Here is a 72,089-nt window from a genome sequence, read left to right on the forward strand (position 1 = left end):
CTTGTACAGCCCTCTCGCAGTGTCCGGAGCAAGTATGGTGGGTCTGACACACCGGTGTCAATGTGTTCTTTTTTCCATTTCCAGGAGTATATATATATATATATATATATATATATATATATATATATATATATATAAGTACAATCTAACTTCTGCACCATTCAAGTGCAGTAATGTGTTAATTGTAAATAAGTATTATAGTAGTTGTATTACATGTTTATTACCCTATAAATAAATAGAAAACCTTTTTATTTTAAATTCAGTGCATTAGTAGTTGTTAAATGACTTTCATATAGTGTTCATTAAAAAACGACGATCATTCCACTTGGGACCTGTGGAATGGTACATTAGCTTATTTGTTTTAGTTGTAAATATTTGTCATGTATTGTTGTTTTTCTGACATGTTCCACATCCTGGAGGACCTTCTCACTACGGATCAATTTCAAATGAAAGTAAATCTAATCTAAACAGTAGGGGCGAAAGATTACATCCCTGTCTTACACAGTTTTTAATCCGAGGACTTCGTTCTTGGTTGTCTACTGATATTATTCCTTCTTGGTTCTCGTACGAACTGTACATTATCCGTTTCTCCTTATAATTTACTATTTTTCTCAGAATTTCGAAAGTCTTGCACAACTTTACATTGTAGAAAACTTTTCCCAGGTCGACAAATCCTATGAACGTCCCTTTATTTTTCTTCAGTCTTGCTTCCATTATCACTGCAGTGTCTGAATCAGCTCTGTGGTGTCTTTACCTTTCCTAAAGCCAAACTAATCGTCTTCTAACACATCCTAAATTTTCTTTTCCTTTCTGCTGTTTATTATTCTTGTCAGCAACGTCGAGGCATGAGCTGCTAAGCTGATTGTCCGATAATTCTCGCACTTGTCAGGTCTTGCAGTCTTCGGATTTGTGTAGATGATATTTTCCTGAAAGTCAAATGCTATGTCCCCAGACTCATAGATTCTGTACATCAACGTGAGTAGTCGTTTTGTTGCCACTTCCCCTTGGGATTTTATAAATTCTGATGGATTGTAATCTATTCGTTCTACCTTCTTTGGTCTTAAGTCCTCCAAAGCTCTTCTAAATTCTGATTCTAATACTGGATCTCCTATCTCTTCTAACTCGGCTCCTGTTTCTTCTTCTGACACATTAGACAAATCTTTCCCCTGAAAGGGGCCTTCAATGTACTCTCTCAACCCAAAACATCCGCTTTCGCCTCTGCGTTTAACAACGGTGGGGTTCCCATTGCACTCTCAATGTTACCATCAATGCTTTTAATTTCACATTAAGTTTGTTTTGACTTTCCTACATGCTGAGTCAGTCATTCCAACAATCATTTCTTTTTCGATTTTTTCACATTTTTTATGCAGCCATTTTATCTTATGTTTCCTGCACTTCCTATTCATTTCTTACTCAGTATCTCTGAATTCCTGAATTTTCTTGAACATTTTTGTACTTCCTTATTTCATCGATCAGCTGAAGTATTTTCTCTGCTTTGCATGGTTTCTTCGCAGTTACCTTCTTTGTACCTATGTTTTTCTTTCCATTTTCTATGACTGCTCTGTTTAGAGACGCCCATTCCTCTTTAACTGTACTGCGTACTGGGGCATTGTTTATTGCTGTATCTATAACCTTAGAAAACTTAAAGCGAATCTGATCATTTCTTAGTACTTCTGTATCCCACTTTTTTGCCTATTGATTCTTTACGACTAATCTCTTGAACTTCAGCCTACTCTTCAGCATTACTGCAATGTAATCTGAGTCTGTATCTGCTCCTGGTTACGCCTTACAGTCGAGTATCTGATTTCGGAGTCTCTGGTTGATCATGATGTAATCTAACTGAAATCTTACCGTAGTACCTGGCCGTTTCCAAATATACCTCCTCCTCATTTGATTGTTGATCACAGTATTCGCTATTACTTGCTGGAATTAATTGCAGAACTTCATTCGCCTTTCTCCATTCTCATTACTTACCCCAAGCCCATATCCTCCTGTAACAATTTCTTCTACTCCTTCCTCCGGAACTGCATTCTAGTCCCCCATGACTATTTGATTTTCATTTCCCTTTACATGCTGTATTAAACTTTCAATATTCTCACATACTTGTTCTACCTTTTCATCTTCACCTTCCGACCTCGTCATGTATACCTGAACTATGTTGTACCATGGAAGTGAAATTATTTCAACAGGGAAAATTGTGTGTACTGTTTTTTATAAAAAGAGAAACTTACTTATTGGACGCCTCTCGTAATACCAAGCTGTAACATAAATAGAGCTAAATTTTCAGTACTTGTGATTACATCTATAGCCGAATTAAAACTAGAAAAATTTGTATATACTGGATATTTCACACACAACAAGTAAAAGAATTTTTTTGTGACATAAGTTATAGGGAAATTATTTTCAGAAAGCAAAATTTATATCTACAATGTCTTTCTGCTGAGAAGATAAAACAGAAAACACTGATTAGGTAAACGGCTGATCTGCGGAAAAGATACTGTTATTACTTAGAGTAAAACTGCAGTGTTCTGATGTGAACCTAGTGTTTCGATGCAATTCATTGGATTCTAAATATATAGCCTTTAATTGTAATACTGAAGTAATCAATGGAATCAACGAAAGCTTCGTATCCTCAGGTTATCTCCAATAGAAGCCATTTTCAAGTAATTAAAGCAGTAGTAATGTGAGAATCAGAATGCCGGAAAATCCAAAGGGTGACAATGTCGGAGATAAGCGTTCATTACTAGTAACAAAAGGACATGGGTTGATTTAATTAAAAGATTTCGACAACGGCGTCCCATTCACACTCTCCCCGCAGCTGGTGAAGCACAGCGAGACTGCTGCTGAAAGCACTTGTCCGTTATCACAGGACTGAATCGCAGCTTCAGGGCCTCGGTGTCTGCAGGGCTTCGAGCGGTTTGTCACTGCCTCACGCAGAGTCCCTCCACATCTTACTGTCGAGTCAGACTGAACACTACAAATGGTGCACATAAACTAAAGTGCACATTTTCATCTCCTCTAAAGACAGAATTCTTAGTATTATAGTGTCGTATCAAAATAATTCCTTTGCGTCCACTAAAGACGTTTACTTGAGAGCATACATTTCTGTTTCCATGCGACATAATCATTTTTATTTCATCTGCATTCAGCATTAAATGCAATTTTATGCGTGGTATTTCGCCTCCATATTTCCACTACTTCGGTAGTTTCACCTACATTTCGGTATAAAGCTAGGCATTTGTTTAAGGGATGACCACATTGTGGAGCAAGTACGTTTCATTAACATTTTACAGTATTATTCTCAACAGACTGTATTAGACAGATTTTATAAAACATGTGATAATAAGTGTTCAAATATGGAAAACAACCATTTTCAAAAGAGAAAGCTGACATCAGAATGTGAAATATCGAGTAATCATGTGTCATCTCCGCCTGCAATGTAGTACATAACGAATAATGTGAAAGATCGTACAGTGGAAGCTTGACAGCTTTCTGACTGAAGCATTCTCCGCAATAAAAGTTGCTGGCAATGCACCTGGTCATCAGTTTTTACCATTCTGTTAGAACATGAGACGAAAAGAACGCCAAGTGATGATTATATTAGCAAGTCGGACCAAACTTCGACTTACAAAAGGAGCACTCCGTGCTAACACAGCAACTCTTATCCCTCTGTACAAAGCAGTTTTCTCCAACTGAGAAACTTTCGAGATCCGTTGGATCCTACTAGAGAAGGCAACATTAATTCTGCTAGCTATTACAGTTACATACCCATGTATGCCCACAGCATAAAATTAGATTGTTATACAAAGACTACTTCGTACTTGAGACTGCTCTCCAAGGGCAACACGACTTACGTGTTCAGAGCTGAACTATAAAATCCACTCATCAAATAATTCAAAATCGCTGTAAGTGACAATGGACTTATTGATCCGGATCTAAACTGGGTGCTACAAGTAAAACTAAACTTTGGGGAACAGCAACATCAAATATTCCTAGAGAGATACCTAAGTAGTGTGACATTTTACGAAAGTCACAAATATTAGTGAGCAACCTACTTCTCATCTCGAAAAGGAATAGAGTTCATTTAGCAAGGAACAGCATAAATCAGTACCTAAGACAAGGGCACTTTTTTCATGTCCTTCAAATTTGATAAGAGAGCCTGCACAAGATGATCCAGTAAACATAATCGGTAAACCTGACTCACGAGGAGATACAGCAACAGCACTCCACTCTGCAGCCTTAGAAGTTTCTAAAAGCTCACAATTTCTGGCAGACAATATCCAGTGCCTATTACGACCGAGTAAATCAGTACAACGAACATATGTAATTGACGTTGTCGCCTCTCCTTACTGATCAATTACCTGTCTCCGTCACAAGAAAGGGTTTTACTCTCTTTGGTTAGTATTTAGTCAGAAAAAAATTTCCTAATTTTCGCGACAGTAATCACTGAACATGTATTTTACATTCGGTAGTCAATGATATTGCTCGCTGTCAATACAATTGTTTGTTAAAGTGATAACGCGAAACAAATTTGCAAATCTTGAGATCAATACCATCTACAGGAAATTCGGACTATTCCTTATCTATGTTGTTTACAGTCCAGCCCAATCAACACTAAATTTTGTGTTCTGTTCGAATATTTGATGTATCTAAGGCTCTTACTAACATACACACAAGTATTTGGTCATTATCGTTATCATCTGTAGAAAATTATAAAGTCTGCGATATGCTGTACGTTGAACGTTGCTAGTAATGTATCAATGAAACATGAGGGTCTCATGTAAATAAAAAATAATAAATGTTAGAAGCTTTAAATTACCTTGCGTTATTTTATGAATCTGATTGTCATTTAATGAAATTTTCTAAGAAATGCATGGAATTTCAAAAATTTTTTGAAAATTCTCTTTCTGTCATTTTTTCCAGAATGCCTATCTGTTTCAACCAAACGTTGACCCTTCAATCCCACAAACCAACCAACCAACAAAACGTTGACTAAATCCAAATCTAGACCGTGAATAATCATCTTCGTGTCTACATTCTAGCCCTGATCAAACTACTGTAAATCCTCATAACTGTTCGACAAGATTGCGGTCAAGAATCTCAATATGATATTTTTCCCATTTCGGTACTTCGAATTCCAATACTTTTCCCATTTTTCACGCCTCTCTTCCTATATGATTCTCAGTTCCTATTTCGACAGAGGTAGGAGAGCACGCAACATTTTTATTGTAAGAATTACCTGGCAGTTTCCAACTGTGTGCTGGACCGACACTCGAACTCGGGACCTTTGTATTTCGCGGGAAAGTGCTCTACCAACTGAACTATCCAAGCACAGCTCAATACCCGTCCTCACAGATCTAATTCCGCCAGTATCTCGCCTCCTACCTCTCAAACAACGAACACTCCGCTGCAGAGTGAAAATTTCACTCTGGATCTTTATCGTAAATTGATTTTACAGTGAAAACGTTACCACGAGCGTTAACGTCTTCCCAATATCCCCTAAGTTACTAAAGTTACTACTGGGACTCATTGTCGTACGCAAATTAGAATTCCCAAAGCGACTTTCTTGCTTTTGGTTCCAGCTGCAAATATTTTCATCATTTTCGATACATCTAAGAATGCATACAAACAAATATATTTATCAGAGTACAATTAATTGCTTGAAGAAGAGAGCCTGAACGGAAATACCCTCTAACTTTGGTGCAGGTTGAAATGTGAGTGTCAAGCTTTAAAGGTAGGATGTGTCTGATTTATTTCAAAAGTTCTTAAATCTACAATTCCTGGTTGTTGTTGTTGTTGTTGTGGTCTTCAGTCCTGAGACTGGTTTGATGCAGCTCTCCATGACAGTAGAGCTGCATGTCCTCGGGAAAAATTACGGCTGTAGTTTCCCCTTGCTTTCAGCCGTTCGCAGTACCAGCACAGCAAGGCCGTTTTGGTTAATGTTACAAGGCCAGATCAGTCAATCATCCAGACTAAACCATTCAATTCAGATTTAGTGAATTAAGAAATGGAATTGGCTCTGTCAATTAAAAATTTCGTTTCCTGCTCCTGTACCTGCAAGCATCTTTTGCTAGTTGCGTATTATCTTTGCCTCGCCTTGAAAAGTCTATCTTGTCAACTGACTGGCATTAACCAATTGCTTACAAAGAGTAAATTATTTCGCAAATTGAAAATAAGTCTTGAATATTTGTACGCCACATGTACTATTTCACCATAGGTTCGAATGTTCTAATTCTATTACATCAATTGCTAAATGAAACCCAAATGTTGTTCGTAAATTGGATTTGTTGATGTAACATTGAATAACATTATGTTTATTTGCAAGGCTTATGTATTTGTATTTTCAGAAATGATTTCGTATAAATGAAGTGGCATAGATGTTTACAACATGACATACTTGTGTCGAGCGATATTATCAGTAGTTCCCTCCGAAGGTCGTAAATTCTGCATCAAAGTAGGTAATTAGACGGTGGTGTCATACAATATTGGCTTTTACCGTAAGCTGATACTTTCGCCAAGCTCTCTCACTTTTACTTATGCCGACATTATCATTATCAAACTCTATTTCTGTCAATTGTGCACTGCTCCTCGTCAACACAACTGATTGAATCATAGTGAGGCTCATGTGCACAGGGATCTTAGTGTCCTCAGTGTCATGTAAATTATCCGAGTCAAGTTCATTTTTTGACAAATTATTATCTATTTTCTTCAAAATTAAACGTAAATTGATAAAGTAGATTCCGAGAGGAAAACACAGTAAGAAGGGTAAATTATGTTGAAATTCGTTCGTAACGTGTTGTAATGCGACAATAATTAAACTATAAACAGCTAACAGCTTGACTCGTTGATAGTTGTTATGTAAACAGGCACGGGACTCCAACACCCATCGCCGGATTGGAACATGGGTTCTCTGCTGGGCGTGAGGAAGAGGATGGTGGGGATGTGTCCAGGATGGCTCCTGACGACAGTGTAATGTTTAATGATCAGCAGCAGCAATACATTTGTTGTTGGCCGTCTGGGCAAGGTTCCCTTCCGCTCGTAATATTCTCGGCGGCGACGAAGGTGGTCCTCGGACGCTCACATGGACGCCCACTGCGGCAAATATACAGGGTGTTTCAAAAATGACCGGTATATTTGAAACGGCAATAAAAACTAAACGAGCAGCGATGGAAATACACCGTTTGTTGCAATATGCTTGGGACAACAGTACATTTTCAGGCGGACAAACTTTCGAAATTACAGTAGTTACAATTTTCAACAACAGATGGCGCTGCAAGTGATGTGAAAGATATAGATGACAACGCAGTCTGTGGGTGCGCCATTCTGTACGTCGTCTTTCTGCTGTAAGTGTGTGCTGTTCACAACGTGCAAGTGTGCTGTAGACAACATGGTTTATTCCTTAGAACAGAGGATTTTTCTGGTGTTGGAATTCCACCGCCTAGAACACAGTGTTGTTGCAACAAGACGAAGTTTTCAACGGAGGTTTAATGTAACTAAAGGACCGAAAAGCGATACGATAAAGGATCGGTTTGAAAAATTTCAACGGACTGGGAACGTGACGGATGAACGTGCCGGAAAGGTAGGCCGACCGCGTACGGCAACCACAGAGGGCAACGTTCAGCTAGTGCAGCAGGTGATCCAACAGCGGCCTCGGGTTTCCGTTCGCCGTGTTGCAGCTGCGGTCCAAATGACGCCAACGTCCACGTATCGTATCATGTGCCAGAGTTTACACCTCTTCCCATACAAAATTCAAACGCGGCAACCCCTCAGCGCCACTACCATTGCTGCACGAGAGACATTCGCTAACGATATAGTGCACAGGATTGATGACGGCGATATGCATGTGGGCAGCATTTGGTTTACTGACGAAGCTTATTTTTACCTGGACGGCTTCGTCAATAAACAGAACTGGCGCATATGGGGAACCGAAAAGCCCCATGTTGCAGTCCCATCGTCCCTGCATCCTCAAAAAGTACTGGTCTGGGCCGCCATTTCTTCCAAAGGAATCTTTGGCCCATTTTTCAGATCCGAAACGATTACTGCATCACGCTATCTGGACGTTCTTCGTGAATTTGTGGCGGTACAAACTGCCTTAGACGACACTGCGAACACCTCGTGGTTTATGCAAGATGGTGCCCGGCCACATCGCACGGCCGACGTCTTTAATTTCCTGAATGAATATTTCGATGATCGTGTGATTGCTTTGGGCTATCCGAAACATACAGGAGGCGGCGTGGATTGGCCTCCCTATTCGCCAGACATGAACCCCTGTGACTTCTTTCTGTGGGGACACTTGAAAGACCAGGTGTACCCTCAGAATCCAGAAACACTTGAACAGCTGAAGCAGTACATCTCATCTGCATGTGAAGCCATTCCGCCAGACACGTTGTCAAAGGTTTCGGGTAATTTCATTCAGAGACTACGCCATATTATTGCTACGCATGGCGGATATGTGGAAAATATCGTACTATAGAGTTTCCCAGACCGCAGCGCCATCTGTTGTTGAAAATTGTAACTACTGTAATTTCGAAAGTTTGTCTGCCTGAAAATGTACTGTTGTCCCAAGCATATTGCAACAAACGGTGTATTTCTATCGCTGCTCGTTTAGTTTTTATTGCCGTTTCAAATATACCGGTCATTTTTGAAACACCCTGTACCATGTCTCAGGATACTGGCGGTACTTCGTTGCCACAACACACCGCAGGTGTTGACTCCCATGACAGGGGACTGTCTGCAGACGGCATCTGACGATAATTACGGCAGTGGCGTCGCCTCCTAGGCGACGACTTGCATTACGACAGTCACCATTATTATGACTGCGATGACAGTGAAGACTTTGGACTGGCGGTGGCGCAGTGTCACACTGGATCGGTGTCACTGAAGCAACTCATGTTGGTCGATGTCAGTTGGTGCTTAAATTTTCCGCCGGTGATGTCTTTGGTTCTTCTTCCCTAGTAGATCAGGGCAGTATTCTGATGTTGCTCGTGTGGCATAACTGACCTGATTACTGCCCTCGATGTTAACGCCGTGCAGAGTGTCGAGCTGCTTCTCGTCACATCCTGCTCGTCGGTGACACAGCGTTCTCCTTTGTGTTGCTTAACTCGAAACTCCGCCAGCCCACTTGCATCGAGATGCCATGTTCTTGAGCTGCAAAAGATAATGCAACATACATACGACTTTTGGCTCCCAGTATTCCTTCACATTTTAACAAACTTGCTCGCTCTAATCATTCGACCCCCTACAGTTACACAGAAAGGGGCAATACCACATCGCTTCATAAAAACTGTACAGAGTACTTTATACATAATTTCAAGGAGTCGAGCAAGATCTCAGTCAGTATATGAGAACTGTTTACTTAACAATACCTATATTGGCCTTTTGTGGAGAACTGTATTGGGACACTGACAATGTCAATTAAAGGGGCGACTGGAGGACCGAGAATGTCGCGTAAGACAAGCCTTCTGTCGTTGTCATAGAAAATGTGTCCTTTTCTGCTTGCAGTCAGCTACAGCTGACACATTCAAGTGCATAGGGTACTATAGCAAAACATACGATTACGTACTTGCAAAGCGCAAGTGTTGCACACACTGGAGACAAACGATAGATCGTGAAGGAAAGACCTAGCAGTAAACATGGTGAGATAAATAGATATAGATAAATCGTTGCTGACCAGAATTTCCTTCAGTGATGTAGTAACCTTTCATCTCCCAGGGAGACTAATGAAAGGCCAGTGTTCGTTGAAGCGGCGAGTGGAGGACTGAGAATGTCAAGTAAGACAGGCCTTCTCTCGTCGTGCCGGCCACTGTGGCCTAGCGGTTCCAGGGCCTTCAGTGCCGACTGCTACAGTCGCAAGTTCGAAACCTGCCCCGGGCATGGATGTCCTTAGGTTTAAGTAATTCTAAGGTCTCGGGGCTGATGACCCCAGATGTTAAGACCCATAGTGCCATCTGAACCATTTTTTAACTTCTGTTGTCGTCACACCGAGAGTAGCTACACTGCTAGCAGTCAGTTACAGCTAACACATTCGAGTGCACGGAGTGCTACAGCAAAATGTACGATTATATAGTTATATAGTGCAACTGTTGCATTATAAATCATGGTGGGAGAACCTATCAGTTAATATGCTGGGACAAATCTGTATAGATAAAGTCTTCCTGACCAGAGTTGGGTTCAGTGATGTAGTAAACGTTCATCTCCCAGGCAGACACAACATACACTGTGTGAGAATTTGGGGATCGTTAAAGAACCCTTGTCATCAGGGAACGTCAGCAAGATAGCCCAAGGTAAAAGGGAGGTATTGGAGCATGTGTAGTGCCATCAGTAGTCCATATTCCTTCATTGAGATATCAGTAGCTGCAAATGTTTACCTTGAGCTCTTGACAAAATATATGGCACCGCACCTACATGACCTACAACCAACCATAATTTATTAGCAAAATGGTGCACCAACCCATTAAAAATTGCATTTCGGGGAGATTCTACAGGAATTATCTACAGAATTAGGGATGAGAAAGATTTGCACAAATGTATAGGACAGTGTTGATCTCAAACAGTGGTTCTGCCGCAACTGCCAGGAGTGATGAGAGTATGTCACAGTGAACATGGCAAGAAATCGATCCTCGTATCTTCGTGTTCTTTGTGCAACTAATGGCGCTCGTACAGAGGTGTATCAATATGGACAAAAATCTTTTTTGTTTTAAATTAACATACCTGTAGCTTCATTTGGCTAAGTGATAAAATTAGAGTTTGAAAAGAAGTTTTAGAGACACCAAGCACATTTTTCTGTAATCTATGACCACGTTTCTTCAACAGAAGTAACAGTAGAAAGGGTAAATTTGCGAGCCAAGAAGACACGGCCGACTGTCGTGGATGGGTCGCGGATGTGAGTATAAATGCCTAAGACTGTAAAAGATGAACTTGTAGGAAAACAACCTAACGTCAGCCAGGACGATGGGAAGCAGGAGAAGTTGCTTTTTTGTGGCAAGGGACGCAGGAACTACGTGACCAGCTACGACAGAATGTTCTGGAAGGACGACATTACACGGGAGACGCGAGTGATCGCTGGACATTGCAACAGACGAGCCAATATCAGCAGGGCTGCTGGTGCTGCAAGGGAGATTCCTTCGACAGTTGCCTCAGACGCTGGACCTGAGTTACTCTGCTCTCGGGACGGGACATAGTTTCTCGTGGAACTTAGCTGCACATTGTTCATCCAGGACTGCATAACTTATATTCAATGTGTTGGTGCCTCTTAGAGTTTGACAGTGGTCTTATCCTACCTGGTGTTTCGTCTCAGTTATTTCATCAGAAGTGTATGTCCCTTATCCCCCCATCTCTGCAAAGAATTTCCAGCTTGTTTTCCAACACCAGGACTTCGAGTTGGACGAGTCACCTCATTATCGGAATTAGCGTCTAGCTCCCATACTGATCCGCTCGCAGGAAACTACAGACGTGACACGACTCCAGGAGTTGAAATCTAACTTCTCATCAGAGATACACTACTGGGCATTAAAATTGACACACCACTAAGATGACGTGCTACATACGCGAAATGTAACCGACAGGAAGAAGATGCTGTGATATGCAAATGATTAGCTTTGCAGAGCATTCACACAAGGTTGGAGCCGGTGGCGACACCTACAACGTGCTGCCATGAGGAAAGTTTCCAACCCGTTCCTCATACACAAACAGCAGTTGACCGGCGTTGCCTGGTGAAACGCTGTTGTGATGCCTCGTGTAAAGATGAGAAATGTGTACCATCACGTTTCCGACTTTGATAAAGGTCGGATTGTAGCCTTTCGCGTTTGCGGTTTATCCTATCGCGACATTGCTGCTCGCGTTGGTCGAGATCCAATGACTGTTAGCAGAATATGGAATCGGTGGGTTCATGAGGGTAATACGGAATGCCGTGCTGGATCCCAACGGCCTCGTATCAGTAGCAGTCGAGAAGAGAGGAATCTTATCCGCAAGGCTGTAACGGATCGTGCAGCCACGTCTCGTTCCCTGAGTCAACAGATGGGAACGATTGTCTGCACGAACAGTTCGACGACGTTGGCAGCAGCATGGACTATCAGCTCGGAGACCATGGCTGAGGTTACCCTAGACGCTGCATCACAGAGAGGAGCGCCTGCGATGGTGTACTCAACGACGAAACTGGATGCTCAAATGGCAAATCGTCATTTTTTCGGATGAATCCAGGTTCTGTTTACAGCATCATGGTGTTCGCATCCGTGTTTGGCGACATCGCGGTGAACGCACATTGGAAGCGCGTATTCGTCATCGCCATAGTGGCGTATCACCTGGCATGATGGTATGGGGTGCCATTGGTTACACGTCTCTGTCACCTCTTGTTCGCATTGACGGCACTATGAACAGTGGAAGTTACATTTCAGATGTGCTACCACCCGTGGCTCTACCCTTCATTCGATTCCTGCGAAACCATACATTTCAGCAGGATAATGCACGACTGCATGTTGAACGTCCTGTACGGGCCTTACTGGATACAGAAAATGTTCGACTGCTGCCCTGGCCAGCACATTCTCTAGATCTGTCACCAGTTGAAAACGTCTGGTCAATGGTGGCCGAACAAGTGGCTCGTCACAATACGCCAGTCACTACTCTTGATGAACTGTGGTATCGTGTTGAAGCTGCATGGGCAGCTGTTCCTGTACACGCCATGTAAGCTCTGTTTGACTCAATGCCCAGGCGTATCAAGGCCTTTATTACGGCCAGAGGTGGACGTCCTGGGTACTAGTTTCGCAGGATCTATGCACCCAAATACATGAATATGTGAGTTCTAGTATAATATATTTGTCCAAGAATACCCGTTTATCATCTGCATTTCTTGTTGGTGTAGCAATTTTAATGGCCACTAGTGTAGAAAATGCGGAATACCAGCACAACAAATTCTTTACGTGTGTTGGATAATGCAAATGGAACATGCAGGGCCTGTCTTTACGAAGGGAGACACCATTAGTTAAATTTTAAAGGGTGGGTACACAGCACCTACAGGAAGAGGAATCCGGCTTGGGGAAGGTGGCTGGTGGGGAAGCCGAGGCGGCAGCAACGGTGGAGGTGTGAGAGAGGTGCAGAGGTGGAGGGTCCTCGACGGAGAGAAATAAACAAGTGCCTGCCGCGGAGTCCCCTCCTGGCAGCCTCCAGTGCCCGCAGCGCCCCGCGACACTCGGCAGTAATTAGCCGGAGCCACTGTGCACCCCAGCCCGCTGCCGGCGCAGGCGCCCCGCCTCGCGGTTTTGCGCTCATTACAGCCGATCGCCGAGCAGGGGTGCTGTCGATCAGGAGCCTCCAACGAGAAGCGAGTCCGTCGTCTCTGGTATCATATCCAGTAGTAACGAAGTAGAACAGAACCTACCTCAGCTGTTCTGCTTGCGAACTTCCTTTATTGCGTGGGCAGTGCAGTAAATACTCCAGTAAAAATAACAACAGTGATATCAGTAACAACAGCTACTACAGAGCTGGCTTCTAACGCTGCATAGTGCCACTGAAAACCCAACATAAGGAAGTATAGCGTACAGGGTGATGTCGAAATGATAATGCAAACTTTCTGGGATAATGGAGAACGGCAAATGTTTCAATTTCAGATAAGAGACCCTGGTCCGGAAAAGATCTTGTCTAAAACTATAAGCAAAAATAGTCCTAACAGCTCTGCCAGTCTACATCTACTACTCCAAGCTCTTTGCTTTGCATGTTTTCTAAGCAGTCCGTATAGATGAAAACGAGAAAAAAGGTCCTGCAAACATACATGCCTTAAAGGCTAGGAGCATTTGTTCATCTTTGCTACTGTTAAACAAATCCTTTGAACTGAACGAGTGACATAGCCCTCAAGTCAAGCATGTTAGAGCCAATGTTTACTAGACTCTATTATCTTGTTTTTGTCCATACTCCCTTCTCCCAAAATACGGAAAGCCATGAGCTTGCACTAAAAGAGGTTTTTTACACGGCGTGGAACTCTAATTGGCCGACACGAGGCGCAGCCAGTTCTCGCTTACCTGTAGCTGTCTTCTACTCTAAGCTCACTACTTCCTTATCCAAAACTTTTTGTCTTTTGTTGTTACCATTGCGAAGTAATATTGCAGCGTTAGACACTGCTGATTTTAGAATCATGAAGCCAAGAAAAGCATTTTTATGCACATGGCACCACACAAAATTATTGAGGGATTCGTCCTGATTCTGGGAGTCCCATGCAAACATTTCTTTAATAGCTCTGGGCTTACCAAACCTTTGAATTTGGCTTCGATAGGCACCATTGCTGCCAAAGGTTACCAGAAAATTCGGCTTTCTTGTACTTACACTGGTCACTTCAGACTCATTAGTGGAGTTATTCTTCGTTCACTGCTTGGACACGTTTCATGTACAACTTCAAATGCAAAATCAGGTCTTACGCATGTGTTATCTACAGATTTGCCGTTTCTTGAACATACTTTTACGTTTATTTATTTTATACACGTATAAAAGAGCAACGTATCCAAGTACACTACATAAATAACTTGCTAGCACACTACTACCAAACCACGATATAACTACACTTGGCCTCCCTTGGCCGTTACCGGAATCATGCGCCTCATCACTATTTCCGATTATCGTATGCACTGTGCAACCATGAATGGCCTCCCGCTCTAGCTGTCTGGCCGTTAAACCAGCAGAGCACATTTTGATCGGCTTCAGGTCAACCAAAGAGCCCTATCAGGTGCAATAATAATTTGGTCGATTAATATTTTCACATAAACTAGTGTTACGAACTGATTTGTTTACTTGTAATGCAGACTTGTGAGACGCAAAAGTGGCATCAGAACAAGGCTATTAACACCCTTCTAGGCTGTATCGTTCCCAAGGTAAAGCTGTTTGAATGTGCCAGTATATACGAGCTGCCAAAAATAGTCGAATGTCACATTAAAAAGTACTATTTGAAAGCTTTAAAATTGTCTGTTTCTAGTGCATGATATACTGAAATTATCAGAAGAGCCTAATGTTCGTTACGGATTAGAAAACAGAAAATGTCAAATTTTATCTATTTCACTATAGAATTTCTCCTCTACCCGTATGCATCATCCGTGACCATTTATAACATCACCATGGAATCACCCCACACAACGAAATATCTGTAATAATGCATTGACAGTACAGAAGGAAGAACACATGATCAAATTTGTAGGTAATGTGGGAACTGCAGTGTGCGAAATTTCGTGCACAGACCACCCTTTTCTGGTAGAAAAATTACGCTAATAAGACTGTGCATCAACGACTGGAGAGCGTTCTGGCCTGGCAACTGTTGCACTGCCTCTGTATTCAGGTCAGTCAGGACAGCTTGGGTAGCATGCTGTCGTAAATTACCTTGTTGAGCGATAACGGTAGGGAGACAGCTGAAATGAGACGCCTACTGCCAAAATTCCGGGCTATGAAAAGAAGAGGTGATCGACTTGTGCACCCAACACATCTCAGAGAAAAACTGTTAACATAACGTGTCACTTACTTTGCATTTCTTATGTGGTATAATACGAACCAATTAAGCTGAAGATGGCAAATAGTGAACAACACACTACATTCATGAAAGTTGCTACAGGACCGATTCTGTCAAAAATATCACGCACCACAGTTAATTTCCAATATTAATTATGTCAGCCAAACAGAATTAAACCGGAAGTAGAAAATAGAACGCAAGTGTGATTAATTTTAGTGATTGACACATCCAATTGCTATATTTACAAATTAAATTCTTCTTCTGCAGGTCTGTCTAAGTGTAGTAGCGAGTCTTATTGACTATTGCTCGAGTTGTGATCACCTCAGCCATGAAGACAGCCAGTGTCCGGTCATTAAGTGGGAGCGTCTGCCATTTCACAGGACAAACACTGCAAGGGGAAAGAGGAGCGCCGGTTGGAGGTTCTGAACAAAATACTGCATGCGGACTAAGCTATGCCAAAGAGGCACCCTCTGTGTTGTGTTCTAATTGATGGAAGGCCATTGTATCTGGGGTTAACTTGGGCAGCCAGCCGGTTCTCAAGGGACACAGCGTGAGCAGACTACAAGGGATAGTAGTATCACGGCATCCAGCTCTGCAGTAATCCAGTATTTTGCGAAATTCTGGAATTGAAGCAATACAAAAATAAAAATCTCTGGAGTGTGATGAAGGGTTAGTAAGTGGATGATACCAACAAAGCCTGGAGTGAGAAAAAGTAAATACTTCTATGCATCTGCACTTGTGGCCTTAAAGTTTCGTCCTTGATTAATAATCATAACGACCTCAATCCCATTTTCGGAACTCACCACCGCTTAAATTTTGATTTATAATCAACATTGGAGGGTCAAGACTTCCAACATAAGAAGTCACCCCAGTCTGCCAACAGCCTTGTCAAAGAGGGCGGAAGAATGATCATAGGTTCAGGGCACTCCTTTGTCGCTGCCCTAAAGGTGCAGGAATCAGTAATGATCGACAGCATGAGAATGCAGAAGGCAATGGAGAACCACTGCATTAAAAATACATACCGTGAATCCACAGGGCATGTGGCCTGTAATTGAAAGAGTGTCATGATGATCTCTCCATTGGAAAATTATTCCAGAACAGTCCCCAATTCGGATCTCCGGGAGGGGCTGCCAAGCGGGAGGTGACAATGAAAAAAGATTGAATTAACAATGAGGGATAACGTTCTATGCGTTGGAAAGTGGAATGTCAGAAGCTTGAACGTGGTAGAGAAGTTAGAAAATCTGAAATAGCAAATGCAGAGGCTCTTTCTAGATAAGGGACCGATGACCGTAGCAGTCTGGTCCCTTTCATCCCCCAAACCAACCAACCAAATCTTTCTAGATGTAGTAGGGGTCAGTGAAGTGAAATGGGAAGAAAACAATGATTTCTGTTAAGATGAGAATAGGGTAATTTCAACAGCAACAGAAAATGTTATAATGGGAGAAGGATTCTTTATGAATAGGAAGGTAGGGCAGAACCAGTACAGTGATAGGGCTGTTCTTATCATAGTCGGCAGCAAAACAACACCGAAAGTAATGGTTCAGTTATACACACTGACATTGCAAGGTGAAGATGAAGACATAGAGAATGTAAATGAGGATATTTAGGTGGTGAAAATAGAACAGAAGAGAATCGAAGCAATTCAGGTGTCGTGCTACAGACGAATGTGGAAAATTAGGTGCACTAATAAGGTGAGGAATGATGACATTCTCCTCAGAATCAGAGAGGAAACAAAACATGAGAAGGAGGAGACATAGAATGATAGCACAACAGTGAAGACATCACAGAATGATCTCTGTGGTAGTAGAGGGAACTGTACAGTGCAAAAACTGTAGAGGAAGATAGAGACTTGAATACATCCAGCAAATAATTGAGGACATAGGTTGCAAGTGCTACTCTGAGATGGGGATGTTGGCCCCAGAGTGTAATCTGTGGAATTTGTTTTCGTAATTGTTTATCTTTTATCTTCCTATTTTTGATGTTTTATACATTTTGTTTACATACATGCAACTTCATTTTCTACATTGTTCAAAAGTATTTAATTTTATTACTGTATTTAACTCATAATCCAAATTTATCATTTCTACATATAATATACATTTCTTTAAAATCGTCAAATTTGAGATCACCACCAACAAACTCATGATAATTATGATTTAAATTTGTATCATCTTCTCTAAAAATTTTTTTTTAAAATTTAAATTACCTCTAATTTGACATGGAGGGTTGAGATTTAGAAATGAAAATCATAGTAAGGTTAACTTTGACAATATTATAAGCACTTAAGGTACATTTTAACATATATTCATACAGAGCGTCAGGACAATGTGTCCTTACGTAATCAGAGCGGGAACAGAAAAGGACAAAAACCAGCGGACGCTAGACAAAAGAATTAGACGTAAAAATGACCAACGAAATTAAACAGAGGTTGTACGTCAGCAGATACATCGATAACTACACACAGACTAAACTATAAGACTGGATGTAATATGGAATCTCTGACTCCGTAAATGTCGGAAATAATTTTAAAAGCAAAACAAATACTATTAATTACAAAGTAATACTACAGATTCCGTAATATTATTCAGTTCGTAAGCTGATAAGCCACAAATACCATTTTACTGTTTACTAACAACGTTTCACTATTACATATACATTTATATATTATATATATCTAAAATATGTACTCTATGTCTGTCCAGATAATCATCTGAGTATTGTGCAAATGTTTAAAGTATATCAGTCAAGAACTTCCCGAGATTTTTCGTAATGACGTCCCTCTTTATGCACTACACATTAATTTATATATGAAATAAATTTAAAAAGAGTATAAAACAAGTGTATTCTAATGCAACATTATGTCAAAATTTCATAGTAATCGGTGAAGAACTTGCGGAGATTTACGATTTTGTACACACGAACACTTCCTTTTTTATTGGTTTACCCTACGCATACTGCATATATATTTACAAATTACAAGTGGTGGTCTCGTAGGTACATATAACACACCCATACTCGAATGCAACATTGTGTCAAAATTTCTAAGCATTCAGTGAAGGACTTACGATAGTTTAAAATTTACATCTCTATTTAAGTAGATGTAAATGTTCGTTTATACAAAACCATAAATGTCCAAATTTTCTTTCCCCGATGATTTGAAATTTGAATACGACGTTGCACCAAAATATGCTCATCTCCTATATACCTGGAGCACCACATAATAACACATCAGTATTCGAACGCAATGTTGAGTCAAAATTACAACGGAATCGATGAAGATCTTTCGGAGATTTAATATTTTGAACAAACGAATAAGAGGTTTTTACTAACAACGTTGCAATATATACACTGTACATATGGCTATAGATCATATGGATCTCCAGTAGGTGTATAAAAAGCACACTCGTATTCGAATGCAACGCTGTGTCAAAATTTCAAATCAATCGATGAAGAATGTTCGGAGACATACGATCCTGGTCAAACGAACATTCGCATTTTTATTTTTAAAGATTTGTACTTTAGCGAAATGGGACTCTCAAATGCACAAGTTCTTCAGTAGTTGAAATTCAGTATCACCCACATACACCCGTGGAGATCATTTTAAATTATCCGTGCTTTTTTGGCCTTTGATGCTTTCATCGGGTGGCAGTGAGCAACACAAGTGAAACAGTTTTGTCTCTTTAGCTAAAAATATTCTATATCTGTATCAGAGCAAGTTGCTTACAGCTACCTGTTCACAGGAATGCTACTACCGTCCTATGAGAGCCTTTTACCGTTAACGTAGCTGCTGCGGTTCGCTGTCATTTTCTGCCCTGTTCCTCTATACAGGCAGTCTGTTTTAAACAACAGAACGCTGGAATCTAGGAGCGAAACTGCACGGAATAATGAAGAACCTGATACGATCGTGCAAAGTGAGTCTGTGCTTCACATTAGAGGAACGTGTGAACATTTCCAGTTAGAAATGGCAAAGCTGTTCCTGCTACAGCTGTGCTGTGCGCCCTCGTAACGTCGAAACAATCCCGTGTCCCCTTTCCACACTCCTCTGTCAATCACTTGGCTATTCTGATACGGGTTCAGACTGCGTGTTCCGCCCGCGCGTGGCCTTTCGCCCGGGAAATTCCCAGCCACTGGTACTACGCACTCGATGCTACTAGAATAGCCACCCCAGACTCCCACCACCAAGCATCACAGTCCTCATCAATAGAATGATTTAACTGCAAACGTACAATAAAATGAAGAAAAAATTGAAACAAGGAATGGAAAAACTATATTATTTCTTCAGAAAAACATGTTATTTCATCCTCACACTCAGCAAGTCAGTTTCGATGTTATACATGCCAGTGAGTGGAGACGTTCATCTTTGGTATGTTCCAGATATTGCTAACAATATCGTATGGCTCGTTCTTGTAGTAGTGGTAGTAGTAGTAGTAATAGTAATACCTGTATTAGTAGTACTAGCTTTATTCATCCACGCACGACTTTTACTTTCACAAAGATGAGGACGTGGTACAGAATTGCAATTTAATAACAAGAAAAATAATTTAATTCATACATACAAGAATTTATTCAGTTACAAGTTGTAACGGTACACCCTCCTCTATCACTACCCGTTTTTTGCTAGAAATAACCGATACCATGTACACTATCGATTCTTGTATATGTGAACATTATCTCAGATGTTTAACTAAATGAATTTCGTATAATTTTGTATACAATGTATTATGTTTCAGGCTAAAATGTATGAGAAGGATGTAATTTGGAAGTACTATGTACTTACAGTTAAGATTACTCTTCTCATAAAACTAATTGAAATTACGAAATTTCTGGTCTACCTAAACTCCTGTTATTAATTGCACAATCTGATGATAGTTGTAAAACTTTTTTGTGGACTCATTTACCTCTGATGGAGGCTGACGAATATCTAATCTGGACAGCAACAATGTGAATTTATGTTCTGAGTTGGAAATTGTAAAGCCAGTGTGATATAGAAGAATGGGATGAAATAAAAGAAAATCATAGCAACAAATAATACTTCATCAGTTATTTAGTCATCTGGAACCCGGTAAGTAAAAATTTCAGCTTGAAGAATGTACCCCTAAGCATAAGAATTGCAGTCAACAACAAAGACAAGAGAAAATGAAAATAACTAAAAAGTTTTGTACATCTTACACCTCGCGAAGCTTTTGAAACTAACGAAGACACTAAGAATAATGCAGTAGTCATGTGTGGGAGGGGAAGATTAGAAAGCCTAGTTTGTCAGCAACGGGACGCATAGTGGGGCGTGGACATATAATAGGAGCCATTTGGGCATCTTCCTGGATCAGCGTACCTGGATGGAGACAAGAACGTCGAGCCTCCCGAGTACAAAAAGTCTGTTTTAACCAGTGCGACTTTATTCGGTGTACCCCTAATGTGTCAAAAAGTTTGCAAAGAAGTTATTTAATATGGAAAAGCCTAGTTGTACAGCGTTCATTAATCATTCAATAACAGTCACTTAATATATTCTGTGCACTATACAAACATTATATCACAATCTATCACATCAGATACTGTTAGCTGACATCAGGATCATAACGACGATGTTTGGTCTGTATTTTGTGTACCGAAGTGAGAACTTCAGCAGAGAAAGAGAGTAAGGTATATGTTTATCCTCAGCATTTGTACACTGCCTAGCTTTGAGAGTGAGATTAGCCAAAAAAGAAACAAAGTAGGAAGGAAAAAACCTTGACTGAAAGTAGTTTATTAAAGGACAGACGTTTTCATCGTGGTCTTCTTCTTCTTCTTGTTTTTCTTCTTCTTCTTATTATTATTATTATTACTGCTACAAGTATTATTGTTGCTATTGTTATCATTATCATTAATTCGTGTTATATTATCTTTACTGCAACCCAAGGCAGTTTTATCCAAGAAATCCTTCGAAGTACCCAATATATCACGTATTTTTCGACAAGTACTTTTTAACTGCTTTATTAAGTAACAAACTTCTGGTAATCTCTTCAGTCAGCTTTGGCAGATTATTTAACAATTTTATTCCTTGGTACAAATAGCTGTTTCCAGTTTTTCATTTCTGCATTCTTATCAAATATAAGTTCAGGCTATATCTTTCTCCATGGTGATCCACAGAGCTGTTTGTGCTGTAATTATCACCTTTATGATTTATGGCGATAGCTGACTGGCAAATCACACGGCCAACACTATCTGATGATATGTATCTGGACACTTCCTAGTGGCCTTTGAGTTCACGTCGGCACTCTGGGCATGCCATTACATTTTTGAAATGTTATTAAGCACAAATGATTGCTTCTCAGATGCTAATATGTCTCAAGGTGCATTGTTCGCTGATAGCGACGATCATTGTCTCCAGACTATTTCTCTACTGTACAAAGTGCACATTGCTTCAGTACTTTGCTATACACAATACGGCGACCACATCCTAACCACAAAAACAACCCCATACCACAGTAGCACCTCGACCGTACTTCACTGCTAGCACAAAGTGTGATGGCAGGTAATCCAGGCACTTCCTAAACCAAAAATTTTCATCGGGTTTCCACAGATTATAGCGTGATTCTTCAGTTAAAGTCTCTCATTTTCAGTCATCCACAGATCAGTAGCGTCGAACCTTATACTGTGACGCTTAGCATTTACTTTGGAAACGTTTGATCCACGAGAAGCTACTCGAAAATTGCACACCGTTGTTTTTAGCTACCTACGCACAGTTGTTGCATTAGCTAGACTTCTGGTGGCGCTCTGGAACTGACACATGATTCCTTCCACTGATATCATTCGATATTTTACATCCACCCTCCTTAATCTTGACGGTACTTGTCCGACAGCACATGAGATTTTCCCCTGACTTGGAACAGTTGTGGTTTTTGTTTGGCGTTTCCACATCTCAGTCATATCACCCACAGTCAAACAAGGCAGCATCAAAAATATTTAGATTAAAATCAGCAGTCAAGATTCCAATAACATTTGTTTATTTATCGGTTTCGTCTGAAGTTGAAGTCATCTTCAGAATTTTTGTTCCCTTATGGCCCGTTCTGGCGGCTCCTCGGTTTCCTTGTGATACCACTATAGTACATGTGCACAGTGATTATCGACAATCCTTCTCCCCAAGTAACACTCGCGGGGTTACCTTAATGAGAAAGGTCTCCCGTCTCCAGCGCTCCAGCTCAGATGTCTCTCTCGTAGGCAATGATAGCTGCAGTGGTAACGTCTTATCACTTACCTGATCATACTAAACGGTAGCTGCGTGAGGAAAACGCTTCCACTTCTCTAAGCGTTATACTTCTCCTTGCGGTTAACCCCTAAAAGTAGTGACCACAAGCTGGAGGACGAGAGGATGGCCTTACACGTCAGTTTCAGTGTTCTGGGGACGCCCATTTCCATCATCTCAATTCCCTGAGAAGGACTGGCTCTCCACAGAAACTCCACTTCTTTGCAAATGAATTACAGGACTCGCTGCTGCTATTTTTCATGTTAGGAAACTAGATAATCCGCATTTCAGTAGCTATCAATTTTCTAAATAAACTAAATGCCATTTTTACCTTTTTATATTTTCCTTAATGTTCTCCCCTGTGTTGTTCACCATATACCCATAAAGTGGTAAAAATAAGCTGGTGAAGCAACAGCAGCAATACTTGTTATTGACCTCCGTTTGGCATAATGTTTTCCTTCTGGTAGTTTAAGTCACCATAATGTCTTTATAATTTGAAGCCTTTTAATAAAAAATGTTAACAGATGAATTGTAATCACAACCCCAAGGTGGTTTAGATAAATGTACTCTCCCAAGTTTTCAAACCCAAGTTTTGCTTACTGTAGAGCTAACCTCTTTTTCAAAACTTCGGAATTTTTCAGTGAACTGCTGGGGAAATTTTTTTATAAATTCAGCAAATTTAACTCTCTCACTGTGAGTTCACCAAAGTTAGGAGATTAGTAGCTAGTTATTCATTATATGAAAAGTAGGAATATTGTTTGTGTTCCCAACAATGGCATGAATGCACCGTTCAATGCACCGTACAATTGCTAAATTTTCTATTACTCTCTGAAGACTGTACTTTGATCATTAGATTATTTTATACAGTGCTCAAAAACATTAGCAGAGAGTAATGAATTTACTGTAAGCTGTTCCCTTGCAGTGTTAGAAACATATTGCTGCTCAAACTATTTGTGAAATCAACGTGGACTCAAATATGCCAGTGAAGGTTGTTTCTGAAATCTATAAGGAGGTCCTGAGCTTGAAAGTTCCAGTCTTCCATTTCATGTTGGTCTACTTGATTGAAACTACCACAGATGGTGAAGAATTTTAAGTATTATTCTGTAACACCTTAAGACAAACGGCAATGAAATCATTTATTCTGATGATTAAAATTACGCCAACAGCGATGTAATGAATCCGATTTATTGATTTAAAAAATTATGTGACTTCTTGTTGAAACATTCTTTCGCTCTTCTGAAGTAGTTATTTTATAGTGTAACATTCTGTAACTTTCGTGGATCGTAGAGGCGTAGATTTAGAGTTGTGGAAGTGAATTTACAGCCTACTTATATCAAATTTTACATTATAAATCAACGAAAAAGTTACAGAGATAATGTAAACTATTATAAAGGAAACAATATAGTCGCTAAACATCAAAATGTGAGGAGGATATGTCAGAAAAGTTAAGCAAACCTAACACGAAGAAAGGTTCCAAAACATGATAAAGCAGGAATAATTTCAAAGTCAAATAGGAATAATCATATCAGATTAACACTTTTGCTACAAAATAAGTCTACGATAATAAAAGTTGGATTACGGATTGAAGGAGATTTTTCCGATAGGCACCACGAAACATAGAATTTTATGTAATTGAGATAAGATTAAGTGGGAAGAAATGTGAAGTATATGAATGTGTCTCAACAAAAAGTTCTTAATAATTAAATATATTAGAAGTGTCTCAAATGGAGAAATAGACGTCTAATGGGGAAGGAAGTCTTTGCCAGTCGCCTGAACAAGTAAACTGATTATATGTGGAGGTATTCAGGATTATTTAAGTTCCCACTTGATGAATCAGTCGAAGAGAAGGTTGCCTTATGTTGGAAAAAACAAAGTATATGAAACACATCTTATATGTGCTAGGTATGTAGAGATTAAGCGATAAAGTAATGAGAAGAAAAAACAAAGGACAGCATGAAACCAATGTTAGTAACATGACTTTTAGAGTTTGTTACTGCGGAATTGCTGCGAGCAATTGCGTTTTCATCTTACCTCAGCACACTAACAATGTTAAACGCATTTTATACTTCAGTTCCTTTGTAATGAGTAAGTTTCGTTTCTCAGTGCATCTTCATCTTTTATTTTCTACTAATGCAACTAGTAACTCAGAACGTCATTTCTTTTCAAATATAATTTAAGATAGATACGTTCTTTCTTAAAGTACTAGCTGAGTACCCGGCATTGCCTGGATATGTATTTGTTCCCGTCTTCTATTAGCTCATCTCCTCCTACTGCCTTCTCTATCTCCTCTCACTATCCGTTCTATTCATTTACTCCTCCTCCTCCTCGACCATGTCCTCCTCCCTTCTCATTGTCCACCCCCTCCTACACCACTCACTGTCCATTTACTCTTTCTGTTTTCTCTGTCCATCTGCTTCTACCCCTTCTCTCTGTCTATCCACTCTTACCCTTAGTCTCTGTCGATTTGCTCCTTCTCCCTCCTTCCATCTCTTCCTCCCTCATGTCTCTGTCCACTTCTTCTTTGACCCTTCTTTCTCCACGGTTTTACCCCTGCCGCATTAGGAGTTTGCTGGTTCTTACCCTCACAACGTTTCTTTCGAGAGAGTGAGTTATCTGGGTACCAAGTTTGGTTCATAGCGATCCAGGGTTTTAGTAGGAACATTTTACCCATGGCTTTGCCCACATGCATACATTTTACACACAAAGCTGTGAGGATGATACAATCCAAAGCCATAAAATGCAAATTTTTGAGGAGAGAGCTTTAAAAATTTGGAATCAATCCGTGAGACACATATGAATATTTCTGCATATCCAACAAAAGTAGATTATTTCTCCAATGTTCTCACATACTTCTGCGCACAGTTATTTGCTGAAAAAAGGCTCACATTGTTGAAAAAAATTATAGCTTGGTGACATAGCATTGGGATTTGGCCTGTCTCATACAAAAAGAAGAGAAGGTTTACAAAATTGTGAACAACATATAGCATAACTTAGAATGATAGTGACTACAACATTTCAAGTGATATAACAAATATCTATCACCTTTGTGTCATTTTCTTTCTTTGTTTAACTCAGATTCGTGAAGTATCCCTCCGGGACACCTGGTGTGTTTGATTATTTATGGGATTAATGACATAACATCTTTCAGTTTTTTCCTCGCAAATTTAAACAGGTGTTAAGTATTTTCATGACTGCTGGTATCTATTAAGCTCCTGAAGTGTTTGTACTATTCTAGTAATTTTTGCAGTTCTGAATTCTTCATAATCAGTGTATTGATACTTCATTTTTAAATGTGATGGTATTCCTTCATCTAAATAAAAAGCTCTAGATTCCGAAAATCGGAACTGAGATCATCATGCTGTACTTCTTTGCATTATTTATCTGCACAAGTCTCAGATCTTTAAAGTTGGATTCCTTCATTTTGACAACTGAAAATGGTTTCTTTTTTTTCTAGAATCAATAATTACTGCAACCTAATCACCAGGGTGCACACTGTGGGGTGTCTGTTCTTAACATGCTTCTCAATTCAACCGAAATCTTGCTCACAGGCCAATCACGTTTCCCCATTTGGTGGAAACCTATGTTCAACAGCCATATATTTTCTGAGTGCACTAAGATCTCTCTAATGCCACAGCTGCCCAGTTTGTACGTTGGCCTCTGCATTTATCACTACCGATGTGAAGAATGGTTGCATGAGACTGTTCTATTTCTAGAAACTTTATCAGATAGCTTCCTCTCCCATCAGATCCACGGTTTGTTTCATCTTCGCTCCTCATCAACGTATATCCATTTTCTGACCCACAATAATGAAAACGTAAACTATTTGTCGATAATTTGGTCTTATAGATTGCAGGCCTGGACGTCAGTCGTGGTGCTTGGAAGGTTTGTTGTAAATCAAAGGCTATTGTAAGACGTTCTTCGGCATTTGCTCTAGCTAACTTGGAAAGCGGTGCAACACTATTTGCTCCTGTTGATGCTTTGGCCCAATCTAGGACGCTTTCAGTGTTAACCTTCTAAATATACCTTCACAGTTGGTCAAGTGTCCATTTTTAGTCTGAATTTGAAATTCACCACATGCATGACATGTGTCTGAACGAGACAGTTTAAAACCAGCATTAAATTCGTTGTTGAAAATATTTCGAAATTTTGAAAACTTTTCGTGCAACACACGAAGTGCTTCACAATAATTAAAACAGTATTATTGATATAATGAAGAGATCAGCATGTCACAGGGGAAGTTCGCTTTATTATGGTTCTATGAACAGCTGTAATGACTTGCGTACTTATGCATATTACTTATGAAGTTTAGAACTGTCTGAACTGTTTCTGGTGAGATTTTCCTTAATGGGTCCCGCTTATCTCCTGAAAACAAATAAAAGATGTTTTAATTTTAAACACTCACTTCAGAGAAATTTAGTGAATTTTTGATTCAGTGTCGTACTTAAAGCTTAAAGGAAATACAACATAAATCAACACAATACAACTTCTTTATAGATTTGCCGGGAAACAACATTAATTTATTCTTTAGGTACCTTTTCCATCTCTTGTAAAAGTGCAGTCAACATCAGGCAAGCATATCTGTAACTTCTTAAGACGTATTGGGCTGTAGTGGAACCTATGCACATTTAAACATACCTCTGTACATACTGAAATATTACTGCCAATAACCTTAACTTGGTACATAAAAGTAACCATTCGCCGAAAACTGAACTTTTCACTTTTATGGGTACCTGAAAACACAAAAATGTAAATCAGTCGAAATAAAATTTTACCTATGAGAAAGAACATAATATACAATTAGAGTATACGATTTTCATTATTTATAGTTTATAACATTACAACTGCGTTTACGTAGCTTACGTAATCAATTACCAAATTTGGTTTATTACGTAGTATGCCCCAACAGAACAAATAGTCCTGTCACGGAAAAGCCACGTATAACACTCCCTGTCTGCTACTACTGTACCATAACCTCAATGCCAGAAGCAGGTTGTAAGATAAAACAATTTTGTATAAGAAACTATGGCACAAAGCAACAGAGCAGTGTTACCCTCTGAGAGGAATTTTGTTAGTTTGACCGTGTTGTTCCTAACGGAGGTGGCTTATCGGAAATGAAAGTAAGAATTACGTAAATATTGGAATAGTGACAACCAAAATTTTGCCTAGCTATATTATTCCTAGAATAAGGGAAACGGTCGCCAGCCTAATTAGGCACGAGAAAGATTAATGTTCTCGTTTAAGAGAGCAGGTATAAGTAACCAGAACGGACAAACACAACCTAGATAGTCACACCCGAGTGCAATGAACTCTGACACACATATGTTTTAAGATTGAAACTAACAGTTAGAGCAGCATGAACTATTTTCAGAATTATAACAGATACCGAAACACACTATTACTTTCAGGGTTTACACAAAGTGAATGGTCTTTATAACATTATTATTAATGTGCACTTCTAATACACAAGAGAGACAAACACTTGGCAAACATGAGAATGTAACGTTTCACAACTGCAGCTTTCTCACTTTTACTACAACGAAACACAATGTTGACAAAATTGCAAGAAACTGACTCTCCTTTTAGAATTTACTACAGGCAACAATGTGTTCATTTACTTTACTTAAGGACTTTTAATTTTACCGTTAGCAACAGTACTTTGATAAGCAGTTTTACTAGGAAAATTGTTTTCAGCAATTATCATTGACTTTAACTTTCTCTTTAATAAGTTCAAGAGGCATTATTTAACAGAGCTCTAGGCTTCAATGTACTTTCAGTAAGGACACTCGGTAATCACTTTACTTTAAATGGAGAGGACCCTGAGAGGTGTTATGATGAGGAGTAAAATCAAGGTAAGTAAATAAATTCCGATATGAATTACCTTATATTTCAGCACACTAACAAATCCATTAGGCTGATCCTTCACTGTACATCAATATAGTATTACGTTACAGTGATTGCGCAATGTGGTGGCAACTGCATGTTGGTAGGTGGAATTGCAGGTAGAATTGCCGGACTCTATCATATCTTCGTGGCGATGATTCATACAACTTCCAGAATAGTTCCAGCTATTTATCCGTCCATCCGAGGCCTTGGAAAGAAACAGTAAAAGCCTCTCCCGGAACCAGTACAATAAGCACACTTTACATGGCAGTGCACAGTTTGGTAGCTCGTCTCCGACTGCTTGCTCGTCTCCGACTGCTTGCTCGTCTCGACTGCTGCTCATCTCCGACTGACTATCAGTTCCACCTTTTCCACCTATGCCAACCACAATTTGCGCGCGCTACACAGTTCCGTTCCTGAGGGGAACCACTACACCATTTACATACAAAATAACTAAAAGCCCTAAGTGAGGATCAGCAATTTACATAACAGCAAAAAAATGCATTAAATAAAACAGAACATTTTCACATATTGACACTTCTACAAAAAATTATTCACACAAAATTACAATTACATACAATAAGTTCTGTTCCCTCCAAATGGGACAAAGAACTTTAAATTACAGATACACTACTTTGCATAGAATCAAATCACGACATCAAAGGTTTGACAAAGAAAAGAGTATACAATTTTATGTTGTCGATTCAGACACATTTACAGACGATCAACAATGTAACATTAAATAAAGCAAAATAAATCCATACAGCATAAGAGCTGTGGTGTTACAAGTTACCTTCTTTGCCCTTGTTGAAACGTAATATTGCTCAATCAGTAATTATTTTGGCAGTTGAATACAATATGTGCTCTAAACATTCATGAATGTTACTCCAATATTTGTTGTTGCATGTCCATTCAGGGGGAAGAATTTTAGCACCAATAGTTAGTCCTATTTTATTAAATGTATATGTTTTGCCAGAATTTTTACTGTGTTTAGATTTTGCCCTCTTCCATTTTTTCATATTTATTCTGTTTTTCTATCTTTCGGTGTTGTAGCAGGTGATACCTCTGGAGACGTTTATAATCGTGAACATCTTAAGTCAAACAAAAGATTTAGAATAAGTAAGACAAAAGCCACTTTAACATATATAACATACATTAATATAGATACAAGGAGCCTTATGACATTAAAATTATTATGAACGGAAGTAGTACAATTCCTCTGTGATATTCACATGTGTATTTCAATTAGCATCTAAATAATAGTTACAATTACGCAAAGACATTGCAGTGTGATACAAACATAAGCCTCAATGTTTGTATTGCTTAAAAACTAAGTTTTTCCCACTCCTCATGTCATTTCGGATGAATATTCATCAGAGAAGCAATAACTGCTTCCACTGCATGATTAATTTTCATCCTGTTACATATGGAAATAATCTCTTCTTTGCAAGCACCGTTTTGTTGTGCCTTTGTGGCTCTTTCACACACAGAAAAGACTATTTCCTGAATGTAAGGAAACAACAAATGTAAACTGCTCTGCCATCTAGTAAGTGAAAGTAAAACTATTTTTCTCACTAGCGTCCCATGCTGAACAGAAGTTGAACTAACACAAAAAAATGTGTTCTGAGGAAAGTGTGACTGTGAACTATGTCATTCTCACATCTTCATATATTTAAAATATTTCACAAGTACTTATAAACATATTTTAATCGTATCTCTGGCAAATTTCCCCCTGCAGTTTCGTTTTCATGCAGCTCAAGATCTGTAACGTCGTATATCCTAAACTACTTTCGTGCACTGGTATAATTTTCCAGGTACATATAGTGTTATATGTGGATTCTGCCTACGAAATATGATGCGAATAGAGATAGTAGCAAAGGCATAATAAATTAAAACGTCGTGCATCATACGGCATTTTTAACGCGTTTCACGGTATACGATGTCGTTTCCCCTGAACTATGACGATATATTTTTCCAAGTACATTAGGTGGTATATGTGAACACTGTCTGCAAAAAAGTATCGCGAATGCAGTTAGCAGTAAAGACGTAATGAATTAAAAACTCGTGCCTGACGCGGCAGTCTTACTGCATAAACAGCGGAAGTCTAGTATACGATAACCTTTTTCCCTTTCATAATTGTGTGGGATAGTCAGGGAGAAAAAGTCTCTTTAACGTTTGAAAGCATGTGTATAGTTGGTTGCAATCCTCTTAGTATTCTTATTCACAAATACAGGACGAATATAGTCCGGATATATTCGCGTAATGAGATAGGCTCCTTTTTCACAACCATCCTAACGCCTTAGAGACCTACGTGATTCTAGCCATCGCAGTGGTTCTTCTGGACCATAAGTGGTACCATGTTTGGTTGATTGGTTCAAATTGCTCTCAGCACTATGGGACTTAACTTCTGAGGTCATCAGTCCCCTAGAACTTAGAACTACCTAAACCTAAGGACATCACATACATCCATGCCCGATGCAGGATTCGATCCTGCGACCGTAGTGGTCACGCGGTTCCAGACTGAAGCGCTTAGAAACGCACGGCCACACCGCCCGGCTGTTTGGTTGAAATCGATGCAGTGGTTTAGGAGGATGGAACATACATACACTTCTGTAACGGGTATGGACTTACTCACTGTCTTCAGTTGGCTAGTCTACTAAAATTTTGGTTTCTTTCCGTTTATGTCAAACTAACTTTTAAACGCCTCCGTGTGTGACCGTAAGCCAAACATTATGCGAAACCGACCATCACCATACTTGTATTGCGTCGCAACTTTTGGGATGTTTCTCAGCGTCTAAATACGTCCTCTACTATTAGGAAATGGGCTAGTTTACGTAACGGCAAGCTTCCGAAGGGAAAGTGCAACGACGTCTGAAGCCCTATGGAGCAACAGCAAGGCGGCCGTTACTGCTGCTATACTTGACGCGTCAACAGAGTCAGGCGCACCTACACTGAACTTCGGAGTGTCACCACTTTGTAAAGTAGCCAATTATTTCGAGTTGTCGTCTTGCACTGAAAGCGTAGCTTGTCGTGGAGCCGGGAGGAGAGGAGTTTTTGGTCCTGACGCTGGCGCAGCTGGCTCTGGATACTGGGCCGAGTGAGCACTGTACTTGACTGACATAGCGGGCAAGACGTTACGTGTATTTACTGTGAATGTGAGGAAATAGATGTTTTCTCATTTGATATACCAAATTATATGGGTAACGAGACCATATTGCTAAAATTTCAAGTTAATAACTTCAATATTTTCGGAGTTATACACTACTGGTCATTAAAATTGCTACACCAAGAAGAAATGCAGATGATAAACGGGTATTCATTGGAGAAAGACATTATACAAGAACTGACATGTGATTACATTTTCACGCAATTTTGGTTCATAGATCCGGAGAAATCAGTACCGAGTACAACCACCTCTGGCCGTAATAACGGCCTTGATACGCCTGGGCATTGAGTCAAACAGAGCTTGGATGGCGTGTACAGGTACAGCAGCCCACGCAGCTTCAACACGGTACCACAGTTCATCAACAGTAGTGACTGGCGTATTGTGACGAGCCACTTGCTCGGCCACCATTTAGCAGACGTTTTCAGTTGGTGAGAGATCTGGAGAATGTGCTGGCCAGGGCAGCAGTCGAACATTTTCTGTATCCAGAAAGGCCCGTACAGGACGTGCAACATGCCGTCATGCATTATCCTGCTGAAATGTATGGTTTCGCAGGAATCGAATGAAGGGTAGAGCCACGGGTCGTAACACATCTGAAATGTAACGTCCACTGTTCAGAGTGCCGTCAATGCGAACAAGAGGTGACCGAGACCAATGGAACCCCATACCATCACGCTGGGTTATAGGCTAGTATGGTGATGACGAATACACGCTTCCCATGTGCGTTCACCGCGATGTCGCCAAACACGGATGTGACCATCAAGATGCTGTAAACAGAACCTGGATTCAGGATTCATACGAAAAATTGACGTTTTACCATTCGTGCACCCAAGTTCGTCGTTGAGTACACTATCACGGGCGCACCTGTCTATGATGCAGCGTCAAGGGTAACCGCAGCCATGGTCTGCGAGCTGATAGTCCATGCAGCGGCAAATGTCGTCGAACTGTTCGTGCAGGTGGTTGTTGTCTTGCAAACGTCCCCACCTGTTGACTCAGGGATCGAGACGTGGCTGCACGATCCGTTACAGCCACGCGCATAAGATGCCTGTCATCTCGACTGCTAGTGATACGAGGCCGCTGGGATCCAGAGGAGGCGGGCAGTGGCGGTCGGTCAGTGCACTAAGACTGGGGCAAGCTGGCGAGGATCTGTCGGCGACAGTGTATTCGTCAATGCGACGTGCTGGCGACCTTACTCTCGGTGCATCTTCTCTACATCTACACCCATACTCCGCAAAGCCACCTGACGGTGTGTGGTGGAGGGTACCTTGACTACCTCTATCGGTTCTCCCTTCTATTCCAGTCTCGATTTGTTCGTCGAAAGGAAGATTGTCGGTATGCCTCTGTGCGCGCTCTAATCTCCCTGATTTTATCCTCATGGTCTCTTCGCGAGATATACGTAGGAGGGAGCAATATACTGCTTGACTCCTCGGTGAAGGTATGTTCTCGAAACTTCAACAAAAGCCCGTACCGAGCTACTGAGCGTCTCTCTTGCAGAGTCTTCCACTGGAGCTTATCTATCATCGCGATTACTAAACAATCCTGTAACGAAGCGTGCTGCTCTCCGTAGGATCTTCTCTATCTCCTCGATCAACACTATCTGGTACGGATCCCACACCGGTGAGCAATATTCAGGTAGCGGGCGAACAAGTGTAATGTAATCTACTTCCTTTGACTGCATTTCCTTAGGATTCTTCCAATGAATCTCAGTCTGGCATCTGCTTTACCGACGATTAATTTCAGCGCTGTAACAGTGATTGGACTGGCATGCATGCGACCCCAGCGACGTATGTCCGTGGCTCCAGACTGAACATGCAATCGATGAAGCAGAGGCAGTAACAGATGCTGGGGGACCCTGGTGGCAGAGAGCAGACAGGGCGTCAGCTCTATGCTGTGCCTAGACCCAGAGTACGAGACGAGATGGCGGATGGGCGTTGAGGCCTCACTGCAGAAACCAACACACAGCGGGCGCCGTTTCGAAGCCTGGTTGCGTCGGTACGCCCAGCCTTCCTAGACGGCCGGCTGTTACCCAAGACAAATGTTGCCGCAGTTAAAGTGACTTACGTGCTCCTCCAAGTTCCATTAAAGTGTCTCGTATCGGCAGCTATCGCCTCACCGTTTCTTGACGTCCTGGTGAAACGGAAATCTGACGGCAAGCTGGGACACAGTGTATACAGAAAACCTACGCACGCCGATTTGTACCTAAATGCCTTCAGTTGCCATCACAGCTCCCAGCGTGAAGGCGTTTCGAGCACACTTGTTCACATGGCACTATCGATCTGCGATCCGGAGTAGCTTCCAGCAGAACTGCAGCACCTCGAGATAACATTTCGGAAAAATGGGTACAACCAGAAGCAAATAAGACACGCACTCAGACAGACTACGCCAAGAGAAAAAGAAAACAGAACACAAGTCATTGGCGTGCATTCCGTTTGTCGGCAACACCTCAAGAAAAATCGATAGAATCGCGGGGAGACACAATGTGAAATGTGTATTCCGACCCCCTGCAAATACCTTGGCTCTACTTGGTTCAGTGAAAGGTGACGTAGGCCTTCGAAAACCAGGCGCTTATCGAATTTCCTGTCAGTGCGGAAAATCGTACATTGGGGAGACAGTCCGCACTGTGGAAGAGAGGTGCCGCAAACACAAGCGCCATACCGAATTACGCCAGGGCACTTAATCAGCTGTGTCTGACCATTGTATAATGACTGGCCATACTATGGACTATGAAAAAACCAAAATACTCTGTCAGTCCTCCTACTTCTGGGACTGCGTTACTAAAGATGCCATCGAAATCCGACTACAGGACGATCTAATTAATGAAGACAGCGGCCTTCAACTTACTTAGGCTTGGAACCCTGCTTGCAGCCTGGAGAGAAAGATGCGGTCCCAGAGATCGAGGACCGCCCCCGACGGCGGCAGCAGGGAGACTGCAGACCCCAGTTCAGACCCAGGCACCGCTTCCCCGACCACCTCCAGTAGCCGTCGCACTGGGCGCCCCGAAGTCACCAGGAGAGGAATTGTGGAGGGGGGAACGGCTATTATACAGGATGTTACAAAAAGGTACGGCCAAACTTTCAGGAAACATTCCTCACACACAAAGAAAGAAAATATGTTATGTGGACATGTGTCCGGAAACGCTTACTTTCCATGTTAGAGCTCATTTTATTACTTCTCTTCAAATCACATAAGTCATGGATTGGAAACACGTAGCAACAGAACGTACCAGCATGACTTCAAACACTTAGTTACAGGAAATGTTCAAAATGTCCTCCGTTAGCGAGGATACATGCATCCACCCTCCGTCGCATGGAATCCCTGATGCGCTGATGCAGCCCTGGAGAGTGGCATATTGTATCACAGCCGTCCACGATACGAGCACGAAGAGTCTCTACATTTGGTACCAGGGTTGCGTAGACAATAGCTTTCAAATGCCCCAAAAATGGAAGTCAAGAGGGTTGAGGTTAGGAGAGCGTGGAGGCCATGGAATTGGTCAGCCTCTACCAATCCATCGGTGACCGAATCTCTTGTTGAGAAGCGTACGAACACTTCGACTGAAATGTGCAGGAGCTCCATCGTGCATGAACCACATGTTGTGTCGTACTTGTAAAGGCACATGTTCTAGCAGCACAGGTAGAGTATCCCGTATGAGATCATGATAACGTGCTCCATTGAGCGTAGGTGGACGAAACTAAAATGAGCTCTAACATGGAAATCAAGCGTTTCCGGACACATGCCCACATAACATATTTTCTTTATTTGTGTGTGAGGAATGTTTCCTGAAAGTTTGGCCGTACCTTTTTGTATCACCCTGTATATAGGGCGAGGAGAGCAACAGCACAGCATTCGTCAGGAACCACCTGAAGATGGCAGCGTGTACGTCTGCGGATATATTGTGGTGAAATTACGATACCACCCGGTCGGATACCCGAGAACTGTTCAAATTGGAAATACGCCGAGAAAACTTCAGATCGCAAAACACCACTCGTCACCCACTAGGATTGATGAGCTCTGATAAGCAGTATTAACATCAGGGAATGAAGTAAACATGACGATAATTCCCAGTCACATCCACCGTATGAGCAGTAGTGTTACAATTGCTTCTGCCACATCTCGTAGGTCTGTATACTAAGCTCCACACCCTGCAATCGCCACATCAGCCACAAGTATAATCAAGAATTGATCCTGCTACACTGTCGAGGGACATCAGAGGGAAGCAGTGGTTGGGAAGGGAGTCAGACAGGGTTGTAGCCTCTCCCCGATGTTGTACAATCTGTGTATTGACCAAGCAGTAAAAGAAACAAAATAAAAATTCGGAGTAAGTATTAAAATCGATGGAGAAGAAATAAAAACGTTAAGGTTCGCCGATGACATTGTAATTCTGTCAGAGACAGCAAAGGACTTGGAACAGCAGTTGAACGGAATGGACAGTGTCTTGAAAGGAGAATATAAGATGAACATCAACAAAAGCAAAACGAGGATAATGGCATGTAGTCGAATTAAGTCGGGTGATGCTGAGGGAATTAGATTTGGAAATGAGACACTTAAAGTAGTAAAGGAGTTTTGCTTTTTAGGGAGCAAAATAACTGATGATGGTCGAAGTAGAGAGGATATAAAATGTAGACTGGCAATGGTAAGGAAAGCGTTTCTGGAGAAGAAAAATTTGTTTACATCAAGTATAGATTTAAGTGTCACGAAGTCGTTTCTGAAAGTATTTATATGGAGTGCAGCCATGTATGGAAGTGAAACATGGACGATAAATAGTTTGGACAAGAAGAGAATAGAATTTTTTGAAATGTGGTGCTACAGAACAATGCTGAAGATTACATGGATAGATCACATAACTAATGAGGAGGTATGAATAGAATTCGGGAGAAGAGGAGTTTGTGGCACAACTTGACTAGAAGAAGCGATCGGTTCGTAGGACATGTTCTGAGGCATCAAGGGATCACCAATTTAGTATTGGAGGGCAGCGTGAAGGGTAAAAATCGTAGAGGGAGACCAAGAGATGAATACACTAAGCAGATTTAGAAGGATGTAGGTTGCAGTAAGTACTGGGAGATGAAGAAGCTTGCACAGGATAGAGTAGCAAGGAGAGCTGCATCAAACCAGTCTCAGGACTGAAGACCACAACAACAACAACACTGTATGTGCGTGTGAAGTATTTGGTGTCCTTTCTGGAGTTGCAAATTTAACTGTCAGAAGTGGATAACGATGGGAGCGTGAAGATAGGGAAAAGGTTCGATATTCTCAAGACGTGAGCGACAGAACTGACTCGGGGCTCTAGGAGACTCGGTAAGGGCTGTATCTTGTACGGCAGCGCGAGTGTTTGCGAGGCCACGTATATTAATGCCGGGCCGGCGCCCGCGGCGTGTTTCTGCAGCGCAGTTTGCCGAGGCGCCGAGATTGGGAGGGGCGCGGCGGAATCCGTTTCCCGCGACCCGCCGGCGAGTGTGTTTGCAGAGTGGCGCGCGGCTGTTGTCGCAGCGAAGGGCCGCCCCCGCCTCTCAGCTGACGAGGCGGGCCGGGAGCGGACGTGGGGGTGGAGGTGGGTGGGAGAGGCGGCGCGCCTGTGTCGGCGCGGGGAAGACAGCCCGCCGACAGGGCTCGACGCTCTGCCCGTGAGGGCCGAAAAGCGGCTGTCTTCCGCTGCGCGCTCGTCTGTCTGTAGCGGGGACCGCGGCACGGAAATGTGCTGAAAATGGGGAGGGCGCACGGCGCGCTCGCAACGGCGCGAGCTGGGGCACCGGGCTGCTTACAACCCTCCGTCATTAACTCTTCCGATACCAAGACAGTAGGTGCTTTACGTCCACCTTTTGAAAATTTGTAATCTAGTGAGATATTTTATTTATTTAAATTTTGAGAAAAGAATATTTATTGCTTATAACGAATTATTCTACTACACTATTTTTTTAAAAAACTCGTGTCTTCTGACTAGTTTGATGCCGTCCACCACGAATTGCTTTCCTGTGCCAGCCTATTTCTCTCACAGTAGCACTTGCAACCTACGTCCTCAGTTCCCAGAACGAGATTTTCACTCTGCAGCGGAGTGTGCGCTGATATGAAACTTCCTTGCAGATTAAAACTGTGTGCCGGACCAAGACTCGAACTCGGGACCTTTGCCTTTCGCGGGCAAGTGCTCTACCAACTGAGTTACCCAAGCACGACTCAGGATCAGTCCTCACAGTTTTAATCCACCAGTACCTCGTCTCCTTCCTTCCAAACTTTACAGTAGCTCTCCTGTGAACCGTGCAGAACTAGCAGTCCTGAAAGAAAGGATATTGCGGAGACGTGGCTTATAGTCTGTCTGTAAACTGAAGAGCGAGCAGCGCTTTTGGTGGGGGAAGTGGCATTTCCCGGAAGAACGCTGCCACCGGACTACAGGGGCACCCAAAATCTGTTGCCCGTTACCTGTGTAGCGGTGCAGATCGGCGTGCAGTGATATACGTCGTTTCTGTTCGTGGGATTTTAGTTGCCAGTGTCAGTTAACTTTGTATACTTACTGATATACTTCGATATCCGGAAGTGATGGATAATCGTCTAGCATTGTAAGAAAATGTGCAGAATACGAAGAAGATATTTGCGGAGTAACAAGCGTTCGATCGTCTCTAATGTTAGTACAGCGTATGTTAAAGAGGCGACGCAAAAAGAACTGTCGGCTAATATTACTACTCCCAACCAAACGGCTGTAATTTAGGCAAACGTCAGCCTCGCCCAATAGGACGCATAAAGAAGAAACGCGGAAATAAGCCGCATGGTTTACTGGAATCACCACGAAGGAAATTAATAATTTTGTGAGGAAACCCATCCTTATAGACAGTTTCAAAATCACGTAAAACCTTTGATGCTGATGGAACACTAAATCTCTGTCTCGGTCACTATTCACCCAATTCTAAGACATACTGCTTAAGACATGTGCACAACAGCTATCGTAAACACTTCGAAACACATACCCCGATTCTGGATTTCCAAGCAGAAAGCTTGACATACGAGGTGCGCTTGCATATTAACTTTTATTTTTTGGTAAGAACTTTATTTGTTAGTCTTCAGCAATGTTATACTCTTCAAAATATTCCACATTAGATACTACACACTTATGCCAGTGCTTTTTCGAATTCCCGAAACACTTTAGGAACTGTTTCTTCGGGATAGTTTATAGGTCTTCTAACTGCATATTTTTAATCTCATCCATACTTGTTAAAACTGCTGCACTTTAAGACCCACTTTGAAATGTTTATACTACTTGTATGCCCTTGGTTTACTCATAACAAGTTCACCAAAAGCAATATTCAATATTTCTAAAAATTTCATACATTTTATTCCATTCTTACAACAAAATTTGATACAGATTATCTGATCTATTTTTATACAAAACAAATAATCGTTGATGCTACCAAAACACATGTAATCTTTTTGACAACTGACAACAGAGTAAATAGCCAATATGCATAACATTGTACACATACTTTAGAGACATGTTCACGAAGACAGTGAAAAAAAAGTAGTGCAAATCGGACTAACACATAAAATTATAAATTTCTGCTTACTTTTTTAACACTCTTCATGTTGCAAGAATTGTTAAGTTTCAACACAGTCCTTCAATGAAAACTTCTACCTTTCAGTAGAAACACAAAGTAAGAACAAGCCATAAATTCTACAGATTTATTGAATCATGTGCGGTTCGTTTTACGAATAGCAGTGGAGGAACATGTACCATATTCACATGAACAGGCATTCGGTTCTATGTTTGTAGTAGAATCCTGACTTCAGTTCTTATGTCAATATTATTTACTCTATTGTTGTATTTCGAAAGAAGCTATCGTCTTTTGTATTCCTTATGGCCTTAATGCACTTGTCTGAAAATAAACGCAGCCGAGACGTATCTGTGTACGGCGTCGCCACAGATTTAAATCGCGCGCCGCGGCAGAGCCGGTACTACGTTGTGAAACAGCTTGTAGAAGCGCCTTGTGACGTAGCTGGGTTGGCAGAGTGGGGACTCGCTCGCTCGCTCTTCAGTTTACAGACAGACTATAGCCACAGCCGTGGGGATGTTCCCAGAATGAGATTTTCACTCTGCAGCGGAGTGTGCGCTTATATGAAACTTCCTTGCAGATTAAAACTGTGTACCGGACCGAGACTCGAACTCGGGACCTTTGCCTTTCGCGGGCAAGTGCTCTACCAACTGAGTTACCCAAGCACGACTCAGGATCCGTCCCCACAGTTTTAATCCACCAGTACCTCGTCTCCTACCTTCCAAACTTTACAGAAGCTCTCCTGTGAACCGTGCAGAACTAGCACTCCTGAAAGAAAGGATATTGCGGAGACATGGCTTAGCCACAGTCTTGGGGATGTTTCCAGAATGAGATTTTCACTCTGCAGCGGAGTTTGCGCTGATATGAAACTTCCTGGCAGATTAAAACTGTGTGCCGGACCGAGACTCGAACTCGGGACCTTTGCCTTTCTCGGGCAAGTGCTCTACCTACGTGCTCAGTTATTTGCTGGATGTATTTCAGTCTTTGTCTTCCTCTACAGTCTTTACCGTCTACAGCTCCCTCTAGTACCATGGAAGTTCTTCCCTGATGTCGTAACAGACGTCCTATTACCATATTCTTCGTCTAGTCACTGTTTTCCACATACTTCTTTCCTTTCCGATTCTGGGCAGGATCTCTTCATTGCATACCTCATCTGCTCACATAACTTTCAACATTTGTATGTAGCAAATGCTTCCGTTCTCTTTTTTTCCAGTTTTCCCACAGCCCACGTTTCACTACCACACAATGCTTTGCACCAAACGCATTTTCTCAGAAATTTATTCCTCAAATTAAGTCCTATGTTTGATACTAATAGACTACTTTATGCCAGGAGCGTTCTCTTTGCCAGTGCTGGTCTGCTTTTGATGTCTTCCTTGCTCCGTCCGTCATGGGTTATTTTGCTTCCTACATAGCAGAATTCATTAATTTCATCTATTTAATGATTATCAGTCATGATGTTGAGTTTCTTACTGTTCTCATTTCTGCTAAATTTCATTACTTTCATCTTTCTTCGATTTACTCTCAAGCCATATTTTGTACTCATTATACTGTTCCTATCGAACCGAAGGGTATGAAAAGGTTATGGGTAAATTTGGAGAGGTTATGGAGGCCAACAGGAACGGGAAACAACTCTTGGATTTCTGTGCCAGTATGGGCTTAGTAATCACAAACTCCTTTTTTAAACATAAGAACATTCACCGGTATACTTGGGAAGGCAGGGGAACCAGATCTGTCATTGACTATATAATAACAGATCAGAAATTCAGGAAGGCTGTGAGGGACACACGTGTATTCAGGGGATTCTTTGATGACACTGATCATTATTTAATCTGCAGTGAAATTGGGATTGTGAGGCCGAAAGTGCAGGGGGTCAGCTCCATATGTGGGAGGATAAGAGTGGAGAAACTTCAGGATAAGGAAATCAGGCACAAGTACATAACAGCGATCTCAGAAAGGTACCAGTTACTTGAATGTAGTCAATTACAGTCATTGGAAAAGGAATGGACAAGGTACAGGGACACAGTACTAGAAGTGGCTAAAGAATGTCTTGGAACAGTAGTGTGTAAAAGTAGGATGAAGCAAACAGCTTGGTGGAATGATACAGTCAAGGCAGCCTGTAAAAGGAAAAAGAAGGCGTATCAAAAATGGCTACATACCAGAACCCAGGTAGATAGAGATAGTTATGTTGAAGAAAGAAACAAAGCCAAACAGATAATTGTAGCATCCAAGAAGAAATCGTGGGAAGCCTTTGGAAACAGGTTGGAGACCATGGGTCAAGCTGCTGGAAAACCATTCCGGAGTGTAATTACCAGTCTTCGAAAGGGAGGTAAGATGGAAATGACAAGTATTTAGGACAGGTCAGGAAAACTGCTGGTGAATCCTGTGGATAACTTGGGCAGATGGAGGGAATATTTTGAAAAGTTGCTCAATGTAGGTGAAAATGCGATCAGTAATGTTTCAGATTTAGAGATAGAATGGGATAGGAATGATGATGGAAATAGGATCACATTTGAGGAAGTGGAAAAAATGGTCAATAGATTGCAGTGCAATAAAGAGGCTGGGGTGGATGAAATTAAGTCGGAACTCATCAAATACAGTGGAATGTCAGGTGTTAAATGGCTACACAGGATAATTGAAATGGCCTGGGAGTCGGGACAGGTTCCATCAGACTGGACAAAAGCTGTAATCACACCAATTTTTTAAAAATGGAAACAGAAAAGATTGTAACAACTACAGAGGTATCTCTTTAATCAGCGTTGTGGGTAAAATCTTCGCAGGTATTGTTGAAAGGAAAGTGCGAGTATTAGTTGAGGACCAATTGGATGAAAATCAGTGTGGGTTTAGGCCTCTTAGAGGTTGTCAGGAGCAGATCTTTAGCCTACGGCAAATAATGGAGAAGTGTTATGAGTGGAACAGGGAATTGTATCTATGCTTTATAGATCTAGAAAAGGCATATGACCGGGTTCCTAGAAGGAAGTTATTGTCTGTTCTACAAGATTATGGAATAGGAGGCAAACTTTAGCAAGCAATTAAAGGTCTTTACATGGATAGTCAGGCAGCAGTTAGAGTTGACAGTAAATTGAGTTCATGGTTCAGAGTAGTTTCAGGGGTAAGACAAGGCTGCAACCTGTCTCCACTGTTGTTCATATTATTTATGGATCATATGTTGAAAACAATAGACTGGCTGGGTGAGATTAAGATATGTGAACACAAAATAAGCAGTCTTGCATATGCGGATGACTTAGTTGTGATGGCAGATTCGATTGAAAGTTTGCAAAGTAATATTTCAGAGCTAGATCAGAAATGTAAGGACTATGGTATGAAGATTAGCATCTCCAAAACGAAAGTAATGTCAGTGGGAAAGAAATATAAACGGATTGAGTGCCAAATAGGAGGAACAAAGTTAGAATAGGTGGACGGTTTCAAGTACTTAGGATGCATATTCTCACAGGATGGAAACATAGTGAAAGAACTGGAAGCGAGGTGTAGCAAAGCTAATGCAGTGAGCGCTCAGCTACGATCTACTCTCTTCTGCAAGAAGGAAGTCAGTACAAAGATTAAGTTATCTGTGCACCGTTCAATCTTTCGACAAACTTTGTTGTATGGGAGCGAAAGCTGGGTGGATTCAGGGGTACATTATCAACAAGGTTGAGGTTACGGATATGAAAGTAGCTAGGATGATTGTAGGTACTAGTAGATGGGAACAATGGCAGGAGGATGTCCACAATGAGGAAACCAAAGAAAAACTGGGAATGAACTCTATAGATGTAGTAGTCAGGGCGAACAGGCTTAGATGGTGGGGTCATGTTACACGCATGAGAGAAGCAAGGTTACCCAAGAGACTCATGGATTCAGCAGTAGAGGGTAGGAGGAGTCGGGGCAGACCGAGGAGAAGGTACCTGGATTCGGTTAAGAATGATTTTGAAATAATAGGTTTAACATCAGAAGAGGCACCAATGTTAGCACTGAATAGGGGATCATGGCGGAACTGTATAAGGGGTGCTATGCTCCAGAATGAACGCTGAAAGGCATAATCAGTCTTAAATGATGATGATGATGATGATATACTGTTCCTTCCATTCAGCAGATCACGTATTTATGCTTTACTTCCACTCAGGATAGGAATGCTACTAGCGAATCGTACCATTGATATTCTTCGATTTACTCTCAAGCCACATTCTGTACTGATTACACTGTTCCTTCCTTCAGCAGATCAAATAATTATGCTTTACTTCCACTCAGGATAGCAATGCTAGTAGCGAATCGTACCATTGATATCCTTTCGCCTTGAATTTTAATTCCACTCCAGAACCTTTCTTTTATTTCCACTATTGATTCTTTGATATATGGTTTGAACAGCAGGGGCGAAGGACTGCACCACTATCTTACACCTTTTTTATACCGAACACTTCGTTCTAGGTCTTCCATTTGTATTATTCCCTCTTCGCTCCTGCAAGTTACAACTCTCGTTCACCTTTGGTGTTTCTGGAAGGGACGCTAACGAGCTCTAGGTACGTGCAGATTTTTGGTAGGCCCGTTATTTACCGTTCTTGCAACAGGGAGGAGATGGGTTGTGCCACTGGATAACGTTAGCCCTCACACTGCACGTGAAAGTAAAAGAGGTCTGCAAGACGTACAGCAACTTACCCGGTCGGCACGATGTCTGAACTTGTCTCCAATGGAGTTCGCGTGGATAAGAGGTGACTAGAAGCGATTCATGTGACCCATCAACTAACAACACTTACAGTACTGAGTGAACAGGTCGAATAAGTGTGGACTAATGTAACCCAGTACAGTGTTCGGCATCTGTACGACATACTGGATGCCAAAGTCAGCGCCTGCGTTGCCACCTGTGGAGGCTAACACCACGTACTAATGTAGGTGTTTCGGCAAATGTAGGTATCTCGTACCTCAAAACCGCTTGTGCTACTGATCTGCAAATGCAGTCATTTCATGCTATCCATATGCACGGTTGCAACAATTAATCCTGAGTGAGTTGGAATTTCCAAAAGTGTGTACTTTTTTTTTCGCCAGTGTACGTCTCAAATTGTTAGTTAAAGCCCCAGTAGTAGATGCCACTTACCCAAATTTCCAGCTTCTGAGCCTTACGTGAACATCAGTAGCACTTTAAATAGGATGTTGAGAGTAAACGTCAACAAAAGGAATGAAATTTAGTTTTTTTTTGTTTTTTGTGGTGGACATAAAGTCAGTAGTACATGTTACTGAAGCACACTGATATTGATAGGTGTGCGCCAGAAAGTATTTTTGGATTCTGGATCCTACTTATCCATGAGTAACTCTTTAAAAAGTATAGTACGGATTTGATACAATTAAACAACAATTGACGAATTCTGTTTTCTTTCTTCAAATTTTTTTTCGGGAGGGCACAATGTATTTCCCCTCCCGCCCCTAAGACCTCCCCATGGTTATGCGTATTGTGGGAAATTCCTTGGTACTGCTACGGTTGATTAACGTTGATAGCAGGCCGTTGTGGCTGAGCGGTTCTAGGCGCTTCAGTCTAGAACCGCGCGACACCTGCGGTCGCAGGTTCCAATCCTGCCTCAGACATGGATGAGTGTTATGTCCATAGGTTGGTTAGGTTTAAGTGGTTCTAAGTTCTAGGAGACTGATGACCTCAGATGTTAAGTCCCATAGTGCTCAGAGTCATTTGAACCATTAACGTTGATGATGGAGAATGGGCAACATGTGGAAAGTAGGTGAAGAAAAGTACTTAACGTCTTCACTCAGAAAATGGAACAAACTGTTCGTAGAGAAAGAGGAAACTTGAAACACTTTAGAAGATGGTTATAAAACAGAGTTTCATATTGTCCTAAGAGATTTTGCTGATAAAAAGGTAGACAAATACAGTGCCTGATTAATAGTTTCTGGGTACCTATTAATGGAATCAGTAGGACAGCCTGGATGATGCTGTTATCACTTACAATGAAGTTTCTGAATATCTGTCGAGCGATGGCAGGTTGTTCTTCCTCATGATCTGAAATCAGAGCAAGGGGTGGTATTTTATATTTGTTGTCCTCATTATAGCCTAATACCTAGAAAGAGAACGCAGGCCATAAACTGACACTTCTGTCAATACTAACAAATGTAGTTATTAATTGTTTATTCTTTGTAAATATAAAGGACGAGATCTGGTAGAAATCCTTGGCTAACAGAGGATTTATTGAATTCAGTTGATGAAAGGAGGAAATATAAAAATGCAGTACATGAAGCAGGGAAAAAGGAATACAAGCGTCTCAAAAATGAGATCGACAGCAAGTGCAAAATGGCCAAGCAAGGATGGCTACAGCACAAATGCAAGGATGTAGAGGCATATGTTACTTGGGGTAAGGTAGATACTGATTACAGGAAAATTAAAGAGACCTTTGGAGAAAAGACAACCACTTGTATGAATATCAAGAGCTAAGAAGTAAAAACAATTCTAAGCAAAGAAAGAAAGCAGAAATGTAGGAGGAATATATAGAGGGTTTATACAAGGGCGATGTACTTGAGGGAAGTGTTATAGAAATGGAAGAGAAAGTAGATGAAGATGGAATGTGAGATATGATACTGCGTGGAGAGTATGACAGAGCACTGAAAGAACTAAGTCCAAACAGGCCCCAGGAGTGGACAACATTCCGTTAGAACTACTGATAGCCTTGAGAGAGCTAGCCCTGACAAAACTCTACCATCTGGTGACCAAGTTGTATGAGAGAGGCGAAATACCGTCAGACATCAAGAAGAATATAATAATTCCAGTCCCAAAGAAAGCAGGTGTTGACTAGTGTGAAAATTACCGAATTATCAGTTTAATAAGTCACGACCGCAAAATACTAACACGCATTCCTTACAGACGAGTGGAAAAGTCGGTAGAAGCCGACCTCGGGGAAGATCAGTTTGGATTCCATAGAAATGCTGGAACACGTGGGGCAATACTGACCCTACACCGTATCTTAGAAAATAGATTAAGGAAAGGCCAACCTACGTTTCTAGCATTTGTAGACTTAGAGAAAGCTTCTTACAATGTTGTCTGGAATACTCTCTTGCAAATTCTGAAGGTAGCAGGAGTAAAATAAAGGGACCTAAAGTCTGTTTACGATTTGTACAGAAACCAGACGGCAGTTGCAAGAGTCGAGTGGCATGAAAGAGAGGCAGTGTTTGGGAAGGAAGTGATACAGGGTTGTAGCCTATCACCAATGTTATTCAGTCTGTATATTGAGCAACCAGTAAAGAAAACAAAAGAAAAATCTGGAGTAGAAATTAAAATCAATAGAGAAGAAATAAAAACTTCGAGGTTTACCGATGACACTTTGATTCTGTCAGAGACAGCAAAGGACATGGAAGAGCAGCTGAACGGAATGTACAGTGTCTTGAAAGGAGGATATAAGATGAACACCAACAAAAGCAAAACGAGGATAATAGAATGTAGTCTAATTAAATCAGGTGATGCTGAGGGAATTAGATTAGGAAATAAGACAAAGTAGTAAATGAGTTTTGATATTTGGGAAGCCAAATAACTGATGATGGTCGATGTGGAGACGATATAAAATGTAGACTGGCAATGGCAATGAACGTGTTTCTAAAGAAAAGAAATCTCTTAACATCGAGTATGGATTTCAGTGTCAGGAACTCTTTTCTGAAAGTATTGGTATTGAGTGTAGCCATGTATGGAAGTGAAACGTGGATAAATAGTTTAGACAAGAAGACAATAGAAGCTTCGGAAATGTATTGCTACAGAACAATGCTGAAGACTGGCTGGGTAGATCATGTAACTAATGAGGAGGTACTGAATAGAATTGGGGAGAAGAGGAATTTGTGGCACAACTTGACTAGAAGAAGGGATCGGTTGGTAGGACACGTTCTGAGGCATCAAGGGATCACCAATTTAGTATTGGAGGGCAATGTGGATGGTAAAAATCGTAGAGGGAGACCAAGAGAAGGATACACTTAGCAGAATCAGAAGGATGTAGGTTGCAGTAGGTAGTGGGAGTTGAAGAAGCTTGCACAGGATAGAGTAGCATGGAGAGCTGCATCAAACCGTTCTCTGGACTGAAGACCGCAACAACTACAACACTGACACATTCAGAAAAAATGCAAATGCTACAAAAAATGTTACTGCTACACCTACTTTCTACCCATACATAATAACCCTTAACCAGTTACCTAACTATTTATACAACTGTTAGTGCTACAGATTCTTTCTGTTTATTTTCTTAAATTAAGCTGCATTTAAACTGTTGATGTTTGTTTCCACAGCAGTCCTAATACCTCTCGGATCAACAGCCAATGTCTGCTGGATTCCTTGGACAAAGGGTGGCATGACAGTACCATTTTCACTTAATAAGCGATTCCAAGATCACAGTAACGTCTTAGAACCCATACCTCCACCATCACTAGCTCCAGCGCAATGCCGATTCTGTAGAAAAACCATTTCATTCATTGTTCACCGAGCCTTGTTGTCTTCTCTCCAACAGGAAATTAGTGACGGTGGACATCGGGGTCTTGAACAAATTCATCCCAGTGGTGATCCCCTTGTCACAGGTCGAGCCTCTCAGCAGGCCAGACCACACCGGAAAAAAGTCGTTATCTGCTAATCATTGCCTCCCACATGGTGCTTTATGACAGGGTGCATCATGCACATATAGCCTACGTCTCCGAAATGTTCGTGTATGTGTCATGGCGCTCAGTACAAGGGGACACCTGCATTCGGCAAGAAGATCTTTGCGAGAATCTAGAGAGTTCGAATAGGTCACGAGCAGAGGCGCCAACTCATAAAAAATATTACGTGGGGGGAGGGGGGCACACTGGGGGTTTTTCTAAATTTCAGATGAAAAGTAGTGAGTTTTAAAGTTTTTGTAAGCATTTTAGAGTCATATGATCAACATTAGGACCCCGAAAACAGGACTCTCGATAACTCGACACTCCGGGGAACTCGACCAGCCTGACACATTTTTAGGCTTTGCAAAAAGAAACAAACACGCACGGTATTTTCTTGAAAAGCTAACTTAATTCACAGAAATAATTATGCTTATAGACTATTACATTGCAGTGAATATATAGCTCTGAAAAGACTGAAATTATATTTAAATAAATACTAAACTGTCATTAAAAGAATACAACATAAAATATTGCTGTCGCACAGTAACAGCACTTTGATTAATAAGTGAAATGTCTAATTTAAGCTTACTTTGAATAAGGCACAGGGTTCATTAATTAAAAATGGTATCTCAAAGTAAATGCCTTAATACACTTAATAAAGTTAATACAGTACTCCTAATTGCTTCAGTCAAAAAGTATGTAGATAGCAGGTTTTAATTGTGTCTTACCCTGAAAATATTTAAGTATTTGAAAATAACTAATACAGTACTATAGTAATATAGTAATACATTACTAAACTAGTACTAACATTACGAAACTTAAAATTTTACACTATGTATATATTTAATTCTCTTTTCATAAAGATTTCTAATATTGCTCTAAATGCCATTATTAGGGCTAGAGTGTATTTGGAAAGGTGCAAATGTCAACCGTCTGATTGGATTATTGAATATGAAGTCATTGATGAGTGGTTGGATATTCAATTCTTCCAAAACATCTCGGTGGGCATGAAGGACAGCCAAGTTGTTCAATCGCTTCTGTCCCATTGTTGATCGGAGATATGACTTCAGACGTCTAAGGGCGCTAAATGACTGTTCTGCTGTTGTTGTCGTGATTGGAGCTACCTGGAGCAGCTTAATGCACTTCACTGCTTCACATAACATTTCTCCAAATGCAGGGTCTTGTAATGTACTTTCTTGCATCGCACATGTTTTTAAAGACCAGTTGTTTTTTATTAGCGATATCGGCTAATATATTCAAGTGTAAGCGCAGTCTCTCAATATCTAGGTCAATTTTGTAAAACTCAGTTGATTTTTCAACATTTGTTTCACCTCTGTGTATTAAAAGCAAGCACTCTTGTTCAACTGCAATGACCTGTGTGAGTCGAGTTTAAACAAACCGCTCAGTAATGCGAGATTGCGCCATTTCACAAACTACAATGTAAATAGCTTTGTAGTATTTCTTTGGGGTTTTGAAAGTGTGCGGTGAGCTGGCTGCGTTGTTTCATACTTCTTTGGTACACCTCGATTCCGCGGAAGAGAAGGATCAGCAACTTGTGAAGGTTTTCCTTTTAAACAGAATTCCCAAAAGTGTTCAGAACTATAACGCCTTCCATTCAATATACAAATCAAGCCCTCATATATTTTTTTTTTCCAGATCAGGAACAATTCCATGAGGATATTGAATTTTGTCATTGACATCCTCTACTGCGTTCATTGCATGGCAATAAAGGCGTAAAAAGAGATAAGTCTTGAATTATAACATTGACTCAAGGTAGCCTGCACATTTTTAACCTGCCTCTGTTTTGTCCTCTGTACAAAATGTTTTGAAGAACTCTAGCAGTTTTTCAAAGGTTTTCAATATTCTCCAGATACTAGAAGCTCACTTAGTCCATCGAGTCGGGCAAAGGGCTCATAGACCTGATTGGTCGTTGACGCTCTCACAGTATATGCTTCCGAAATATCCCATCATTTTGTTGGAGTCCCTTACGGTGTTTATTAAGTCCTTCGCTAAAGCCATTGTATCCCACATAGATGTAAGATGGCGGAGAATGTCTACAACTGCGAAGTTTAAACTGTGAGCAGTACCGTGAACATAACGTGCTTTTCGTTGTACATCTTAAACTAACGTTTTTAGTCCTTTGAACTTACCTCTCATATTCGAGGCACCATCATAGCATTATCGTCTTAAGTTATCCATTGACAAATCAAGACGAGCAAAAACGACTTCTAAAATACTAAACTGAGTTTGTGATTCAGTGCTTGGGGTCTCATGTTGTTGTTGTGGTCTTCAGTCCAGAGAACGGTTTTATGCAGCTCTCCATGCTACTCTATCCCGTGCAAGCTTCTTCAGCTCCCAGTACTTACTGCAACCTTCATATTTCTGAATCTGCTTAGTGTATTCATCTCTTAGTCTCTCTCTACGATTTTTACCATCCACGCTGCCCTCCAATGCTAAACTTGTGATCTCTTGATGCCTGATGCCTCAGAACATGTCCTACCAACCGGTCCATTCTTTTTGTCAAGTTGTGCTACAAACTGCTCCCCAATTCTGTTCAATACCTCCTCATTAGTTATGTGATCTACCCACCTAATCTTCAGCGTTCTTCTGCAGCACCACATTACGAAAGCTTCTATTCTCTTCTTGTCCAAACTATTTATCGTCCATGTTTCACTTCCATACATGGCTACACTCCATACAAGTACTTTCTGAAAAGAGTTCCTGACACTTAAATCTATACTCGATGTTAACAAATTTCTCTTCTTCAGAAACGTTTTCCTTGACATTGCCAGTCTACATTTTATATCCTCTCTACTTCGACCATCATCAGTTATTTTGCTCCCCAAACAGCAAAACTCCTTTATTACTTTAAGTGTCTCACTTCCTAATCTAATTCCCTCAGCATCACCCGACTTAATTCGACTACATTCCATTATCCTCGTTTGGCTTTTGTTTATGTTCATCTTATATCCTCCTTTCAAGACACTGTCCATTCCCTTCAGTTGCTCTTCCAAGTCGTTTGCTGTCTCTGACAGCATTACAATCTCATCGGCGAACCTTAAAGTTTTTACACTCCTGGAAATTGAAATAAGAACACCGTGAATTCATTGTCCCAGGATGGGGAAACTTTATTGACACATTCCTGGGGTCAGATACATCACATGATCACACTGACAGAACCACAGGCACATAGACACAGGCAACAGAGCATGCACAATGTCGGCACTAGTACAGTGTGTGTGGGCTGAAGGCCACAAGCAATTACAGAATACACAAGGGCTGAAGGCCTGATTTACAAGTAAGGAAGGCAGTTGCATGTTAAAATAATAAAACATTTTTAAAACAATCTTAACGAACTGTAACAGGCTATAGTGACGGCTGCAGGCCTTATTAAGAGAATATTGAAAATTAATGTTCGGCTGAAGGCCACAAGCAGTGTTACAACAATTAATGGCTGAAGGCCGGAATTACCAGTGGGGAAGGCAATAAAATGTTAAAACATTAGGGTAAAGTTTAAACAATTATGACAACTTGTCGAAATAAGACGGAGTGATCCCCAGACAGTGCTCCCTGGATCGACCTGAGGAAGGTGACTACAGTTGTGTAAGCGGTGAGACAGAGAGCCAAGAGTTGTACTCACGTAACAGGAAGGCAACAAACACTAGGGGTAGCTTGAGCACCGACCGACCGACTAACCAATCCGCCTAACGTCCCATCACCGGTACAGCGATGGAATATTTTTAGGGAAGGACGAATAGACGGACAGCACCATGTCTCCAGAACACACCCAAGGCAGAATTAAACACTAGAACCAAGGTAGATCTCCCAAAAACATACGCACAGTACAATTAAGGAAGCTGTAGAACTACACGCCGTGTCGGACAGCATAAACATAACGAAGAAAGGTAAACTGCCGGAAAAGTACGCTAACCACCAGGGCAGGTAACTGAGGCGTCAGCGTTCACAAGGCGGAAAATACCGCTGCTGGCACTTCACTAATAAGAACAATACTAAGTCCAAACTAACATCAAGGAGTAGGAGGCGGCCAATAGCTTCCGCCAACCTTACAGGCTCCACTTGTTGCAGTTGGTCTCACCGACCCTGGGAGCAGCAGCACGCAAACAACAGTGAGATCTCAAACAGTGGAGGTTTCAGTTCTGGACAAGTTTCACTCATCTTCAAATGTCCTGGGTTCGGTTGTCAGTTATAGCCCCTTGGTTTGACAGTATTCTTGGTCCCGGCCTGATCTCGCGCTGCGGATCTCTTTGCTGCTCCGTTCGAAGCCGAACTAATTCGTTCGCAACTCCTCACCAAACACGCAGACAGCATTGAAATAACTGCTCATTTGAAACCACAAGATATACACGGATTCGGGAAAACAATTGCACCAACATCTCACAACACTAAAACCAGTCGCTGTGAAACAACACGGACGAATTACAAATCGGCACAAACACTGACAAGGGAACCTCTAAATCGCACCCCCCTCAGATTTAGTTATAAGTTGGCAGAGTGGATAGGCCTTGAAAAACTGAACACAGATCAATCGAGAAAACAGGAAGAAGTTGTGTGGCACTATGAAAAAATAAGCAAAATACACAAACTGAGTAGTCCAATTGAGATAAGCAATATCAAGGAGAATGTGAGCTTAGGAGCGCCGTGGTCCCGTGGTTAGCGTGAGCAGGTGTGAAACGAGAAGACCTTGGTTGAAGTCTTCCCTCGAGTGAAAATTTTAATTTTTTGTTTTCAGACAATTATGTCTGTCCGTCCGATGCGATCACTTTTTTGGGAGTGATAATCACATCCACCAGAAAACCTAAATCGGGCAAGGTAGAAGAATCTTTTTACCCATTCGCCAAGTGTACAAGTTAGGTGGATCGACAAAATATTACTGTCATATGACGCACATGCCGTCACCAGTGTCGTATAGAATATATCAGACGTGTTTTCCTGTGGAGGAATCGGTTGACTTATGACCTTGCGATCAAATGTTTTCGGTTCCCATTGGAGAGGCACGTCCTTTCGTCTACTAATCGCACGGTTTAGCGGTGCGGTCTCCAAACACAGACACTAAACTTATTACAGTGAACAGAGACGTCAATGGACGAACGGACAGATCATAACTTTGAGAAAATAAAGAAAGTAAATTTTTCACTCGAGGGAGGACTTGAACCAAGGACCTCTGGTTCCGCAGCTGCTCACGCTAGCCACGGGACCACTCGAGGGAAGACCCGAACCAAGGTCCTCTCTTTCCACAGCTGCTCACCCGAACCACGGGACCACGGCGCTCCTGACCTTCCGTCCTCCATGTTGTTGCCTATGTTGCGCAAGGACTACTCAGTTTGTACATTTGGCTTATTTTTTTCGTAGTTCCACACAACTTCTTCCTGTTCTCTCGATTGATCTGTGTTCAGTTTTTCAAGGCCTATCCACTGTTCCAACTTATAATTAAATCTGAGGGGGGTGTGATGGGGAGGTCCCCTTGTGAGAAACCAGAAGCGGTCGGAAGACCTAACGCATGTCGTCCGCTGCGACGGCCGACCGAACGACCAACCAACGGTCGTCCCCACTCAAGTCAGGCACGGAAAAGATCCCAGTATAAATCGTCGACTGACAACTTATTGCCATGAGGTCACTTCGATGGGAGGACACACACACACACACTATTTAAAGTTACACTACTCGAATATTACGGTCCATTCAACTAAACTTCGCTGAAACCGGTCCTTGACGTGGTCGTGCACTCTCGCGACCACATTATTCCGTCGGACAGTGCATGTGTGTCGCCAGTGGTCGGGCGAGTACTGGCTGTCTGGACCTCACTGCTGCTCCGTCCCATCACAACTCTCCTCTACACACGACGACCCGGAAATACTAGAGGCCGCTCCAAAAATGGTACCACAGTACGCGCTATCAATAAGCGCTGCTGCTGCCACTCACGGACAGACAAGACGAGCAAACGTAGTGGCGCCAGTGAACACACTAAGAAAACGAGACGCGACTGTCGCTATTTCAAGAAGCCAAGCTACGAACGGCATCAATGCGAAGCGCACACGGCCCAAAGTGCGAGAAGCTTTAGCAAATGGTCTCATTCATAGTATATGCCCTCCCGTAAGATTCTTAGGGGGCGTCGTTTACGCCAAAAACTTTTAAATTTCTCCATCGCATTACGGTTAAGGAATATGTTCAAATCAGCAAGAAAGTCAAGCTACAGGACATCCTCGACCAGTCCACCTGTGGATAAACGTTTGTCAGAGGTACTGTCGTATGAAGAGTGGAAAAATGAAGTGGTGGTTCATCGAGCATAAATCACATCAACGGCTTTCTGGAATGTCAGCTTTCTCCAAAAACACCGATAATTTACTCATTTCCGGATTCCTGGAAGGCATGACATCAGCAACTATTGTTCAAATGTGTGTGAAATCTTACGGGGCTTAACTGCTAAAGTCATCAGTCCCTAAGCTTACACACTACTTAACCTAAATTATCCTAAGGACAAACACACACACCCATGCGCGAGGGAGGACTCGAACCTCAGCAGGGACCAGCCGCGCAGTCCATGACTGCAGCTGCCATGACCGCTCGGTTAATCCCGCGCGGCCAGCAACTATTCTAGTTAGCAAAATTATGCAATGAATTGCAGAGAACCGTTGAAGCTGCAGTATTAATTCCCTTTATTAGTTGATGGCTACTTTCGGCTTTAAGCTCGCTCTCAAATAATCCAATACGTTACGCACTGACTAATGTATGTTGATGTATACCTTATTGGATGATTTGAGAATGAGCTTAAGCCCGAAACTAGTAATCAACTAATAAACGAAATTAATATTGCCACTTCGACTGTTTTCGGAAATACATTGCAGAGATTGATTAATAAATCGTTGATAAACAACGCCTATACGGTACAGTGCACAGATTTATGCGTCCGACAGCCACAGCTCCTGACCACTTACAGATACGTTGTTCAAGTATTACTTCTAGGAATCAAAGAAGTCCTTCTGATGCCACCATGACCACAAAACGAAAAGTATACGAAATGGATGTTGTGGGAGACGGTTGTAACTGCTGCGTCTGGCTACAGCATTAAAGTAGGATGACTAAGTACACACTCAAACACAACCTATAAGAAATGTACAGTCAGTGTGAACAGGAAAACAGTCTAACCCGTAAGGCATAAGTAGTTCTCAACACAGGTCAAATGGCCAAGATCTCGTACGTGTTTCTGGACACGTGTTGGTAGAATTATACTCCTCCTTTTAACCAATACTATGTTTCGTAAGAACTTGGGATCTAAAGTTTCAAACACTTTGTGCAGACAAACAGAGGCGATAAACGAAAGCCGGAAGTCTTTGTCTACACGCCAAGAATGAGTACGATGGGGCTAAAAGAACATACATATAATACCAAGCTGAAGTAGACAGCATAATCAGTTCGCTACACAGGAACAGATATAGAATGGGCATGGATACGTTATAGAAAATACAGGAATAGGGACGTGTTTCGCCAGGTAGTTAACACCAGAGATTCCACGAAAGCAAAATACAAGTGTTGAGAGTACTTCATGATAACAATGCAGCAGGATGAACCTTCGTAAAACAACGCGGCCGCTTGGAAACATTGAAGCAGAGGTAACATGATCGTGGACCCCGGGTCACTTTTCATGGTATTCATTCCCAGAATCCAGTCTCTCCCTCCCCCACGCCCATCCCCCTCACAATACAAAATTTCGCTGGACAGGGGAAATAAGTGGAACAAGTCGTCGTTTATACACCCCACACTTAAGAATTTTCTAACTGTTTCGTAAGATATCTGCTAAATAAAGTATTATAATTACAGAAGAAGGGAAGAAGGAAGATTTCAAACTTATCTTCAAATTCTTCAACAATTTTGATTATTGTACAACTTTTATTTGGTGTATTATGCTGTCCTCGCTTTCTACTGATAATTACAACTGTAGTTTAAATAAACATGGGACGTACGATGTATCACAACTGTGTATTTGTGATAACATACAGGTCATTTAGATATTTACTTCTTCATATTACTGCTATTTAAAAGAAGTTGTATAAGAAATGTAATTTGATTTTTTTTAATAAAACATCTTTGGTGATGATTCTGAAAATACTGAATAGATATCAAACATCTATATTTTGATTGTTATACATCGAACATGTTTTACTTGTCAATATGAAGTACAATTAAGTTGCAGTGTTTGTTCCTCCTTCTTACATACGTCAACAGGTTCCTTCCTGAGTAGAGGTTTTAGCCGAAGAAGTTTGGTTTCACTGTTAAAGCGGGTTGTTTTTCAGCTCTTAGGAACCTGCTTTTCCTTTTGCTGCGTTGGGTTCCCTATCAGTTGTTTCAAAATTTACGTAGGTAAACCGACTGTCACTGACAGGGTGCTCATGACTTCGCATTCCCTGTTCTTACACCATGTTGCATGGCTGTCAGTAACGATTGTATTTGACAGATGTAGCAGGCTCATATAGCATCACACAATCTGAATAGTGGCTATGAAATTCTGTCCTTCCAATATGGTCACGAAACTGCACATGAAAATAGACACCTATCAAAGTTTGATGCCATTCTCTCTCAAATAATTCAGTGACGAGGATAGGTACATAATTCAAACATACTGTTAATAAAATTTATTCAAGGTTAACTTACGACATTTTATTACGCGTTCCACATAGCTACATCGCAAAGAAAAATTATCATTTTGATTTGAAGTAATTCTCAAAATATGTGTTATTTGACTGATTCAGTAAGCTCTAATGCTGAAAGCCTAAGCAAATTTTATAGCAGAGGTGAACTTTCACGGAAGTGAACTCTAAAGCAGAAGGGACTTATAAAATCTAGAATATGCCTTTAATATTTTCTACTAGTCAGCGAGTAGAACGAAAATGATTAACGCGATGTCTGTATTGCGTACGGAAACGTTTCTGGAATCTAACTAGACCATCGGTCGAGAATACGGAAAACGTGTGAACTTGATCTGAAATAAAATAATCATTATGATGTAGAACGGCTTTATGGCACCCTTCTCAACCGAATTAGGGCACGCATCAAGGCGAGAACACTTGCGAGGTCATACTGATAAATAAACACTTTCTGACAAGTTCTTTGTAAATCCGAACTCGTTTTGTAATCACTGAAATAACCTCACATCCTCTCTCAAATCGAGAAGATTAATTTTGTTTCCTCCTTCCCTTCTTGGTGCTTCACTTTTATTGTCAGAACGCAGATTGATCATAACGAGTGAAAACGTGAAGCCATATACAAGAACCGGTAACCTTTGTGATTGCTTGCGACAAATATATTTAACTTCTCCTAATCTTCGTGTGTGTACCCCTTCTCATCTATTCTAACTCTAACCCCATCCACCGAAATTCTGTCATCCCTAACCTAAAACTATCCGCTGGCCGTTTGGATATCAATTGAATCTATACTGGCCTCTCATGGTCCTGGCGGCCCTGTATTTGGAAATTAACCAAGTTCAGCTGCGACAACAATTGAAAAACAGAATCTTTATTTCTTTTTTATGTGTCTTAATGTTATTTTTGTTGTGTGAAAGAACTGAGCTAAAGTTTTACGTGTGTCATATTACTCCAGTTCACAAGAACACTGTAAGTCTGATCAGTGGAGAACAGCGTAGTATGTTGCTAATATCAAGTTACATTGGAGTCAGTTGGAACACCCGTACTTTTTTCTGACTTTACTACCTCATTAAAATAAAGCTCCTAAGGAACCTCTACGTTTATTCGTACTGTGGACTCCGTAAACCCCCCACTCGCTAGGTCGTTCATCCTAAACAAGAAAAAAGATTTTTGCAACATACTTTGAAAAACGAGAATAGTCAGTAATTTGGGTTCCTATGTCTGCCTTTCAGTGACACAGTAGCCCGTAGTTAACAGTACTGTGGAGGACACAGCGCTGCAAACGAACTGTGGACAAAGCGACAGATATTTGAAGAATCCACACCGAGCTCACCGCAGCTTCGAACGACATTCAGGTATTTAATTAACCCAAAAATAAGCTGCATTGTTCCGTGCTGTTAGCCATGAGGGCAAAATTTTGTGTTTCAAGAGAACTACACATTCCAACAGAAAAAAATGTATTATGTACCAGATGAGAGGATGTAAACTTTCAGCGCAATGTTCTACAGTGGCAATGCAAAAAAAGTTCTAAAATTTACTCTTTGGCCGACCTACTTAGAACGAGCACTAAATTAATGACACAGGTGTGAAAAATCTTACAGTGGAATACTGTCCCTGAGCAATGGACTGGCGTATATGGAGCACACTTTTTTGCTTATGGGTAATGAAGTTCGTTCGAAGTTGTGCGGAACCTCGAACATTTAAAAGGGTGGAGATGAAATTAAAATTCTCCTTAACAGTCGCAGTACCAACAGGAGAGGGGGAGATAACTTTATGCCCACCTTTTGAAAATTTCGCAATATAGTTATTATATCGTATTGTATTATATGTTAACCGGGAACCTAGAAACGACGGGGAGGCTCCGTCCCCACCACAGCCGCAGTGGTCCACAACCCCAAGACGACTGCCGCAGTACACTTCACCCCTCCGCCGCCCCACATCGAACCACTCATTCAGGGTTATTGTGTGGTTCGGTCCCCGGTGGACCCCCCCCCCCCCCCCCCCCCCCCGAGGGAACATCGCACACCAGTCGAGTGTAACCCCTATGTTTGCGTGGTAGAGTAATGGTAGTGTACGCGTACGTGGAGAACTTGTTTGCGCAGTAATCGGTGACATACGAGGTGCATTCAAGTTCGAAGGCCTCCGATTTTTTTTCTCCGGACTGGAAAGAGATAGAAACATGCGCATTGTTTTAAAATGAGGCCGCGTTCATTGTCAATACGTCCCAGAGATGGCAGCACCGTACAGCAGATGGAATTTTACCGCTAGCAGCGAGAATGACAACTGTTTTAAATACTTAAAATGGCGACGTTTTCCTTACTTGAACAGCTTGCAATCATTCGTTTTCTGAATTTGCGTGATGTGAAACCAATTGAAATTCATCGACAGTTGAAGGAGACATGTGGTGATGGAGTTATGGATGTGTTGAAAGTGCGTTCGTGGGTGCGATAGTTTAATGAAGGCAGAACATCGTGTGACAACAAACCGAAACAACCTCGGGCTCGAACAAGCCGGTCTGACGACATGATCGAGAAAGTGGAGAGAATTGTTTTGGGGGATCGCCGAATGACTGTTGAACAGATCGCCTCCAGAGTTGGCATTTCTGTGGGTTCTGTGAACACAATCCTGCACGACGACCTGAAAATGCGAAAAGTGTCATACAGGTGGGTGCCACGAATGCTGATGGACGACCACACGGCTGCCCGTGCGGCATGTTGCCGAGCAATGTTGACGCGCAACGACAGCATGAATGGGACTTTCTTTCCGTCGGTTGTGACAATGGGTGAGACGTGAATGCCATTTTTCAATCCAGAAACAAAGCGCCAGTCAGCTCAATGGAAGCACACAGATTCACCACCACCAAAAAAATTTCGGGTAACCGCCAGTGGTGAAGAAATGATGGTGTCCATGTTCTGAGACAGCGAGGGCGTAATCATAACCCATTGCATTCCAAAGGGCACTACGGTAACAGGTGCATCCTACGAAAATGTTTTGAAGAACAAATTCCTTCCTGCACTGCAACAAAAACGTCCGGGTAGGGATGCGCGTGTGCTGTTTCACAAAGACAACGCACCCGCAACAGTTTCTTCTTGATAACAACTTTAAAGTGAATCCTAATGCTCCCTACTCACCTGACCTGTTTCCTAGTGACTTTTGGCTTTTTCCAACAATGAAAGACACTCTCCGTTGCCGCACTTTCACCAGCCGTGCTGCTATTGCATCAGCAATTTTCCAGTGGTCAAAACAGACTCCTAAAGAAGCCTTCGCCGCTGCCATGGAATCATGGCGTCAGCGTTGTGAAAAATGTGTACGTCTGCAGAGAGATTACGTCGAGAAGTAACGCCAGTTTCATCGATTTTGGGGGAGTAGTTAATTAGAAAAAAAATCGGAGAACAGAGTGGCCAGCTCACCGGAACTCGACACAAGTCCGTCGGGCGGATTCTTGCCGGGGACCAGGCGCTCTCTCCCTATCCGAAAATCCGTCAGTTAGACCGCACGGCTAATCGGGCGGCCATATAGTCAGTTACTTTATATGTTAAGTTTTCTTATCAATTAATGTATCTATTGATTTCTTCTACCACATTCTATAATTTTTTTTAAAGTTTTCAGTTAATGTTAACCCAAAAATTTCGCTGATGGATGTCATATTCAATATTTTCAGATTCAGGACCTCACATACATCACTATCTCTTTAAATAGTGTATTTCGATTAAAAGTCAACAAAATTGAACGAAATTTTAATTGTTAATTTTATTCCGTGGGCTTAAAGTATCCCGTCATTCCTTGTACACGTTACAGAAAGTGTGTTGATGCTGTTAGAAGTGTTCTAAATGATATTTTCAAGTTCTGAATCCTACTTACACATCATCAAGTCTTTAAAATGTTGTTGTCGTGATCTTGAGTCCAAAGACTGGTTTGATGCAACTCTCCATACTACTGTATCCTGTGCAAAGCCCTTCATCTCTGAGTAACTAATGCAACCCTCATCTTTCGGAATCTGCTTATTGTATTCATCTCTTGGTCTGCCTCTACGATTTTTATCCCCCAACGCTTCCTTCAAGTTGTAAATTGGTGATCGCTTGATGCCTCAGAATGTGCCCTACTAACAGATCCCTTCTTCTACTCAGATTGCGCCACAAATATCTCTTCTCCCCAATCCTGTTGAGTACCTCTATAAAATGGAGGTTGTTGATATAAAACAGTTGTCCTTAAATGTATGTTGTTGATGTACAACAGCAAAAAATAACAGACTTTATTCTTTTCGATTTGTTAGGTTGGGAATGAGGTAGTCCCCACCCACCCCACTTGGTAAATGCGTTGTTCTTGCTTAAGTTAGTATTTCTAACATATCTCATGCATATTGAAGGATGATACCACGTTTGATGCCACACCCGACTTTTCTTGATTCTTATACTGCCAAAATTGGAAAGACGATCAACTGAAAGAATAGGTAAAGGCTAGAACTACATCATTAAGAGAACTTTACATTGTTAAGACTGCTTTTAGTTTAATAGCATCGCTACTTATGGACCGTCTATAGATATTTTCAACCTCCGCGACCGAAGAAAGCTTGAATGAGCAAACCAAAGGTCAAAGAAGTGCTGGTTTGCGTTTTTGAGCCATAAAGAAGTTGTTCCTCCAGGACAAACTCTCTACCAAGTGTTTTACAAAGATGTTCTTGAAAAGCTCAGGAAAAGGGTGTATCGAATCAGACCGGATATTGATGGCAAGTTTATGGTGCGTCATGACAACGCCCCATGTCTCACGGCCACTTCCATCACGGAATTTCCTGACCGCAAAATGCATCCCTGTTATTCCGCTGCTCCCCTGTTTACTCGATCTGAGTTCTTGTGACTTTTTTTCTCTTCCTGGAATTGTCCTAATTGGATGTTATTTTCGAACTCGGGAGAACATTCAGAAGAATATGATCGACATGTTTAAAGGCCCTAATAGCTGAAGCTTCCGGCGCTGCTACCAAGTCTGTGAACACGACTTCACCGGTGTACAGTTGCTGAGGGGAATTACTTTGAAGGGGACGATATTGGCGTTTGAAAAAATGAACACCTTTGGTTGATAAAAAAATTACTTTCTTTACTTTTCTCAAACACCTCATATATCTGAAGGTTAGGCTTGACCAAATTATGGCGGCGTATTTATTGCACAGATATGTCGGTGGTACCTATGGTGGACATTAAAAAATCCTAGTGTGAAAAAATCAGGGTGACAGCAACTATGAAATGAGCCGAGCACCATCTCTTATCGACAAGTTGCGATGGTGACCGAAGACTATCAGTTCGTCGTTCAGTGACGCACTTCACGGCGAAAATTCAGCGCCCAGTGCGCCATCACTGCGATTGACTTTCCTGGAACGCAGGGAAGCGTTGATGTGGCCTCAGGGCTGAAGCACGAGTTACTATCGAAATTTTTAAGCCACAGTGTCACCTTTAAGAAGACGACCTTGACTGATATGCTGCATCAGCAGTTTTACTACAAAAAAGTAGATTATAATTATTTTATTTCATTTAATCATTGAAGTTCTCATTCTACAGGTTAATCTTACAGTTTGTAAAATAAGGTGGCTGTACCTGTAATTTTATAATTGAAATTTTTTTAACCTTGTTCAGTTTCCTTGGAGACTGCTTTCGTAACTGTGTTATGTTTAACTGAAAAATGTTTTTATTGATTGTGGTAAATTTTCCGTTAAGAATGCCTTCCTCAATTGTGTAACATTGCTTGAAGACTGTTCTCTTAATCCATGTTAAATTTACTTGAGGACTGTCTTTTTAAATTCTGCGAAACTTCCTCTGTTGATAACTCTTGTAATTAAAGAAAATTTACTTGAGAATATCTTGTTTTGTGGCCTTGTCCTCCCGCTCCCTGATCCAACATTTTTAGCATTTCACGGAAGATATTTTAAACATGGTAATTCCTTTACCTGGCTACAGATTAGCTGGCTGTTTCTCAAGGAGTTCCTTGCGGGGTGCGGGAGTGGCTCTGTACGTAAAAAACAGTATTTCATTTGAGTACATAGACGTATCACGACACTGCACTGAACAGATATTTGAAAGTTGTGCAGCATTAGCTAAATATAGTGAAACTAAACTTCTAATTGCTGTTGTTTATAGGTCCCCTAACTCCGACTTCAGAGCATTTTTGCTTAAGCTAGAGAGGGTTCTTGATTCACTTTGTAGGAAGTATCAGAAAGTAGTTGTATGTGGTGACTTCAATATTAATTTTGTACATTATTGTGCAAGAAAAATGCGTATGATCTGATGCAAACTGTGTTTTTTCCAACTAGGGTGCAAGGGAACAGTAGCACAATCATAGACAATATTTTTATTCATTCTTCATTACTAGATTGGCATTCTGTTAGTAAAAGGGTCAATGGCCTTTCAGACCATGATGCACAAATTTGAACATTGTACTCAAACCAACGTCGTATTTAATTACAAACTACGTAGGAAAGTTAATCAAACAGCAACAGAGTGTTTTTCAAAACTTATCAAGGAACAAGAGTGGCAAGATGTTTATAGTGCTGATAATATAGATGATAAATACAATGCTTTCCATAACACATTTCTCATGCTCTTTGAGAGTTGCTTTCCATTAGAACATTCTAAACGGGGTACTAGCAGTAATGGACAGCCCGGTTGCCTGACTAGTGGGATAAGGATATCATGTAGAACAAAGCGGGAATTATATCAAAATGTTAGAAGTAGTCACAATCAAGCTACGGTAGCCCATTACAAACAGTATTGCCAGGTGCTTAAAAATGTTAAGGCAAAACGTATGTGGTATGCAAATAGAATAGCTAATTCACAGGATAAAATTAAAACCATATGGTCAGTTGTGGAGGAAGTGTCTGGTCAGCAGCACAAGGTTGATGATATAAAGTCAGTTCGCAGTAATAATATTTCTGTTAATGATAAATCAGATATATGTACAGTATTTAACAACCATTTTCTGAGCGTTGCTGGTGAATTACATAAAAATTTAGTTTCTACAGGACATCATATTAATTTCTTAGCGAATGCCTTTCCGAGATTGACGTCTGAAATACTCCTCTGTGATACAGACAAGAGGGAGATTGAGTCAATAATTAAATCACTGAAGACTAAGGACTCTCATGGTTATGATGGAGTGTCTAGTAGAATATTAAAGTACTGTGCTGCACATGTTAGCCCTGTATTTAGCCATATTTGTAATTTTTCCTTTAGGAATGGTCAGTTTCCTGAGCGATTAAAGTAATCAGTAGCAAAGCCGCTTTATAAAAAAGGAGAAAGGGAGAATGTAGATAATTTTAGCCTATTTCTATGCCATCAGTGTTTGCAAACGTTATCTAAAAAACTGTGTATGTAAGGTTAATTGATCATTTTACATCACACAATTTGCTATCAAATGACAGTTCGGCTTTAGAAGTCGTTTGACAACTGAAAATGCTATATTCTCTTTTCTCTGTGAGGTACTGGATGGGCTAAACACAAAGCTTCGAACGCTTGGCGTATTTTTTGATTTAACAAAGGCATTTGACTGTGTTGATCTCACAATATTGCTCCAGAAGTTGGACCATTACGGAATAAGGGGAGTAGCTCACAATTGGTTCACCTCTTACTTTAGCAACAGGCAGCAGAAGGTCATTATTCACAATGTTGATAACGGCTGTGATGTGGGATCTGAGTGGGGTACTGTCAAGTGGGCGGTGCCCCAGGGATCAGTCTTGGTGCCGCTCCTGTTCCTTATTTATATGAATGATATGCCCTCTAGTATTATGGGTAACTCTAAAATGTTTCTGTTTGCTCATGACACTAGCTTGGTAGTAAAGGATGTTGTGTGCAACATTGACTCGGCTTCAAGTAGTGCAGTACATGACCTCTTTTCATGGCTTGTTGAAAATAAACTAACGTTAAATCACAGTAAGACTCAGTTTTTACAGTTTCTAACACACAGTTCAACAAAACCTGACGTTTTAATCTCACAGAACGGGCATATGATTAGTGAAACTGGACAGTTCAAATTCCTAGGTGTTCAGATAGATAGTAAGCTGTCGTGGAAAGCCCACGTTTAAAGACTTAATACTGCCATTTTCACTATTCTAACGGTATCGAAAGTGAGTGAAACTTCGACACGTAAATTAGTCTACTTTGCTCATTTTCATTCACTTATGTCGTATGGCATTATATTTTGGGGTAACTCTTCCCATTCTAGAAGGATATATTTGGCTCAGAAACGGGCGGTTCGGGCACTAAGTGGTGTGAGTTCACGAACCTCTTGTCGACCTCTGTTCACGAGTCTGGGTATTTCCACATTGGCCTCTCAATATATATATTCCTTATTGTCGTTTCTTGTTACCAATATTAGTTTCTTTCCAACAATAAGCAGCTTTCACTCGGTTAATACTCGGCAGAAATAAAACCTCCATTTGGATCGGACTTCCTTAACTCTTGTGCAAAAAGGTGTGCAGTATACTGCTGCATCCATTTTCAATAAGCTGCCACTCGAATTCAAAAATTTTAGCAGTAACCCACGCGCTTTCAAATCGAAACTGAAGAGTTTCCTCATGGGTCACTCCTTCTATTTTGTCGAGGAGTTCCTTGAAAAATTAAGCTGATTGTCATTGTATTGCTGATAGCGCTTGCTTAAACTTACGGACTGATTTTATTTCATGTTCATGAACATTTATTTTTATCTTTTATTACTTTTATGTTGTAAGTTCATGTACTGGCACGTTACATGACCTTGGAGATTTGCTCCTCAATTTGTTCCTACGGAACTTGACATGTAAATAAATAAATAAATAAATAAATAGATGCTTTTGCGGACCATCTGCCCAAGGTGACATAGAGGTGCATTACTTAAGAAAATACTTGAAACATTTCACAATTATGGCTCAAATGGCTCTGAGCACTATGGGACTTAACTTCTGAGGTCATCAGTCCCTTAGAACGTAAAACTAGTTAAACCTAACTAACCTAAGGACATCACACACATTCATCCCAAAGCAGGATTCGAACCTGCGACGGTAGCGGTCGCGCGGTTCCAGACTGCAGCGCCTAGAACCGCTCGGCCACTCGGGACGGTTCACAATTATATTCCCTTATCATATTACCATAATAAGTGGATACTTCAGTTTGCCTGTTATTAAAGAGGGAACAGGCGCCGGCAGGTATAACCGAGAGGTTCTAGGCGCTTCAGCCTAGAACCGCGCGTCCGCTACGGTCGCAGGTTCGAATCCAGAATCGGGCTTGGTTGTGTGTGATGTCCTTAGGGTAGTTAGGTTTAAGTACTTCTAAGTTCTAGGGGCTGATGACCTCAGATATTAAGTCCCATAGTGCTCAGAGCCAGCCAGCCAGCAAAGAGGCGATGAAAAGATGAATATTCTCGTTGTGTAGAGCTGATAGTGATTGTTATATTTTTACGCTACTTTTTATTTTATATGTTCATTATTTTTATTTCGCATAGCTAGAAACACAAGTCTTAAGCAGATTTACGGCCTATATAGTGATCTTTATATAGAATATTTACAAAGGTCTCTCGTCTCAGAGGATGGTATCGGCAAATAGTAAAAAAAGTCGTATAATCAATGTCTGGAAACAAACACTTGTTGAGATATAGGTCGTTTACTCGCGTCCAAACTGTGAGTGCTCATTGCTGTCAGCTGGCTTCCTGTAGCCGTTCAACGCTTGTTTGTTATAGGATGTCTTTGTTTCTATCCTCTCGTTGTGATGCTCCTGTCAGAGATAGTACTTACAAACATCTCCGACTTCGCGTAAATCGTACAAGTTTTTCTTGAAAAAAGGATGAAAAGCTGGTTAAATCAAAAATTTGTCCATGTTATACTGAACTGTTTGGGGTCTGCAACTGTATAGTAAATTTATAAAATACTCTCTACTGTTTCAATCACTTTTTACTGATATTTAATCTGCAAGTACGCGTTTCGGCAACATGCTCCCATTGTCAGGTGCATTACTGCTCCACATCCATTACATTAATGTTAAGTGTGACGAGATTCATTTTCTCCGTATGTCAAGTATGATACGAATCGAAATTCATCATTATAAGCATTATATAATCTTTGACATAACTATAATGTGCTGATTTTCATCCACATGACAACGTAGCGTGAGCTCCAACGTAAAACGAACACATTTCAAAACAAAAATATATTTTAAGACCTCAAGATGACAGTAAACTGTCGAAACTTGTTGTTTTAAATAAATAAACATTTATGCGATCTTGACTGCTGAATGTTTTTAGCAAGTAAGAGAGCCCGCTCCTTCGGTCTTCTCAAAATGAGAAAATTCAGTCGGGGTGTGGTAAGCGTTTATTGCTTCCACAAATCTTAACAGACTGCAACACACACGTAAACACTCAGACAGACGCTTACAGAATAGTATGCACGTAAGGCTGAGACTTCCAGAAAAGGCGGAAAGAAGGTGGAGTGCCTACCACACAAACTATTATACTAGATCAGTTATACTAGATCAGCAATAGGGACCCACGTGAAGAAAAGTTGCCACCACTCCATGATATCGCGAATGATCTTTATGTATTAAGTAAAACTGCGAGGAACACCAGATGAATAATTAGGTATTTTCATTCATGGCAAGTACATGGTGACGAGTTTAAACTAGAAAGGAACAATATAATTTTTTCCAAAAATTTCTTGAACATCTTATTTTAAAAAGGCTTAACCAATGAATCATATCATGTAATATGTGCCATTACGTAAGTTCACGCCGGTTTCGGTGGCCGAGCGGTTGTAGGCGTTCAGTTCGACACCGCACGACTGCTATGGTCACAGTTTCGAATTCAGCCACGGGCATGGATGTGTGTGATGTCCTTAGGTTAGTTAGGCTTATGTAGTTCTAAGTTCTAGGGGACTGATGACCTCAGATGTTAAGTCCCATAGTGCTTAGAACCATTTGAACCATTCTGAACTTAAGGTATCCTCATTGTATGTACTACATAATCAAATGGAAGTACTTCACCTTAGCATTTAAGAGTCTCTGGAATGACGTAAACATTTGAATATGGAAGTCGTGATGTGTTTGCTACTGTGCTCAGCGTGCCTGGTAACTAAATTTGCACAAAGCGTAGGTAAATACATAAAATAAATGATTTAGATATAAAACTCACTTATAGTACCCACTTAAATAAACACACCAAATGTGTCTTATCACAGTACAGATACACTTACTGCACGTGTAGCTATAAGGGATCTGAAAATTGCAGCATGCTACCAAAACGCTTAGTGTCAATTAAATATTAGTAAAAAGTGACTCAGGCAGTAGAAAATATCTCCTACATTTGCATTTAACGTCCCCTCGACGCGAGATTTAGAGACAGAGAACAAGCTCGGATTAAGAAAGGATGGGGATGAAAATAGGCCGCGCCTCTGATAGGGGAACCATTCCGACATTTTCCTGGAGCAATTTCGGGAAATCATGGTGAACTTAAATGTGGATGTCCGAACGAGGATTTGAATAGTTGTCCATCCGGATGCGAATCCAGTGTGCTAAACGCTGCATCACCTCTCTCGGTAACGTGCCGTTTCGTGGCTATGTTTGCATCGAAACAAGATTAATGATTCTGTGTACTTTGATAAACGTAAATAATGGAGTCCTAATACGTAATGCAAATATGGTTTGCGTCTGCGGTTTATCCACTGACGTCAATCGACGGGAAGATGCCATGTACTTCGAACGACATTCCCAAAGTTGCGTTTCAAATGGAGAAATGTTAAGGTGACTGTAGCAGCGAATTGTAGATACGATATCATTCACAGTGATAAAAGGCATTTCAGTCTATGGGACGCTTAGAAAGTACCTGTGAATTCCACACCTATCTACAAAGTGCACGCATTGCAAGAGAGGGTGTTCCATGCATATGATCAAATTTCAAGTTTGCTAGGGGTTTTCAATAAGTAATGCAAGGCAGTTTTTTTCTGAAAGCAGGTCGGTTTTGTTAATGATTCTAATGTACCATAGTATTACCCACTCTTATGGCTACAAAACGGTATTTTTCAATACAATCTCCGCTCAGTGCCGCGGCCTTAAGTCACCTTAGTGGGAAGGACATTCTACTGGTCGATGTCTGAGTCGACATCCAGCTGCGTAAATATCCACCCAGTCATCCACGTACTGCTTCCCGAGCAGTACATCCTTCATTGTGCCAAAGAGATGCAAGCCGGTAGCTGTGAGATCCGTACTGTAGGATGTCCAGTGTAGTTTTGTGAGCAGTATTGTGTAGTGCCTTGTGCTGTCATGCAGAAGGAGCAGTCCTTTTCATTTTTTGTGGTGACGGACACAGTGAAGGTGTTTCTTCAATTTGCTGAGGTAGAACGATACACTTCAGCGTTGGTGGTTGCACCATGATGCACGACATCGAAAACAATAACCCCTTCAAAGTCCCAAAAATCGTCGTCCTGATGTTACCGACTGAGGGTGCTTTTTTTCCTCGGAAGCAAAATGGTGTGTCGCCACTCCACGGACTGCCGTTTTGTTTCCATTTCAAAGTGATGAGTCAACGTTTCGTCGACCGTGACGATATTCAACACAAAATTTTCACGACCAACCTTCTAACGCGGAAGCAGTTCCGCAAAGATGGTCCTTCGTTGCTCTCTTCAGTTAGGCGATGATGAATCCAGTGGGCATACACTTTAGACAGCCAGAACTGGTGGACGAGTGTGTCAGAAATATTATCAGAGACGTCCAGGTGTGCAGCGAGTTGCTTGGCTGTCATCGCCGGTCGTCTCGCATGAGAGTTTCGTCAGATCCCAACGGGGGTTGGGGGGGGGGGGAGGGGCAGCACGTGGGAGATCGGACGGGTGTGTGGGACCTAGTTGGGACGATAACTGGCGCTTTGCCCTATCACTCACCTTGCTTTTGTTCTCTGCCAGGCGTCCGTAAACATTCTGTGAGCCCCTACGAAAACCTGCCATGCTCCGGTTTTTTTGCCAAAAGAAACTCAATGACAACTCTCTGCTTGGAACACACCTTCGTTACGTACGCCATTTTGAAGGTTATGTACAACGTCGCCACGTGTCGACATTTCTTGAAACTATAGGGGCTGAAGCGGGAGTATTCCACGATGACACACAACAAAGTCCGTATCTTTTCAACCGACATTTCCATTATTCATTGAACTCACCTCATATATTCGCAACAGCTCCTGAAGGGTGGTTGGAAGATATATGCTAACTGCTGGTAACTGAGTATCTGCTATAGCATCAAAAGACAAATTATCGTATGGCGGAGTGGACGGTAACACAACAGGTACTGGATTTATGCCTGTATGACAGTCATTTCTAGTTTTCATCACTAGTACTTTTTTCCGAATATACTTTTGTAGGATTGTTTTTTCTAGTTTAATGTATTACCCTTCTTAAACATCGTGTGTAGACGGAATCCAATGTACGCCAGAAGGAATTCCAGTGAATATTTGCATAAGCGCCGTCCTCGCCGTTTTGTAGATGTCAAGTGTGCTGCCTATAGATATGCTGATGCTAAAATTCTGCACAGTAGAGACACTATTTTGTCGCTCAGTTATTTAATTGCTCGGTTAGATACGTGGGAAACCTCCTAAACCATGACAGAATCTACCAGTTGAATAAGTTATGTGCCACACCATTTTCCTTGGCTGCTTTCAGCAGATGTAGGAGGCAACTCATCGAACGGATACGTTTCTGACTTCCAACAACCATGGGGCTCCTTGCATTGTCAGAGAGTGTTGATGGATTTGCTACACATACCTTCACACATGCATCAGGTACATGCAAAAAGTATCAAGTACAAAGTCTATATCAGTTTGCTAATGGCCCTCCTGAACATGATTGGTATGTGTCCAATAGATAGACCAATCATGGAACTCAGACAAATGAACGTATGACACTGAAACATTACTCTAAAAGTCGTGATGTCAGCTCGAAGAACGTGCGTGCATGTGTGTGCATGTGTGTGTGTGTGTGTGTGTGTGTGTGTGTGTATTATAATTAGTGAGCGTAAAGAAACCAGAGATGAGATGTGTGTTTTTTTTTCTTTATTGTGATTTCATTCCCCTGCCCCATATGGGCTGGGGAGGGCTGTCAGCGGCACAATCCACCACTCTTCAGCCGAGTGACAGGACAACTAAAACAAGAATAAAATCTTACATACATATAGAGAGAAAAAAGGGGAACATAAGACAGAGTATGAGGAGAAAATGGAGGTAAAAATACACTGACACGTAGACGTTCATGGGGGACAGTTAAAAAAGTCACCAGAAAGTTAAGAGACACAGTTGGCGATTCTTAAAACACAGAGAAGACACTGAATGTGCATGCACAAGTTAAAAGTTGACCACAGTATTAAAAACACTCCGAAACAACACACTTAAAACCCACTTGGAGCACACACGACGAAGAATAAAACTACCAGGTGGGACCTGCCGAGGGAAAGGTCAGAGGATGGAAAAGGAGGGGAGAGCATGGGGCAGCTGGGAAAACGGCGGGATGAAGAGAGGAGGGGCAACCGTGGATTCATGAAGAGGCCAGAGACACGTGGGGCGGGAGAGGAAAAGTGAAGACAGGGTAGGAGGGAGTGCAGGGACACCGAAAGGAGGCACAAGAGATGGAGGGGGAGTAGGAGGGGAAAGGTGCTCAGAAGGAGGGAGGGGGAGGAGAGGGAGCCCTGTGGAGGAGGCAGGAAGAGGGGGTTAGAGTTGTTAGGAAGGGTAGGAAGGGTAGATGTCAGGGCGAAGCTCATCATCTGGGAGGGGTAGACGGTAGAAGTTGTGTTGGGAAAGGAGTTGGAGGGCGTGGAGATGGAGAGAGGGAGGGACACAACTGTAAAGGCGCTGCAACTGGTTGGGGGTGGAGAGGAAGGTAGATACCAGGGGGTGGGGGGGGGATCAAGGCGGCGGGCAATATATAGTGTGCGGATGTGTTCAAGGAAAAGGAGAAGGTGGGGGAAGGGGATGAGGTCGTAGAGGATGCGCGTGGGGGACGGAAGGCGGATGCGGAAGGCGAGGCGGAGTGCATGGCGTTCGAGGATTTGGAGGACTTTATAGAACCGGGGGGGGGGGGGGTGGGGGGGTGTGTGAGGAGATGTGAATCAGTACTGTATTATATTTCGGCATGCATCGTTAACTTGGTTGCATGTATGTAAAAAGAAGTTCGTTTACTCACTGTTAAAGCCTTCGCCAAATACTTTTCTAAGTAATTATATGACTGCATGTAGGAATTACGAGAGTGTGCTGAAAAGTAGTACATCTGACTTTTTTCTGTTAAAATTCTTAAAACAGTTTAAATAAAATAGACATTATCAGCGCTCTACATCTGTATACTTCATACCTACGTATTTGTAGCCCTCTGCCGCTAGAGGGCTCCGAATTGTACCCTTAAGATGGCAGTGTGCAACGTAACTATGTCGGTTCTTGAGAATCAGCATGCTGTAATCTAGTTTCCAGTTCGAGGAGCTCGTCCACACACGGAGCATCCTTTCCTTCAGCATCAAAATACGAGGCTAAGGAGGAACGCTGTGACATCAAACTATCTGAATTTCATCTGTTCCCAAAACTGAAAGAAAGCCTC

The sequence above is a fragment of the Schistocerca cancellata genome, chromosome 7 (genome assembly GCF_023864275.1).
Source record: "Schistocerca cancellata isolate TAMUIC-IGC-003103 chromosome 7, iqSchCanc2.1, whole genome shotgun sequence".
Lineage (NCBI taxonomy): Eukaryota > Metazoa > Arthropoda > Insecta > Orthoptera > Acrididae > Schistocerca > Schistocerca cancellata.